This window comes from Neltuma alba, unplaced genomic scaffold, assembly GCF_004799145.2.
Source record: "Neltuma alba isolate B1F8T4 unplaced genomic scaffold, ASM479914v2 tig00001806_pilon, whole genome shotgun sequence".
Lineage (NCBI taxonomy): Eukaryota > Viridiplantae > Streptophyta > Magnoliopsida > Fabales > Fabaceae > Neltuma > Neltuma alba.
The window spans coordinates 19,773-89,096 of NW_021632625.1; the positions used below are offsets into that span (position 1 = coordinate 19,773).

At 34.1% G+C, this 69,324-nt stretch overlaps 8 protein-coding genes and 1 pseudogene across 8 annotated transcripts; 3 read left to right on the plus strand and 6 right to left on the minus strand.

Annotated features, from left to right (window-relative positions):
- Positions 1–1,197: 1,197 nt before the first annotated feature.
- LOC114712001 (mitogen-activated protein kinase kinase kinase 5-like) lies at positions 1,198–5,505 on the minus strand. The gene is made up of 6 exons (XM_028896451.1): positions 5,266–5,505; positions 3,762–3,994; positions 3,547–3,622; positions 1,813–1,875; positions 1,525–1,685; positions 1,198–1,285 (listed from the first exon to the last, which is right to left on the minus strand). The coding sequence occupies exons 1-6, from the start codon at positions 5,503–5,505 to the stop codon at positions 1,198–1,200; spliced, it is 861 nt and encodes a 286-aa protein (XP_028752284.1).
- An 18,518-nt stretch (positions 5,506–24,023) lies between these two features.
- On the minus strand, positions 24,024–25,864 carry LOC114712012 (purine permease 21-like). The gene is made up of 2 exons (XM_028896462.1): positions 25,828–25,864; positions 24,024–25,409 (listed from the first exon to the last, which is right to left on the minus strand). The coding sequence occupies exons 1-2, from the start codon at positions 25,862–25,864 to the stop codon at positions 24,226–24,228; spliced, it is 1,221 nt and encodes a 406-aa protein (XP_028752295.1). The 3' UTR covers positions 24,024–24,225.
- A 5,581-nt stretch (positions 25,865–31,445) lies between these two features.
- LOC114712020 (putative F-box/LRR-repeat/kelch-repeat protein At1g11620) lies at positions 31,446–32,696 on the minus strand. Its single transcript, XM_028896472.1, has one exon. It carries the CDS (start codon positions 32,694–32,696, stop codon positions 31,446–31,448), a length of 1,251 nt encoding a protein of 416 aa, XP_028752305.1.
- Positions 32,697–36,472: 3,776 nt separating this feature from the next.
- LOC114712029 (14-3-3 protein 10-like) lies at positions 36,473–37,919 on the plus strand. Its single transcript, XM_028896483.1, has 4 exons — positions 36,473–36,976; positions 37,365–37,484; positions 37,600–37,725; positions 37,854–37,919. The coding sequence occupies exons 1-4, from the start codon at positions 36,473–36,475 to the stop codon at positions 37,917–37,919; spliced, it is 816 nt and encodes a 271-aa protein (XP_028752316.1).
- A 5,208-nt stretch (positions 37,920–43,127) lies between these two features.
- On the plus strand, positions 43,128–44,636 carry LOC114712037 (14-3-3 protein 10-like). The gene is made up of 4 exons (XM_028896492.1): positions 43,128–43,769; positions 44,143–44,262; positions 44,378–44,503; positions 44,592–44,636. Exons 1-4 carry the CDS (start codon positions 43,128–43,130, stop codon positions 44,634–44,636), a joined length of 933 nt encoding a protein of 310 aa, XP_028752325.1.
- Positions 44,637–48,436: 3,800 nt separating this feature from the next.
- LOC114712048 (uncharacterized) lies at positions 48,437–50,471 on the minus strand. The gene is made up of 3 exons (XM_028896502.1): positions 50,401–50,471; positions 49,210–49,527; positions 48,437–49,120 (listed from the first exon to the last, which is right to left on the minus strand). Exons 2-3 carry the CDS (start codon positions 49,417–49,419, stop codon positions 48,437–48,439), a joined length of 894 nt encoding a protein of 297 aa, XP_028752335.1. The 5' UTR covers positions 49,420–49,527; positions 50,401–50,471.
- Positions 50,472–57,529: 7,058 nt separating this feature from the next.
- Positions 57,530–58,782, minus strand: LOC114712057 (F-box/LRR-repeat/kelch-repeat protein At2g27520-like). Its single transcript, XM_028896511.1, has 2 exons — positions 58,389–58,782; positions 57,530–58,302 (listed from the first exon to the last, which is right to left on the minus strand). Exons 1-2 carry the CDS (start codon positions 58,780–58,782, stop codon positions 57,530–57,532), a joined length of 1,167 nt encoding a protein of 388 aa, XP_028752344.1.
- Positions 58,783–62,358: 3,576 nt separating this feature from the next.
- LOC114712075 (uncharacterized) lies at positions 62,359–63,375 on the minus strand. The gene is made up of 2 exons (XM_028896530.1): positions 63,152–63,375; positions 62,359–62,760 (listed from the first exon to the last, which is right to left on the minus strand). The coding sequence occupies exons 1-2, from the start codon at positions 63,154–63,156 to the stop codon at positions 62,370–62,372; spliced, it is 396 nt and encodes a 131-aa protein (XP_028752363.1). The 5' UTR covers positions 63,157–63,375; the 3' UTR covers positions 62,359–62,369.
- Positions 63,376–63,420: 45 nt separating this feature from the next.
- LOC114712067 (heterodimeric geranylgeranyl pyrophosphate synthase small subunit, chloroplastic-like) lies at positions 63,421–65,992 on the plus strand (annotated as a pseudogene).
- The last annotated feature ends 3,332 nt before the right edge of the window (positions 65,993–69,324 follow it).

Sequence of the window (69,324 nt, forward strand, 5' to 3'; positions counted from 1 at the left end):
CTAAGTCTGCTTGGAAGTTTTGATTCATGAAGACCATAATTAAGGTCATTAATCCTGACAGTTGTTGATTCATGGACATCCACAGCACAATGATAATATTCATAACAGTTAAAAAGTTTTTTAAAAAAAAATCTATATCAAGATATCGGTGAGTTTTCAGCCCTAGATATACAAGAAATCTGTTGTACAAATGAAGTACTAATAATCGATCTATACCACCATAATTCTCTTCTCTTTAATGTCTTCATGTTTAGGATTTTCTTTCCATTGTTATCCGTTTTCTGCAAACCTGCACTTATCAAGACGCGAATGGATGTTGCAGTAATTCTGAAGCTGATAGCCGCCTCGCTGGATTTCTTTCGAAGCATAATTGGACAAACTCTTGACCCTCAGTCGACAAATCTTGTGGTATTTGGGGATCTTGCTTGTTCCAACACACTTCACGGTTGACCTGCCACTGCATAAAATGATTCTATTTAATGCTAAGTTTAACTATAACTGAACCATCCATTAATCAGCACCTTACCAATCACCATCACTCTAATTAGTGTGTGTGTGTGTGTGTATTTGTTTGAATGAAAAATGAAAGACAATAACTGTTAATACCCAATCAAGATCAAGCCAAGGGCGCTTCCCTGTGAACATTTCAATGATTCCACAACCCAAACTCCATATATTAGCGCTATAGGCTTCACCCGAGCTGCTGTATTCTTCATTTTGAAGAGTCTGTATGAGAAGCAGGGTTTATTAATTAATTAATGGTTTTGTGAATTATGATGATATAGAGTATATGAAAATGCATACCTCTGGAGCTGCATAATGTGAAGTTCCCCACATGGAGTGACTGCCCATAGAATCATTTACCTTTTCAACACAGAAAAGCCCGTTATTATTAGCGTTGCTGACCATATAGGAACTATCATAAGTCCCTAGGTGTTAAAAGTGAATTGAGGCGAAAACTAAAGTGATGTGAGATGCAGGCCAGGATTGAGCGCCGGGGGGGGGGGGGCAATTTTATTTTTAGTTGTGAAAGAAAGTCATTTTCTTTTCAAGAGGCTCATTCAAATTTCAACATGCATGTTGGGGAGAGGGGAAAAAACACACAATTGTTGAGTAAGTGAAGAGGAAGACAGAAGTCTTAAAGGAATAATGACATTTTAATACAATTACGTTTACTAGATGCGGTAGGAGGGATATTCAAGTACTTGCATGTTTAGCCAAACCGAAGTCAATAAGCTTTACAAAGCCATAAGAATCGACGAGTACGTTATCGGGCTTGATATCCCTATGTAAGCATAATAGTAAATAACAGCATAGATTACTACAAATTTCGCTGGACCATATTGTTGATGAGTATAACTAAGCGCAAATCACAAAGAAATATTTACATATCATTATAACCAAGCAGGGAGGAAGATTGATGAACATACCCAAAAAAAAAGATAATACTTGCAGTTACGTGGAACTGATGCAGTATTGCACATAATACCACTGGGTACAGAGACAGGATTATCGAATGTATACCTGTGGACTATCCTTTTGCTGTGTAAGTAAGCTAATGCAGAGAGAATTTGTAGAGTGATATCTCGAACAAAACGTTCTTGGAAAGAGTCTCGTTCACTTATGTACTTTGTGAGTGTCCCAGTTTCAACATATTCCGTGAATAGCCATATCTGGTTTCCAACCTATTCACCCATAAACCCATATATTGATTAGGCACACGCATGGACAAAAGGACATTGTGGCCAATTCAAAAACAAGTAATGATGCACAATTGATGCTTTTCTCACCATAAATTAGTGCACAACTTACTCTTTCACTCCCATGATACTTTATAATGTTTGGATGCTCCAGTTGGCTGAGAATTTCGATTTCCTAAATGCAAAAAGCACACGTTAGCCCCGTATGGTATAATGAAGCGTGTGATTGTTTTTTTTCCTTTTTTTTTTTTGGGAAAAATGTGTATTCAACGTCCTGATCTCATTTTCCAAGTGCACCTAACACCATGAGCTTATTTATAATGTGTTCGGCACCCAAATCTTTTTTTTTTTTGGTGTGCATTTAGCAGCCTAATATTATTTTTTAGGGCTAAGGTATAATTTTAATAATAAATTTTTACGTTAGGAGCATTTGGCACCATTTTATTTTGAAGGGTGCAAAATTATACATAACCATTAAAAATAGTGCAATTTAACGGGAGAGACAGTTTGAGGAAAAACAGAAGGGAGAAGAAGACGACTAAACAGAAGGGAGAAGAAGACGACTAAACAGAAGGGAGAAGAAATAAGTGCAGATGAGTGGGACCTACCTTATGAAAAACAAACTGACGTTTATAAGTGCAGATGAGTGGGACCTACCTTATCAAAAACAAACTGACGTTTAGGCTTCTTAACAGGAGCGATGAAATTGCTCTCTTTTTTAATGATTATGTCTGATTTTACACCATTCAAAATTAAATAGTGTTAGACTTCATCTAATATTTTAATGTTAAAATTACACATTAATCCTATTATTTATAATGCATGCATCATCGTAAATATTAAAGTATTGGATACACCAAGAAAATAAGATTAGTGTACTAGATGCACTTTAATCATTATTTGTTAATATATATTTTGTTATTTTAATTATCTTTTTAATTTACATCTTACAGCAAGTATAGAGTATTTATTTTTTCACTTCAAATTGTTTTAACTTACTCTTAAGCCTTAACTTTAAATATGGGCAAAAACACGACTTGTATGAAATAACATAAACATCACTTCTCAATTTAGAAATGGGTTAATATAATTTTTTGTCCCTTAAATTTGTCCTTATTTTGGTTTTAGTCCCTCAAATTTCAAACTATAGGTTTTGGTTTTCCTAGGAGCAAAATGGTCCAGGTTTTTATTGTATTATAGGAACTAATATTTTAAATGAAAAGAAATTTGAGAGATCAAGACTAATGATTTAAAATTTAAGGGATTAAAACCAAAATGAAGATAAGGGACTAAAAATTATATTAACCTTTTAGGAACTATGGGCTTATTTAGATTTATGATGACAGGATTTGCTTTTATTTCAATGGACTTTTGAAAACTTAAATTAAGATAAAAATAAGTTGCTGCAATATAATTTATGTTTACTGTTTAGATTTGCAAAAAAGAAAAAAAAGAGAGGTTAGTTTGACAAAATGCGTGACACAATTTGTCTTTTTTTAAGGGTTTAATATAATTTTTTATCCTTTAAATTTGGATCCAATTTGGTTTTGATTCTTCATATTTCAAACTCATAGTTTTAGTCCTAGAATTTAACTCATCTTAAAATGTTAGTCCTTGAAAGTGTGACTGTGCTAAAATTCTGCTAAAATATCATTAATAACGTTAAAAGTAGTGATTCTATTAAAATAAAAACTTATTGAAAATATATTAAAATTTTAAATTAAATGTTGGCCATTCAAAATCAATTTGGATGGTTTAAATTTATGAACACCTCATGTTCATCATTTTTGAAGAGCATGGATTTCGCTCCACCACGGATAAACATTATTGTAACAAAAAAACGTACCTGAATAAGAAATCTTCTGTTGTCAAGATTGTCAGGGTCTTTTAGTTTCTTTACAGCACAAAAGTCTCCGGTTACTCTGTAAAGAATGAAAAACACGAGACATTTTTTTATGGCTACACAATTGTCTACATAATTGGTTAATTATTTACGAAGAAACGATGAACTTAAGAAAATAAGATCAAAATATGAATTTAGTCGGAGAAGTATATGAAAACCTGTTAAAGGCAACATGAACAAATGCGAATCCACCACCTCCAATAGGGGGATCCCATATATCCCATTGGCTAAAATTTGAGGTAGAAGAGACTGAACGGGGAGCGTCATAATTCTGTTGACCAACAGGATCCATTGTTTCCCCTTGGCTAAAGTTTGTGGTAGAAGGGATAGAACTATTATTAGCAGCATCACGAATCTGTTGGATTAAGCGACTCAGTGTTCGAAGAAGAGGCTTCAATGATAAAAATATAATGTCCATTTGTTGAGTAGTATTGCTAAGGACACGGTATTGTTAAGTAATGCAAGATGATATTGGTGAGATGCTAAAACAACTTATTGCACTTTTTCTTTATAGTCTAATGTCCATTTGCCTTTAATTTTAACCCAAAAGAAAAGAATCCACCCTTTGCTCTGCTTAAATTAAATGGAGAAGGATATTTGGTGGCTCAACAAGAGAGATTCAAAGATTGCAAGATTCGATTATGCTTGATACATTGAAGCCTTAACATACTAGAACGACCCACATGAAAGAAACAAGTGGGACCTTTCTTTGTTTTCTTTTATTGCTTTTAAAAGTTATGGATTGGACTTAGTCCAAAATAACAGTATGGGATTAGATCATGGAATGACAAATTCTAACAAAGTACGGGCGTGCATTGGTTGGTTCGGTCCAGTGTTGACCAAAACTGATGAACCGAACCGAACCGAGTTAACATGGTTTGGTTCTGTTATTCAGTTTGGTTCACGGAGTCAAAGTTAGGCCTATTGGACCTGATTTTGCAAGCTCTATTTTGCCTTTTCCCCCATTGCTACATCGCACCAGATAAAAGAAGTACGAACACTGACTAGAAGAAGCGTTAAACCAAACTGAATAAATATGCAAACTGAAATAAAATAACCATGAAGCTGCTAATAGTTATGATACCTGGTTGATCATTGAAGCAACCATTGTATATATGCTATCTCCAGTCCTCAATATAAAAGCTAGTTGACTAATTTGAGTATATTAAGAAAATTTATTAAGTTAGTTATTTGTAATAACTAAGTGTTATTTTTCTTAGAATACTCTTATTAATCATGTGCATTAGCTAGAACTACTATTTAACAAAATTTTTAACATATGGAACCATTACAAGAGCTAACACAAAGTAAATATAAAAGACAAAATAGATTAAAGTCTTATATTTAAGATCAAAACAAATGTCAAACTAGCTCTTATATTAAATACCCGGGGTGGTACATATATTTAAGAACAAGTTCATAAAAGCATGTTTACTGGTAAAGTAGATTAATGACTCAACTCAAGATATTGTGGATGACGTATATATTATTATTTTGGCACAACGAAGTGAAGGTTAGCAGCAGCTAATGTATATATTTGACATGGATCTAAATACTTGTTAGGAGAAGGGTACCTGGTCTACGATTTTGCATATTAGCTCTGTGTAAGTACGCATAAGGATTAAGGAAGGAGATGAACACAGTGGATATCAGTGAGGGTACGGGAAATAGAGCGGAGAAGATGCGAAGAACCAAAAAAGTTGGAATATATCGGAGGTGATAGCCGCTGGGAAAGCCCTGGTTCATGTTCGGTTCTAAATGACCCTCCGCTGCATAGAGCAGTCTGACAAAGTTATCAGCAACACATGCCTCCGTTCCTACAGCCGTGACCTGCATGAAACCAGCCATGGCATCCTTAAAGAACAAGATGGAATCTTCAAAAAGAGAACCCATCAATCTCATCACGAGTTCAAGAAGCTAAGTCGATCCCCCAGCGGCTTATGATGAATGAGTTTGGATGATCGATGAGGGTGGGTATGTTTCAAGGGCAATTCAGTCATTATATTTCTTTTGACAAATAAAAGCACTCTCCGATGGAGAGTTAACCTCCATAAATAAAAACAGCTATTCAAAAGTATACTACTGCTCCGATTTTTAATATAGAACTTAATTGTTAAGTTAATTTTGGTCCTAAATATAAGACTATTTTTCATATTTATTAATTTTTTTAAAATTATCTTTACGGATACTCTCTCAACTATAATCAAGTAAACGAGGGAGGGAGGATATTAAGAAAGATGATTATAGTATTTTAAGAAAAACATGTTATGTTTTTTATAATCTAATCAAATAAGTTAAATATGTCTTATATTAAGAATGAGAGGAATATTAAATAATATAAAAAACAAAAAACATACAACAACTTGGTTTTAATAATATTCTTTAAATGGAGTTTTATCTCATACATATTGGACGACTCATTAAAAAATTAGCTAATTGTCAAGTGTGACCAAATTACTTGTAAAAACTGAATTAACCTGATTTTATAAGTTCAAATTAAACGCAAAAATAATAAATTTGATCAGTCAACTTGTGAATTTGACAACAAATACCTACCAGTTAATCCACAGATTAAAAGAAAGGTGGCCACATAATTTTTTTTTAATAAACAAATGTTTCCATTCCAAACAGAAATTAATCTCATTTGACTCACTTTGCTTTGAACTTGTGGGTTGAATTTTACTCTGACTCACTTTAAAATAAATTTTACTTTTTCTTCCTTTCTTTTAATCAAATTTTACTTTTTCTTCTTGGAATCCTTGAATAGCAAGGTCATTTTCCCCTACTCGAATTCCAGACATACGCAACATATACTGTTTTATTAACTTCACTTTTAGATTTATTTATTTAAAAAAAAGGCAAAATGATATATTGAAATCAACAAAGTTTACATAATACTAAATCAAGAAGGAAAAAAAGACTATCTCCTAAAAAATTAGAAAATAAATTAAAAGAAATTAATTTAAATGGAGGAGCATAAAAATCACGAAGAAAAGCAAGAATCTCCTGCTAAGTAATTGTTGAAGACTGACGATGATAAAAAAAATAAAAAAATAAAAATATACCACTGGATAAACAACGCCTGTCAGCTAAAAAATAATTCATAATTCGAGAATAATACAACCATAATCGTTGCAAGTTAGAGAGGTTCAATCAATGATGAGGGACCATTAGTTTATACTTTTGAATTGACTTATAACAATTATAGAGATACTATTTATAAAATATCCTAATAACCTTTCCATTAATTCATCTTTAGTTAATTATAGTGTTAAATTTCATATGTTAGGAGCTTTTTGGCTCAATTAATATCAAACACTTCTTTCAAGACTTTATTGAACATGAAATTGTGACTGGCGAGTTTGAACTTTCAAATAAGTATATCAGGTATAAAAAAAGGGAGCAAAAACAAAATCCAAAAGCCCCCTCCTCTTTTTGCCAGAACCATGACAAACCCATATTTACTTTATAATTTAGCTGGGATATATATATATATATATATATATATAAATATATATTAATAGATTAACCAAGCATACACGCCAACTTCAACAGCTGATTCCTATTATTTTTTTAACCTATCCTTTCTCATATGTCTCATCTTAACTAACTAATGATATTAATAATAATAACTCTGTATATATTTGCCCTCCATGCAAGATCCCGAGACTTTTTTTGTTGTTATTGTATAACTTTTTGATGCGATGTGTAATCATCTTTAATTAATTTTATCAAACATTGGGTTTGAACCAGCCCAGTCATGCTTAGCTTGTTTTGAATTCAAGCGGTATGACTTGTATAAACCAAGCTAAGTTATTAATAGATTAACCAAGCATATATGCCACAGCTGATTTTTTTTTTAAAAAAAAAAACTTTATCCCGTCGTTTATATTTTGCTCTCTATACAAGATCCTTATACTTTTTTGTGTGGTTATTGTATAACCTTTTAATGTTGTGATGTAATCATTTTTAGTTTATTTTACCAAACATTAGGTTTGAAATGGCCTGGTCATGTTTCAGTTGTTTATTTGAATGGAGCACTAATATAGTTAATTGACTTTTAAACTATATTAATAATACCCCAATATAATTGATTAAAAGGATGGGTATTTTGGGAAAAGGAGTATATACGAGCAAATATTCTTTTAAAAATTAGGAGTTGGATAGTTGGATAAATGGAATTCAAACTGATGACAGGTAACGAATTGTTTGATTAATAACCTACTCTTGAATAATTCTCGAAAGTTACTGTCAATTTGATTGAGCTCAGCATCATTAAAATAATCAGAGCTGTTGCAGCAAGCGAAGTTGGTTTGAGAGGGAAGTAGTTTCTGGTTGAGTTTATTTCTTCGGAAGTAGTCGAGAAACTCAAGAATGAATCCAATTTCTAAATGTTTTGCTTTTCAGTCGCCACTCCAGGTTTGTCTGTTAAGAGGCCTTGGAAGAAAATTAGGCGGACAATATTTTTTATGATGTACAATTTTAATCTGGCAAAAGATAAAATATAATAAGAAGAAAGAAAATAACACTAAGAAGCCAAAGATACTTGATTGCAATTGAGTAAATTATGAAAAGACATTATTGCCCCTTATTCCCATTTTCAGATTTTCTTCTAATCCTCATCCCATTTACATTGCTCTGAATTTCAGTCAAGTTTCTTCCGCCGTTGCTTCCGATTTCTGGTTTGAAACCTCTCCCTGTGTGGTGGGTGCTGATTGTTTGTCCTGCTTGTACGATTTCATCCATGTGGCTTAGTGCTTACTTATGAATGTCCATGTCTGCATGAAGACGCAACGAAACAAACTTAAAGTACTAGAGAGACATTAGTAGGCCAAGAGAGCTAGGCATACACAAATACTTGTAATTATAACTTTCTAACTACCAACACGGGTTGTGTCTAGCAGAAGAGACTAGTCTCTCACAACATGATAAACTAAGGTTCGAATCCTTGTTGGAAGAGGTGGCCGCATTTAGTATCTGATAATACCTTAAAAAAATTACTTTTAATGAGAGGATACCTATGCATAGGGGGGAAAAACTCTGATCAGTTAGTTTCATGACTTCAATTATATATCTGCAATTAATTTTTAATTAATGGTTGTTGGGATTACCTTAATTAATATCATTCTTTCCCTATTTTTACGTATGATTATGTAGGGATATAAAGCCAGACAATCTCCTTGTCGATTCGGACAACATTCTAAGGTTGGTTGACTGTGGTTTGGCTAAGCACATAAATTCTTGGATATCTCTTCTACAAGATGCATTCATGCGACAGATGAGGCCATTGATCTTCGAACTTCAGACTCTATATATCTTCAGTAATTTGAGATGATCCTACAAGATGTCCGTGTTATAATATGGCCAGAACTCATGCAGTAGTCCATGTAATATGTGCGTGTTTGTGATATATACTTATGAACTACTCTCTTGCTATGCAGGTAAACCTACCCAGACAGAATTTGCGCAGTAAAATTTCTAATCAAAGGTTCATGTTTGATATATTTCTTCAATGAACCCAGTTGGATGTATTCCATACAAAGAGAAATGTGGCTTCCAACCTAATTATACATGAACCAAGTGATTAATTAATTGTGTGTGTATAGTTTCTTCCTCAGCTTAAATCAGAACTCAGTAGAATACTTACTATTTCATGGTCATAATACTATGTATTTTCCAGCTGGCTGAGAATTTTTATTTCCTTTTAACACATGTATACTTTAGCCATCATGTTTGATGCAATGAACTTTGTCGATATAATTTCTATTTTGTTATTGCAATCATCCACCGATAATCTTCATTTTTCCATCTTTTTAAAGTAGGTGAAGGATTTATTGAATTGTAATGACATCATAGTCCTTGTTTGGTTATATCCAAGGTATAACATAAAAGATCATATTTTAAGGTGTCATGTTTCTTGAGAGAAAAAACGATGAGAATAGTAGAGTTTAATTACGATGTTTACTTTTTTAAAGAATCTATTATAATATTCTACTTACACATACTTCGAATTAAATCTTTGACCTTAAGTTTCTGATTCTTCAATGACGGAATCTTCACTTGTGGAGGATTTTATGAATGACAAAGAAATTAATTGTAATAACATTCTACCTCCACTCCTTAATATAAGAGCTGGTTGACTAATTTGAGTATATTAAGAAGTTTGTAAGTTAGTTATTGGTAATACATAAGTATTTTCCTCTCTATGATACCCTTGCTAATCATATGTATTAACTAGAACTATCATTTCATGAAACCTTTGACATGTGCAACTACTACAAGACTATTTTGAAGGGGGAAAAAAGGATAAATATGAGTAATAAAGTAAATTAGGGTCTTATATTTAAAACCAAATTAACTGTCAAACTAGTTTTATATTAAGGACCAATGTTGTATATAAGACAGACCTTTTGTATAGATTCATAAGTCTCTAATTTCCCAATCAGAAATGATGGACACAACATGATTTTAATAGCTACAAGCAAGCGTTTACTTCTTATCAGCTAGGCTTCCAACACATATTTCTTACTAAGAAATTGGATTAAGATGGTGAGATCAAACTTTCAGTTTACTCATACTTGTTGTGGGCAACATAAACAGTCCATTATCCACCATAATTTCCGCTCTTTGCCATCCGTTAAAATTTGTGGTGGGAGATACTGAATTAGCAGAAGCAGCATCTTCTTTCTTTGCCGCACATAAGTCTCTGGTTACTCCATCAAGAATGGAGAACACGTCACATGGTTGTGATGGCTACACAGTGTCTGCATAATTGATTAACTATATCTTGACAAAGAGGACAAGGCTCGATGGGCCATGATATACGCGCAGATCTCACAGGACTGGAGAGAACGAAGGGCTGAAGTTCTGGTGAATATGCCACCATGAATAGAAATTTTTTCTGTTTGTTTGGCCTTTTACTCACTAATCATCAACAGGCTTGTCCGTGAGTCAACTTGGAAGATATTAGATGCAGATATTTTCTATATATTTTTTCTATATATGTTTCTAAATTAAAAAGTTAAGAAGCTTTAAACATCAGTTTTAATTAGTAGCTATGTCATTGAAGCCAGATCACGTGTTTATATATGTGCAGCAAATTTCTGCAGGATGACAGGTGATCTATGAACAGAAGAGAGATGATAGTATGTGTGCGTGCAAAAGATGAGAAATATGACTTACCAACTATGGAAAGCTGCAGTTCTTGAGGTTCTTGCAAAGTTGCAAACAGTAATTCGTAATGTTGCGAGAAATAAATCCCTTAACTGGCTAGTTCCAATCCTATATATTGGCAAATGAGAAAAACTTATTGTTTAACCAAAAAATCTGATTTGTACTAAATTTATTACTTCATGAGCAAACAACTTTTGTTTGCAACTTTGAAATGGTCAAGAGAAAATAATCACTACAAAAATTATGTTCTGTGTTCACTCAAAAAAAAAGAAAAAAAGAAAGTTAGTTATGTTCGGTGGCAATGAAAGGGTGTGAAAAATAGAAAACGCTTATAGGCGATCTTTGGAAGTGGCAAATCTCCCCCCCCCCCCCGGTTGTAGAAGTGGCAAATCTATTTAGAGGGGAGCCCTTTTGTTATAATTCTTCGAACGTTTTGGAATGAAATTATCTTTTATGTAAAAAAAATAACGTACATAAAATTAAAATGCAATGACATTCTAATTTTCTATTATATTAATCAATTGACTGAAGGAAATTACTACTATTTTTATACCGAAAACATTTTAACAACTTTTTATACTTTATTTTTAATTGTGTATACTTTCATTCTATCATACCCTATCAGCATCTACTTTAAATAAAACTTTTAATTAAATAGGTGTAAAAAAATTTCCAGAAAAATACACATAGATCGACTTCCAATACTATATGTATTCAAATAGAGCATCATTTTCTCATTAGTATTCTGCAATAGATACTGAATCTGTATATCATAGTCTCAGACAACAGGCATAAAAGGGCATCAATATCAACAGACGTAAGACTCTCTGGGCAATTGAAAAATATAATAATAAATCACATCCATATGAGCAAGATGCAATACTTCAATTTACAATCTCATGTTACACAGCAAGCCTGTGGTGATGTGATCACCAGTTAGGTAGAACACAAAGCAACAGCTCAAATAGTTCCATAGTTAAAAGTGAATACTGAGATCCAGCAGCAGCAACACAAAGCATCAATTCAAATAGTTCACTCTCTTGTGCTGTGTATAAGAACCTATCTCTCCATTTGATTTAGATGAAAAATGACAGAGCAAGAAGCTTTATTCTGTCATCCAGCCTTTCATTCCCTTTTAACATGTTAAGCGGCCTATGCCCAAGAAATATTATAGAGGCGGCAACTGAACCATATATTTATACGAGAAAATTGATCATATGATAATACACAAAGCTAAAATGAAGTTTGGAACTACTAGTACTGAATTTCTACATTCAGATGACAAATCTAAAGCAGAATAAAGGGTTATAGGTACAACCAAAATTACTGAGACAAAAGAAATCTGGAATGCAGAAAAGATCCTACTTCAGGGCAAGGCTAATCAGTCAACCTAGGTGTTGCAAAACAGAAACAAGGCTCTTCTTATAATTGAAAATGTCACACTGGTCATAGGCAGCAGAAAAGTTGTGGAACTTCTTCCATTCCTTAGTAGAGACATTGAACAGATATGGTAAGTTCTTTGCGTCACCCTCTACCTCAGCCTCACTTTCTTCGCTTTCTTTACTTTTTTCTTTACGGCAGACTTTCATTCCTCCAAATACACAAGGTTGTAAAACATTTGAAAGTGGTCCAATCCTATGCTTCTCAATACAACTATAACTCTTCCGGATTCACTAGCACCCTCCTCAACCACCCATAGATCAATGGAATAAGTTTTAGAGTCTTCGGTCAAAATGTAGTAACCCTCACACAGAGCAAGTTTGTTCCCGTACACATCAAGCCCAGATGGACAAAGACCATACTCAGCATCAGAATAAAAAGGATCTACCGGTGTTAGTGTAAACACTTCCGTTGCTATGTCGAACGAAACTGCCATAGTTGAAAAAAGCCCCCATACATACCAAAAAATAGGTCCATTAGCACATAGAGCTCGGGGGGAAAATTTTGCATTCCATAAACGCCCCATTTCTAGTTCCTTCCATGAACCTGTGCTTAATCATGAATACACTTGCACACAATAGAGCCTATCGTGATCAGTGTGTTGAGCTTCATTCTTGTTAGGCAATGCTGGGTGATAAAATATCACTATCTTGTAATCATTAACAACGCTACTGAACCCAAATCCTACCCTAGAAACGTGATTATAATCATATATTGTTTGGAGTACAGGAGTCTCTGATGGAACAAACACGGCAAAACTGAACCGATTAAGAAATACTAAAAACACCCCTCACTAACATGATCTGCGCTTGTATTCAAACATTGGGTCTTCCCTTGTATTGAGTAAATTTAGGCGCCATGTTTCAATGGAACTGGAGAGAACTTCACGTTCTGGAAGATGGGGATGAAAATCTTCGTAAAGGCTTCAGTATAGGGCCTATGGGACATGATTGAGAGCCGTTTGAATTTGGACTTTTGTATGGTGAAGGAAGATCATAGACTTTCCATATTAGCAAATCTTCAGAACAGAAGAACAAAGGGAAACAAAAAAGTAAGCAGAGAACAATTCAACAAGGCAGTACCTCTCTTACCTCATTGATCACCGGGTTCCACACCAAAAGCGAAATAGGAAACTTTCGTTGTTCAGCATCGAGTTCCACGCAAAGCAAGCCATTGCAGGAACCAAAAAATTTCCAACCACGTCTGAAGGAATCGATCAAGGCTGTGCTTAGAACTTCAACGGTTTCCATCTTATGATTAAGCAAACGTAAGGAACGCCTGTGGTTGTAATCGTATGCATTAATGAAAAGAAAGGGTTTTTGTGACCAGAGTGGCGGGAATGTTCAGTGATGAAAGATGGGGTTTTGAAGAGATCTTTCCATTCTTTGCAGACAGATTGAAATCGAACAATGGATTTGACAGGAAGCCTTTTGAGAATGAGAATGGAGGTGATCGTCTCGAACGGCAAAAATCGGCTCTAGTCCCCAGGTGCCATCTGCCTGCTGGAGGGAATTTTCGTAATGGGGAGGGAGAGGAGTGGAGTAAAGGAGTGAAGGAAATAACCTCGTTTTGTAATCTCGGGAGTTGGAGAGGCCACAGAGCACAATTAAATTAAGGTGTGCTTAGATTAGCACCGATAACTAACTTTTCTCTCTCTCTCTCTCTCTCTCTTTTTTTTCAGTTTGACTTTTACCTTTTATTTTTTTTCAGTTTGATTTTTAAAAGTCAGATTAAATAAAAATCAGATGATGTAATATGATTTATGTTTGAATTAAATTTTGTAAAAAAAAAATTAGTTTGAGAAACTAAAATTTGTTTCGATGACTAATAAAAAAAATTAGTTTAGATATAAAATGATTAAAAAGGATATAAATTTTTTTAAGTAATACTAGCTCTAGTCTTAATATAAAAGCTAGTTTTACATTAAATTTGATTCTAAATATAAAATAACTATTTATTACAAATAACTAATTTAACCAACTTTCTTAATTTCTCTAAATTAATTAATTAGCTCTTATATTAAAAACCAAAAGTAGTACTTATTTAATATTAAAGGTGTGTAATGTGACAATTGTAAAAGAAATATTGAAAATAAAATCATTAAAAAAAAGAAATTAATTTATTATTAGAAAGAAATTGAAAAATACTACCTTTCCACCGCACCATTACTTCCCACAGTTAAAAACAAGATTGATTAGTTTATTTCATAAGTCCATTTGAGATCCAAAACCCATTTTGACAGCTCTAATTTCTCCTCTTTCACATTTAGAGGGGGCGAAACAAGTTATTATATACTCATACACAGTAAACCCAAAGTTTTCAACATCTGATACTAAAATTTGTATATTATGATTGACAGATATAGTGGGCATCCAGATTTTAGGGACAACCGAAATGTTAAAGCTTTTCTGCTAATTCACTTCGACAACAGATGTAAAGGGCACCATCGACATACACAAGGCTCTTTATGTAATTGAAAAATATAATGAGAAATATAAACAGGCAGCAATACTTCAATTCATAAGTAGTGAGATTTAAAGGCCTTCATCTTCGTCTCACGCAGCAAGCCTATGGTGATGTGATTCGCCAGTTTAAGTATAGAACACAATGCAACAACTCAAATAGTTCCATAGTTAAAGTGAATGCTGAGATACGCCAGCAGCAACGCAAAGCACCAATCATATAGTTCACTCTCTTGTGCTGTGTATCAGAACCTATCACTCCATTGGATTTAGATTAAAAAAAAAGAAAACAAAGAAAGAAAGAAAGAAGGACAAACCAAGAAGCTTTGATCTGCCATGGTATCATTCCTTTTCCTCTTAGCATATTAAGTGGTCAATAAAGCCCAAACAATAATTGTACAGCAGCGACTAAACTATATATTTATACAAGAAAATTGATCGTATATATGATAATATAGAAAGCTCAAATAAAGTTTGGAACATCTAGTACTGAATTTCAACATTCCAGATCACAAATCCAAAGGAGAATCAAGGATTGTAGGTACAACTAAAATGATAACAAGTGGAATAGCTTCCACCAGAATTACTGAGACAAAAGAAACCTGGAATACAGAAACGATCCTACTTCAGAGCAAGGCTAATCAATCAACCTAGGTGTTGCAAAACAGACGCAAGGCTCTTCTCATAATCGAAAATATCACACCGGTCATAGGCAGCAGGAAAGTTGTGGAACTTCTTCCATTCCTTAGTAGCGAGATTGAACAGATATAGATAGTTCTTTGCATAACCCTCCACCTCAGCCTCACCTTCTTCAATTTCTACATTACAGCAGACTATTTCATTCCTCCAGATACACAAGGGTTGTAAAGCATTTGAAATTGGTCCAATCCTATGTTTCTTAGTACAACTATAACTCTTCCCAGATTCACTAGCACCCTCCTCAGCCACCCACATATCAATGGAATAAGTTTTTGAGTCTTCGGTCACAGCGTAGTAACCCTCACACAAAGCAAGTTTGTTCCCGTACACACCAAGCCTATATGAACAAAGGCCACACCCGGCATCAGAATAGAAAGTATCTATTGGTGTTAGTGTCAACGCCTCCGTTGCTATGTCGAATGAAACTACCCTAGTTCTAAAAAGCTCCAGTCCATACCAAAAAATAGTGCCATTAGCACATACAGCTCCGGGGAAAAATTCTATATGCCGTGAACCCCCCATTTCTACTTCCTTCCATGAACCTGTGCTTAATGAATACACTTGCACACAATAAGGCCTATTGTGATCAGCTTGTCGAGCTTCCTTCTTGTTAAGCAACGCTGGGAGATAAAATCTCACTATCTTGTAATCATTAGCAACGCTGCTGAACCCAAATCCTACCGCGAAAACGCGATGACAATCATATATTGTTTGGGGTACCTCTCTTACCTCATTCGTCACTGGGTTCCACACCAAAAGCGAATTAGGGAACCTTCCTTGATCAGAATCGAGTTCCACGCAAAGCAAGCCATTGCAGGAACCAACGATTCTCCAACCACGTCTGAAGGAACCGATCGAGGCTGTGCTGAAGGAATCGATCGAGGCTGTGCTCAGAACTTCAACGGTTTCCATCTTATGATTAAGCAAACGTAAGGACGAACGCCTATGGTTGTAATCGTATGCATCAATGAGAAGAAAGGAGTTTTCGTGAGCAGAGTGGCGGGCATGTTCAGCGATGAAAGATGGGGTTTTGAAGAGATTTTTCCATTCTTTGCACACACATTGAAATCGAACAATCGATCTGACAGGAAGCCTTCTAAGGATGTTGGTGATAATATCGACCGGCAAAAGGGGTTTTTCGCCTCCAAGTGCCATCTGCCTGCTGGAGGGAATTAGGGATTCGGAATGGGTGGGGAGAGGAGTGAGGGAAATAGCCTCGTTTGTAATCTCGGAAGTTGGAAAGGCTGCAAAACAGAGTCAAGTTAAAACAGTCGCAGTCCCACCAGCAGGGGGACAAAAAGCCAAAATGTCAACAAAAATTAAATAAAATGATAAAAGACTTGAATAAAAAAAAAAGAAAAAAAACTAATTTTTTTGAATCTTCAACCGTTAAGGCATTTTTTAATATTCAAATTAAGATATGCACTATTTTGTTGGTAGAGTTACCATGAGGCTTCAGCGAAAAAATTACTTGCTAAAGAATTCCAATAACAAATAACTAGCATAAATATATTACTCCTCCGGTCCTTATTATAAGACCCAATTTGACTTTTTATTTGGTCCTAATTATAAGACCCAATCCATTTTGTCTCTTATATTTATGCATTTTTTTCCAAGATAATCCTTCTAATAATGATAGTTTTAGCCAATATACTTAATTAGCAAGGATATTTCAGGAATGACAACACTTATTTATTATAAATAACCAACTTAACTTACTTCCTTAATCTCCTCAAATAAGTCAATTGGGTCTTATAATTAGGACCGGAGGAGTATTTTTTATACTATACTCCTCTGTTTCTTATTATAAGATTATTTTAATTAAATTGTGTTATTTAAAAAAACAGTTAAAATTAGTTAAAAGCAATTAATATATAGCAATTGTAATTTTTTTTCAAATATGCCATTATATATAAATGGATAAATGTGAAAAACTAATAGTGCGATAAATGAAAAAAAATATATTAACACATTAAATTAGTGGTAAAATAGATAATAATATATTAAACACTAAAATACATATTTGGTCCTTTAACTTTGTACAAGATTTCAATTTGGTCTCTTAACTTTAAAAAGTATACATTTAGTCCTTTAGCCCTAAACTCGAAGAGAATCTTATAAAAAGAGATAAATTCATTAAAAAAATTAGATCTTATAATAAAGCATGGAGGGAGTAACTTATTATTACATGCTCATAAATTGCTGTCAAGATTTTAAGGTGATTAAATCACATCTTTAAGACCTTATAGTGATTTCTCCTCTTTTTTTTTTTTTCCCTTCTTGTTTCTTTTCACCATCATTATTTTTAATTTTTTATAAATTAACATATCATCCCATCAAATTTTAACTGTTAGGCTTTAAAAAATATTAAAAGAAATACATTAACTACTCTTTAAAATGGTAAAAGGCCTCGTATATTAAGATATAAGACTTTTCTAAACATGTCTTATATTTACAATGAAAAAAGCATAAGTTATTTTATTATATTTTTTAAAGCTCCTCTCATAAGTGACCATGCTCACTTAAAAATTCTTATATATCTCTATGTCGGCATCACATTGACACTTCGTAACTTCCTGTTTATATAGCTTTTAGATGACTTGATATACTCACAATAATCCAACGGGGTAGCAATTCAATCATTAGGTCCAGCTTGACCTGTCTATGCACCTTACAGCCACTTCTTACAACTACTTTCTTCGTCAAAGTGCCTCAGTGAGCTACTCCTACTTGCCCAGTTCATCCCTTCTGATACCAAGTCGCTGCGAAATTCATCGCTGTTTTTGTGCTTATTAGTATAAGAATTGGCCTCATCTAAGTATTGCTGGTAGGTGTATGATAAAAAGCCCCAAAGAGCAAGCAGCAAAGATATCGCCTTCAACGCATTCATCTTGTCATGGAAGAACACTAACGCAACATATAGGCACGATTGGCAAAACCAAAACATTCGAGAACACTGACGACATCTCCAGAATCAAACCCATACTTCCCACATTAAAAACTTGCCATGATATAGCAGTGAAGCTCAGATTCAACACATAACTTGCCTTCCCCATTCCATACTCCATTTCTGCCCTCAACCCTCTAAATTCCCCACTTGCAAACAGCCCCACTAGTATTGCCAAAGGTGCCACTAGTGATTGGTATATTGTCAAGTCCAAAATCACCTTGACACTTTGCTTTTTCAAAACTTTCTTGAAAGCAAATTGTGTCAGAGAAAGCACTAGTCCATATCCAACTGAAGCTGCAACTGTGCATATGAACCCGATCAGCGTTCCTCCTTTTTGAGACTTGGGTGGATGCTGAAGGAGAATCATTATGAAGGACAAGGAGGATGGAGGAGATTAAGGAGTTTATGATTTAAGGTGTGAATTTGAGTGAATTAAGGAAGAAGGAGAACAAAGCATTGAAGGTTAACTGTGAGAAGGAAATAAGAGAATGTGTAGAAACAGGAAGGTAAGAGAGACCAACAGAGAACAAGTAGCTGTCTAATGCAACAAGAAGGCCAAGAGAGACATACACAAATGCAAGCTTTGAACAAGTAGCTGTCTAATGCAACAAGAAGGCCAAGGGAGACATACACAAGTGCAAGCTTTGAACCAGAGGGTTCTTCATGATTTTGAGTGGTATTTGCTGCAGAGGGGCATTTGGAGGCAGGAATACAATGAAAAGGGAGGAGAATAAGGAAAGCCACGAGAGTGACAAGTGTTCCCCACCATTTGTTTTGGCCACGTTCTTGGTAGTTGTCATGGTCACGGAAGAATTGGGCCAGGATAGGGAGCCCAATGAGGAGCCCAGGAAGGAAGAACCAATGCTAAGAGGAAGAGGCAGCAAAAAAGGTGTTGAGATGCCATATAAGAAGATAAGATGTCATCAGGGGAGGGGTGAAATGAATCATGTGTAGTCTTCCCGCCTCCTTGAGTCTCTCTTCTCCCTGGCCAGCTGCACTATCTCAGTGACTAGATCTTCTATTCTCTCCTGCTACTCTCATTCTATATTTCTTAATCTCCATTGAATCAGAGTTATGTTATTTTCCTTTTATATTGTTAACTCTGTCAAATGTATTGAGCTTAGAATTTCTATTATAAATGGTCCATTATTATTGATTTGAGTTATATTATCTGGGGATCATTTGTGTAATTGTTACAGTAGTACAATCTTCCCAAGAGTGTTGCAGCTGATTGGCCCAACAAAACAGAGACAGCATACATTGGGATTCGTTTTCTTGTCTGAATTAGATTCTACATCACCATTTAGATTCTTTTTTTTGGCTTCATCAGATTCTGAGAAAACAATTGAAATGATCAATCTACTAGCTACATAGAGATGCCGTGTGATAATAGAAAGGAACTGGTTATATACTAAATACATCCTAAAATTTTGAGGATTTCGTATTGTTTGTTGCTAATCCGTAGGAAGAAAATGAACAGGTAACTGAAATACCTGTAGAATTTCCGAACTGATGAGATGCAATAAAACATAATTTGCACTGCATAGAGTTGTCTGGTGGTTGGTTCTATCAAAGTATGCATTTATTTCAAAGTTCTTGTTGTCTTAGAAGTCATGCAAGTTTACTGGAACGTTATGCAACTTTACTGGAACCACACTGTTCCTCTGGTGCATCCTTCTAATGCATACTTAGACAGTTTAATTTCATGAACGTTCTTATTTTTCATGAATAAATGTTAAAAAAATTTGAACATATGGACACAAAGCACGATGAAACTTTTCATTAACTTGTGTGATTGAAGCATCTATGAGCCAATATATATGTGCAGCAAATTTCTGCAGAGTGATATGTGATCTAAGAACAGAAGAGAGATGATAATATCTTTAAGTGAAAAATGAGAATGTTGACACACCCATTATGGAAAGCTGCAATTCTTAAGGTTCTCCCATGACAATTGTGAACTTTTTTTTTTTTTTTGGGTGAGAGAGAGTAATGAGTTCGAGTGCAAAATGAAATGGATGATGATATATTGAGATAATTTATACTACCTCCGGTCCTTAATATAAGACCCTGTTTGACTTTTATTTTGGTCCTAAATATAAGACCCCAATCCGCTTTGTCTTCATATTTATCTATTTTTTTTCCAAGATAGTCCTTTAATAATGATAGTTCTAGATAACAAACTTGATTAGTAAGAATATTTTAGGAAAAACAACACTATTCATTACAAATAACTAACTTAACTAAATTCCTTAATCTCTCCAAATTAGTCAATTGGGTCTTATAATTAGGACCGGAGGTAGTACTATCTCAAGTCCTTAATATAAAAGCTAGTTGATTAATTTGATAAGATTAAGAAAGTTAGTTAAGTTAGTTATTTATAATAAATAGATATTTTTTCCTAAAATATCCTTGTTAATCAAGTGTATTAACTAGAACTACCATTATTAGAAAAATTATTTTTAAAAAATGAATAAATATGAAAACAAAATGGATTGGGTATTATATTTTGAACTAAAATAAAAGTTAAATAAATTCTTATGTTAAAGATTGGAGGTAGTGTTTAATAATTTTTTTTTTACCTGAACTAACATTTGATTCTTAAAAGTAGCCTATTTGTGATTTTCCAAATACAACTTTCATACATATTTTATTGTAGGGAGAATTACAATGAGGTCCTATGCAAGAAAAAAAAATTACAAAACAAGTCACAGAGATTGTTATTCTCTACTCTATAACTTGTTATTACAGGCTACTCAAATTGTTATTGGATTTTTTAGTAGTTATTTCTCTTATACGAGACTTAATTGTAATTCTCTTTTTATTGTATGCTCACTTTTTCTATCGGCATTCACTGGTGTATAGTTTTTCAGTAAAGCAAATTATTGCCAAGTTGAGTAGGGCCTAGCTGCATTCCCTATCATTGTGAAGATTTAATTTGGGTCTTTCAAATCTAGTTTTGGACAATCTAGATTTAAAGCTATTAAATTTTAATTTTTAAATGATAGTTTTTTTTTAAAGGTATAAAAATTATCTCTATTTTAGATTACACATCTATTAAAAAGTGTAAACATAATGTTAAATATAGATAACCTAATGTTAAGATCAAATTGTGGTATTAGTTAATGTACGAATGATGAGGATGGAAACTATGAAGTTTGTTTGGTTTCTTGTTTTGAAAATAATTTTTTATTTTTAAACAAAGAAAAATAAAAAAAATTGTTTGATAATTTTTTTATTTGATTATTTAAAAAAAACGGTAATACATTTTTAAAAATTAAAAAATCAAAACAACTTTAACTTGTTTTCTTGTTTTTGTTTTTGTGTTTTTTATTTTTTGTTTTGAAAAATCTTGAGAAATCTTTTTTTTCTTCTTATCTACTATCTACCACTTATTATTATCAGCGACAACTATCACCTACCAAGTGTAATTTTTTATGATTTTTTTTTCAAACATGATTTTTTTAAATTATTATCCAAACAAATTCTTTTGTTTTTTGTTTTCAAAACTTATTCTAAGAAATAATTTTAGAAAATTGTTTTGGGAACAAGAAAATAAAGAACAAAAACAAACAGGCCCATAATTTTCAACTTTGTTGGTCAAAAAACTAATTGCCAACTTAATTCTTGTTTATACCTCTTTAATCGGCCAATTCGATCCAAAATTAATAAGTACAGTCAATTTTTAAAATTAATAATTAGGATCATCTTCAACCATTCCCCCTGCTAGATAATTAGAAAGTTAAGTCTGTTGATTAAAAACTAAGAAAAAGGAATGGTAAGTCATGTCAAATACTCTCTCTTATTGCTCGATTATACAGATTAAATAAGATCTGAATTATAAAGTCGGATGTTTATGTTAAAAACTATGAAAATGCCATTGTATACGAATAAATAACAAAGGATATCCATGTGAACTTTTAAAGTGTATTCATGATAGTCATATAATCACATTCTTTAATTTAAACATAATAAATATAATTGTTTACGATAATTAAACAAACTACAGAACACACACATATGCTTATCATATCCCCGCTCCGATTCAAAATATAAGTATCAAACGAGAAATTTCTCACCCAATACGATGCACATATTAAAATATTTGATTAGATTTTAAATTTAAATAAATTGCATTATTTAGGATAGCTCAAGATTCACTTCTTATAAGAGTAATTTTTTTTCATCCATTCAAGTTGGATTTGAATTAGAGATGTGGAATTTGGGGAGAACATATGAAAATTTAAAATTATTTATTTATTTCTCTATTTGAGCCCCCAATTTATATATTATTTAATTATGATGCTTCCCATTTAATTCAATATATTCAAATCTCAATTAAAATATTATCTAAATTCAAAATTAATTATTAATTTTTACTTGAACCTCCAATTGAAATCTTATTTAATAATGATGCTGCTCATTTAATTCAATATACCCAAATCTCAATCAAAATATTATTCAAATCTTATTATTCATTAAATATATTCGGATATATATCATAATATGATACCCAAACCGTTTTAAAATGAATAGGGTATTACAAGTTTTAAAGAATATAGTTGATGATGATTGATAGCTGATTGATAGCTAAGTTATATAAATCAAAATTTTGGTTAAAGGTGGTGAAAAACAATTAATATACAAACAATGTATTTTATTTTCCTAAAACACCCTTATTTATGAAGAATGTGCGTAGGAGTGAGAATGAGTGAAAAAAAAATGAAAGAGGATAAATGAGAAAAGATATCAAAGAGACATATAATTAATGAGAAGTAAAAATGAAAAAAAATTGCATTAAATGATCTAACAAATCTCAAATGAAGCTTATAAAAAAAAAACAGACTATTCAAACATTTCACGCTTATATTTTTGAGCCAGAGGAAGAAAATATTAATCAGATAATTAATCGTGGTTCACAAAAAAAATTGGATAATTATTCGTCATATATTTTGACTATGAGACCTCAATAATTAAGGAGATCAATCGTGGTAGATTGTGACTTTACAACAATTATTGCTGCTGAACTGTTCTGGGGTTGACTAAGTCTCCAAGATATGTTGCATGGTTCAGAAAGGTAAGATTAATTAAAAGCTGGTAACACTAATTCTCACAGAAAAATTTCCAGTGGGGCTTTCCCCCCAGTTTTCCCATTTTTTACTGGACAAATATTTATGTGCTTTTTTTATTGATGGCTTTTCCGGGCTCAGTCACAATTGCCCTATATTTTTTCTGGAATTTACTCAAAATTAATATACCGTATTTGATAGTAACTAAGAGAATGTCACAGGCATTGTATCGCATTGTACGGGTAGTTCATTATACTCCTCTGGTCTTTAATATTGGATCTAATTGTTAAATTAATTTTGGTTTTAAATATAAGATCTATTTCTTATATTTATCAATTTTTCTTAAATTACCTCTATGGATACTCCCTCAACTATAATCAAGTAGAAGAGGGGAGGATGATATTAAGAAAGATGGTTATGATATTTTAGAAAAAAAACATGTCGTATTTCTTATAATTAACTAACTTATCTGACTTTCTTGATCTAATCAAATTAGTTAAATAGGTTTTATATTAAGAACCAGAGGATTAAAACATCAGGGTGGGCATAAATTGGCGGTCCTTCTATTAACAGAGCCTTCCAAAAATTTGCATAGAATGTATCATATGCACGATAGACCCATGAAAATGACCTCTTCTGTGAGACTTAATAATTTCTATATCTGTAAGTTAGCATCATAACATTGAGAATTTGTAGATATTTTTAGATAAACTTGATTTACAGACATCAAACCAATGAGAACAGAATTCAACTACATGCAGCTTCTATATAGCTGTGTCTATTGAGAGAATTTCTTGGACTCCCAGCGTCATAGTGACCTGTCTTCTACTTACTCAGATACTCCATTAAGTGAGTCTCTGGATAAAGCATCATTGTTTCTGTGCTGTGTCTTGGAATTGGTCTCATCCAAGTACTGCGGGTAGGTGTATGACAAAAAGCCCCAAAGAGCAAGTAACAGAGATATTACCTTCAACCCATTCATCTTGTCATGGAAGAATGCTATGGCTAGAATTGGCACAATTGGTAAACCCAAAACACTTATCACATTTGAGAACAAAGAAGACACCTCCAGGATCAAACCCACACATCCCACACTAAAAACTTGCCATGTTATAGCGGTAAAGCTCAAATTCAGCACATAACTTGCCTTGCCCATTCTATACTCCTTCATTTCTGCCTTCAAACCTCTAAATTCCCCACTAGCAAACAGCCCCACTATTGTTGCCAATGTCGCCACTATTGATTGGTATATTATCAAGTCCAGAATCACCTTGAAACTTACCTTTTTGAACACTTTCTTGAATGCAAGCTGTGTCAGAGAGAGCGTTAGTCCATACCCAGCTGAAGCAGCAACTGTGCATATGAACCCGATCATATACTTCTGTTTTGAAACTTGGGTAGATCCTGAAGAAGAATCAGCTTGGAACACGAGGAGGATGGAGGAGATTGTTAAAATGACTAAAGAGTTTATGATGTAAGGCGTGAATTTGAGTGAATTAAGAAAGAAGGAGAAGAAGGCATTGAAGGCTAACTGTGAAGAGCAAATAAGAGAAAACGTAGAAACAGAAAGGTAAGAGAGACCAACAGAGTATAAGTAACAGTCTAAGGCAACAAGAAGGCCAAGGGAGACATAAACAAGAGCCAGCTTTGAAACAGAGGGCTGTTCATGATTGTGAATAACGGTATTTGTTGCAGAGGTTTGTTTGGATGCAGGGATAGAGTACAATGGGAGGAGAATAGGGAAACCCACAAGCTGCACAAGAGTTGCCAACCATTTGCTGTTTCCACCTTCTTGGTAATACAGTCTTCCCAAGAGCGTTGCAGCTGATTGGCCCAGCAAGACAGACACAACATACAAGGCTATTCTTAACCAACGTTGATGTCTCCTTCTGTTCTTGATTTCAGGGCTTTCTTCATTCGGGATATCACCGGTATTTCCATTGGGATCTGTTTTCTTGGCTGCATCAGACTCTGTATCACCATTTGGATTCTTGTCTTTGGCTCCATCAGACTCTGAGAAAACAATTCAATGATCGATCCATTAGCTTCACATAGGTTGTCATATTCTATATTTGTCTTTCGTTAATCTGTAGGAAGAAAATGGGCAGGTGACTGAAATACCTGTAGACACAATGATCATGAGACGCAATAAAACATTTATATACCACATAGGTTGTCCGGTAGTTGCGTTTATCAAAGTTTGCCCTATGTTTCAGGTTCATGCACTCTTAGAAATCATCAAACTTTATATTTGAACCATGTGATTCCACTGTTATTGCATCCTTCTCATGAATAAAATTAAAAAGCTTTGAACATCAATTTTAAGTTGCTATGTCATTTGATCATGTATATTTGTGCAGCAAATTTCTGCAGGATGACATGTGATCTATGAACAAAAGAGAGATGATAAAAGGTGAGAAATATGACGTACCAATTATGGAAAGCGGCAAATCCTGAGGTTCTTCCATGGCAATTGTGAAGAAATTATAGAAAATGAGTGGAAGAGCAAAATGAGATGGATTGATATATGATACAAAGAGATAAATATGAGCCATATGGGATAAAATAGCAGGCAGACGATAGGGGCCAAATACAACTCAAAATTCTCAACTACCGCTGACATATCATTTATTATATGGGGACCGGGGGTCATTTTCGCAGTTGAATACTCACTCGGTTGTTTTAACTTTCAAGTGGACAATATTTTATTTTATTTTGCCTAATATTTGAAACCATATGTTTTGCATGATTGATGATAATAAAAGACAAATACTTCCCTTGTTACTAACTCCAACTTGAGTTGATACATGGATAATAGATACTCCTTTTGTTCTTATATATAACATCTCCTTAATTAATTTGGGTAAGTTAATAGGATTAAATTGATGAATCAATTAATTATAATAATTTTCCCAAAATATCTAGTATAACATTAGTTATACTACCTCCGGTCCTAAATATAAAAGCTAATTGACTAATTTGAATAGATTAAAAAATAAGCTAAATTAGCTATTTGTAATAAATAGGTGTTGTCTTTCTTAAAATATCATTGCTAATCAAGTTTATTGGCTAGAACTACCATTATTAGAAGGACTGTCTTAAAAAAAAATGAATAAATATGAGAGACAAAGTGGATTTGAGTCTTATATTTAGGATCAAAATAAAAGTCAAATAAAATTTTATAATTAGGACCAGAGGTAGTATATCAGTTTATAAATTAAGTAAATTGGTTTGAAAAAAACGATCAATATAAGAAATAAATGAATTGAGATTTTATACTTATAATCAAATAATAGAGATTGGAGGGACCAATAGGTGTTAATCCTGATAGAAAGGGATTCAAAATGCCAAAAAAAGAAAAAATCTTTGGGAGGAGCATCTTTAATTAAGCACATAACATTTTAATGTTAGCCACATTAAAAAGAGAGAGACACGAAGAAGCATTTAATTTCCGGAAGTTCTTCCACCTATGATTTTCCAATCGAAAACATACTTTGACGTTTTTTTTTTTTTGGGTCAAAATACTTTGACGTATATTGTTGTGCTCATTTTTATCGTCTTTTATTGAAATATAGTTCTTCTTCCAACTTAATTGAGAAAAACCATCATTTTGGTGGACGGTAGTTGCACGTGGTCCGCACGTGATCTAATACAATGAGATGGGCGTGATGCCCCAATTTTTACCCCAAAAAAATGTAGGGATCACCTCAAATTCTTTTTTTTTTTTTTTAAGTATAAGGAGTGATTTTTTGTTAGAACAAAAAATTAACGCATAAGGGTCAATTTAAAAATTCAAGTGAATTGTAAGAATTACAATATTAATATTTAATACTACCTCCGGTCCTTAATATAAGACCCCGTTTGACTTTTAGTTTGGTCCTAATTATAAGACCCCAATCCATTTTGTCTCTCATATTTATGCATTTTTTTCTAAAATAGTCCTTCTAATAATGATACTCCTCCAGTCCTTATTATAAAACCCAATTTGACTTTTATTTGGTCCTAATTATAAGACCCAATCCATTTTGTCTCTTATATTTATGCATTTTTTTCCAAGATAATCCTTCTAATAATGATAGTTTTAGCCAATATACTTAATTAGCAAGGATATTTTAGGAATGACAACACTTATTTATTATAAATAACCAACTTAACTTACTTCCTTAATCTCCTCAAATAAGTCAATTGGGTCTTATAATTAGGACCGGAGGAGTAGTTCTAACCAACACACTTAATTAGCAAGGATATTTTAGGAATGACAATACTTATTTGTTACAAATAACTAACTTAACTTACTTCCTTAATCTCCTCAAATTAGTTAACTGGGTCTTATAATTAGGACCGGAGGTAGTATTACATAAAAGGATTAATTTTGCCAAAATTTAAGTGGAAATATCAGAATTTTGGGGTACGTAGTTAATTTGTTTACTGAAAAAATGTTTGATTTTTAGTTGACAATCTGACGGGTGACGTTAAGCTCTCAAATAATATTAAAAATTGAAATATAAGTACTTTTCAACATTTTTTAACTATTTCATAAAATTAAAAAAAAAATAGTTATGATAAGTATTCATGAAAACAAAACTTAGCTATATAATTTTTCCACGTCATCATTTAATCCCAAAAATATGATTTTCTGGAAAGAACAAAAAGAAATGTCCGCTCTCTGTAGGCTTTGAATCTGAGCGCAATGGAAAACCACGTCCCACAAATCATTTAATATGTAGAATATAATGGTGGTTCACTCGAATCGTATATTACCAAGAAGACAAAAAAAAAAGGAGATGATAGAGATAAAAATACTCTAATACTCCTCCAGTCCTAAATGTAAGACCCTTATACACACTAGTATAAGGATCTTACATTTAGGACCGGAGGAGTAATAAATAGGGGTATTACGAGGAAAAATAATTAACATAGGAGGCATGAGAAAATTTGAACCTAAGAACGAATAAATTTTTTATAAATAAAACCTTATATGGAGAATCAGATGTAGGAGATAGTAAAAGAGAGCACAAGACACCAACAAGCTATTAGTTGAAGTGGTAGCGGTTTTATCCCCGTGAGGAGGAGAACACAAGTTCAAATCTCCGGAAGCGCACTTGTTGGAGAGTATAACACATATCTCAAGTGTTGTATTAGATTCCTTTCATTGTCAAAATGGTGAAGACGTAAGGTTTGGCGTAATTTGTTCCACAAACGCAAGTTTGATTCATAATTTTTAGAGTCCAAGTAACAATTTGAGTGTCACGCTAATTATATGGCCACTTCTCAAAAACCAATGTAGTATTTTTGGCCATTATACAGGTCCTATTTAAGATAGTTTATAAGTAACTTTTTAATTGTAATTTACGGAATATGAGGTAGGTATATAAGAAGAGTTTTGCTATGACTTATGTAAAACATGCTTATATATACGTATCTGGTTTCACAATTTCTTTTCTCGTTCTTCTCTTCTACTCAAAAAGACACTGAAAAGCTTTGGTTTTGGAGGACACAAATCTAAGTGCGACAACCAAGGTTCTCATTCAAACTATAAGCACCAGGTACTCATGCTATAATGCAATTTAAACTATCCAAGACCAAATATAAATAGTTTAAATTTAAAATTTTTAGTTTAAAATATTTTTTCAATGATAATTTTAAAAAAAAATATTAGTTATAAGATTATACTATCTTTATTTTAAAGTCTTAGTCTATTAAAATAAAAATTTATTTAAAATACTTTACAATTTTAAATTGAATCTAGACATCAATTTGGATCGTTTAGATTAAGATGAACACCACATGCTCATCCTTTTTTTTTTTTTTAATCAGTGTTGAATGTGCTTTAGACAAACAAAAAGATTGGAATGAAAAAACCTACCTTAATAAGAAATCCTGTGTAACCAAGATTGTCATGTTGTTCTTCCACAAGTCTCCAGAATGAAAAATACAAGACATGTTTTGGATGGCTACACAAGTGTCTACATGTTAATTATTTACGAAGAAACGATGAAAGTAAGAAAATAAGATCAAAATATGAATTTAGTCCGAGAAGCATATAAAAAACCTGTTAGAGGCAACATGAATAGCTGCGAATCCACCGCCCCGAGTAGGGGGAATCCCACATATCCCATTGGCTAGATTCAATTATACTTGATATATTGAAGCCTTAAGATGCTATAACTCACATGAAAGAATCAAATGGGATCTTTCTTTGTTTGGTTTTTTTTTATTGCTTAAAGTTATAGAGTGGACTTAGCACAAAACAAATGGGATCTAAATAATTGTTAGGAGGAGGGAAGAATTGGCACACCTGGGCCAGGATTTTGCTGATTAGCAAGCCCTGTGTAAGTACGTATAAGGAAGGAGACGAACACAGTGGATATTGGTGAGGCTAGGGGAAACAGACCAGAGAAGATGCGAAATATCCATGAAGCTGCTAATAGTTGTGCATATATACTACTTTCAATCCCTAATATAAAAGTTAGTTAATTAATTTGGATGGATTAAAAAAATTAGTTAATTAGTTATTTGTAATAAATAAGTATTGTCTTTCCTAAAACATATTTACTAATCAAGTGTATTGGGATCCTATATTCAGAACCAAATTAAAAGTTAAACTAGTTTTTATATTAAGGATCCGGATAGTATGTTTCAGGAGTAGTTCAGTCGCTATATTTCTTTTTAAAAATAAAAAAAATTCCCTTGACAACAAATACCTAGCAGCTGATGCACAAAAGAAAAGGTGGCCACAGGAAAAAAAAGATCACTGTGGCATCATTTCACACTTACCGTCCTATATAAATTAATTATATGAATACTAATTCATTAGTTAAAAAAAAACAGATTGTTTTTGAACCGGATACAATGAGTCTTTTAGACCAAAGTCACCAAAAGTATAGTAAAGACTGGTCTTCAAAAAGTTCCCATTTTCCTCCCAACTTTCATTTCCATCTAGAGATCGGCTAATTCCTCATATATATATAGGAGCACCTGAACCATATATTCATCCTTGATGAAATAGAAAGCAAAGATAATAAAGTTTGCAAAAACTGGTACTGGTCTAAATTTCTCCATTCCAGATTATAGATGCAACCAAATCAAAAATGTTAAAAGGTTTTATAGTTCAAAATTGTTGGTTTTCCAAAGCAAGATTAATCTTAACCATTAAAATTTGAACGGATGAACAATTCAAGACTATAATGCAACGACAATGAAGAGCAATTGAAATATGCACAAGGGCCAATATGCTTCCTCATTCGGTTTTAAAGGAGAAGCGATGTGATGGCTCACCATAATCTCACAAGAAATCTTCAAAATTGGTAAATACAGGCTTACAATTTCAGTAAAATAGAGGAACCAAAAAAAATCACGAGCTCAGATCAGTTTCTGGTTTCAAGATCAAGTATTTTGACTCATGACATATATGCGTGTACACACACAAACACATAGTTACTTAGATGTAACCAGAGGGATAAATCCTGTTCATATAGCTCATCAGAACATTTTTCCCAAGGTTAGGAAGCTTCGTACCAGGTTTAATGTTGCAAGTCTGAACAAATGTTATAATATATTGCCCCATCTTCATCAAAGTCTAGCATTTTGCCATTGCAATATGCTCTCGTAAGTGTGCAATGATAAAATAATAAAACGAAAAACTTAGTAAGTAAAACTCAAATGTTCAAAGGTTTTGTGGCAGCATTTTCACCAAAATTGCTCAAGACAAAGTAAATCCAGAATGTGAAAACAAGAACTTCATATCTAGCAAGGCTATCCAACATAAGTATCGCACATAGACAAGATTAAAAGAAATTATAACTGTACATAATGGAAGACAAAATGAGAACTTAAAATACTGAGAAAAGAACAAAGAGAAGGGCGAGTAAGAAAAACCTAAAAGATCTACTCTAGAATGCCCCTTGAGCAATGAAGCAATATAACATGTATCCTCCAGAAACTTTAGCCTTTGTGCTCTAACACATAGTGGAAAAAAACAAAGATGGATCAGACTTGTTTAATTTCTTATCCAACAGAACTTCTGAATAGGCTTTCCATGAAGGCGGACTACTCCCTGGCAGATAGTTCTTCTATTCTTGCGAGAGTTGGGCAGAAAGAATCCCCATCCATGGACATGAGGCTTTCCACATAATCGAGTTTTTGACGCACATTATTGATAGAGGGATAGATGTTGAAGCGCTTCAATTCACGATTAGCAGTGAGAATGAGCAAATGAACCTCATGTATGTATCGAAAGACTATTTCATTCCTCCAAAAATATAATGGACTTAAGCCCCATGAAGTTGGTCCAATGCTATATTTCTTGGTCCAACCCCAACTCTTTCCACATGCACCACTTCCCCCTTCCAACACCCATAAATCCATAAAACTAGGTTCAAGCATATCTCCGTATTGAAAAAGCACAGCAACTTTGTTCTCATACACATCTAACACAATTTGAGAGGAAGGATTAGTACGAAGAGGGATCAAAAAAGGTGTTGGTATCAATGTAAAAACTTCCATTGTTAGATCAAATGAAACTATCTTGACGGAAGCTTCACCCCATCCCAACCAAAATATAGCCCCATTAAAAGTGAGAGGGTGACAAGGAAATGCTCGAAGCCGCCGTAGAGCCCCAGATTCCACTTCTTTCCAGGACCCCGTTCTTAGTGAAAACACTTCCCCGTGAATACCGCCGTCCTCGTCAAATTTGATTGAAGGACGGTTAGTCGCATAAATTCTCACTATCTTATAATCCCTAACCACAGGACAAAGCCCAAATCCCCATCCCAGAGCCTTATCTTTCGCTGACCTGGGTACTTGCCTTACCTCTCTAGTCGCTGGGTTCAACAGCAAAAGCCAAGGAGGAGGAGAATCATTATAAATACCATCCCGTATTACACAAAGCAAGCCGTTGCTGGAACCAATGATGCTGTAAAGATTCCTTAAGGAATCCATGGCGGGTATTCTCTCAACTTCCACAGGTTCCGTCTTATAAGGAACCAAACACAAGGGCGAATATATAGGTTTGCGACTGAAATCAGTGCAGATAACAAGAGGGTTGTTGTGAGCAGAGTGGTGGTAGTGCTCTGCGATGAAATATGGGGATTCCAAGAGGTTTTTCCAATCTTTACACGCAGCACGAAATCGAACGAGGGATTTAACAGGAAGCCTTCTGAGAATGTTTCGGATGATGTCCAGGGGCAGGTAAGGATTGTCGCCTCCAATCCTTTCCACGGATTTAACTGGAAGAAGCCTTTTGAGAATGTTGTGGATGATCTCCAGAGGCAGACAAAGATTGTCGCCTGCAATCGCCATATCGGAGTGAAGGAGACGATCACTGGCTTAAGAGCTAAGGAAAGGGATTCAGAGGTGCGTATATTATCTATTCATGTGTTACTTCGTTGAATCTTCGATTTAACTTTATTTTATATTATGTATTTATTAAAATAAAAATTTCTTTAAAATGTTAAAAATATAAATTGCATGTGATTTGCCTAAAATCAATTTCAATAATCATATTAAGAATTTAAGATATGGAGCGATCATCAAGAAAGTTGGAAGCAGATCCTCTCTTCCTTTTGTTTTATTTTGTTCTTCCTAAATTTCATTTCTATCTTTAAATTAAATGGAGCATTCGGATTTTATAGTTTGTAAAATTATTATTATAATATTTTATAAATTAAAAATTTTCTATTTCTTCTATATTGCAATTATGAACTATGCATGTTATGTTTTAACGGTTTAAATTTATTTGTTTATTTTTATATTTTATAAGTGAATAATACAATTTCAAGTTAATTTGAATAAATTTTAATAGCAAAACATCTAATCCTTCCCGTATGAAACCTTAAGCAATAAGGAATTTTGTTATTTACGTCTTGACAATATCAAATATACGAATACTTGAAATTTTTTGGCAGTGGACAACTAAAGTAATGATAAAAAAAAAAAAGTTATATACTATATAGTAAAACATGCTCGTTTTGAATCATAGATTTTTGCAGAAAAAAGTTTTAAATTATAGATCAAATGTCACTTAAATCCGAAACATGATAATGTTATCTTATCTTAAAATTATATTTTATAAGATAACGATATAATTTTAAGAAAAGTTAATTTAAATAGATTTTAATAGCAAATCATCTAATCCTAATATCCTCATATTTCTCTTAAAATATAAGGCCAGGGCCTCCGATTATTGCCCTGCGTAGGCTGTTACCATTTCATGCTTTCACATTTAGAGACAGTAAAGACAAGAAAACCAAAGTTTGGAACATCTGATGCTGAATTTCTACATATCTTAGAGACAATAGACATAAAGGGCACCAACATTATAGGGGCAGCCAGGATGTGAGAGCTTTTTTACAAATTCATTTCCACGACAAATATAGAGGGCATCAATATCAACAGACCTAAAGACTCTCTGTGTACTTGAAAATAAAATGAGAAATCACACCCATATAAACAGGTTGCAATACCAAGACTTGATAAATATAGGAAGACCTTCATGTTACATACCAAGCCTGTGGTGATGTGATTCACCAGTTTAAGCACAGAACACAAAGCAACAACTTAAACGGTTGGTTCCACAGTTAGAGTGTAATGCTGAGATCCAGCAGCAGCAACACAAAGCAACCATTCAAATAGTTCACTCCCTTGTGCTGTGTATTAGAACCTATCACTCCATTTGATTTAGATAAAAAATGACAGAGCAAGAAGCTTTAACCTGTCATGCAAGCCTTTCATTCCTCTAGACATGTTAAGCAGCCAATAAAGCCCAAAAATTATTATAGAGCAGCAACTGAACTATATATTTATACGAGAAAATTGATCACATAATAATATAGCAAGCTAAAATGAAGTTTGGAACTACTAGTACTGAATTTCTACATTCCAGATCACAAATGTAACGCAGAATAAAGTATTATAGGTACAGCCAAAATGATAAGAGGTTATGTGGATTGGTTTCCACTAAAATTACTGAGACAAAAGAAATCTGGAATACAGAAATGATCCTACTTCAGAGCAAGGCTTATCAGTCAACCCAGATGTTGCAAAACAGACAGAAGGCTTTTCTCATAATTAAAAATATCACACTGGTCATAGGCAGCAGAAAAGTTGTGCAACTTCTTCCATTCCTTTGTAGTGACATTGAACAGATATAGTAAGTTCTCTGAGTCACCCCCCACCTCAGCCTCACTTTCTACACTTTTTTCTTTACGGCAGACTATTCCATTCCTCCAAATACACAAGGGCTGTAAAACATTTGAAAGTGGTCCAATCCTACATTTCTCAGTACAACCCACATATCAATGGAATAAGTTTTAGAGTCTTCGGTCTCAATGCGGTATCCATCACACATAGCAGGTTTGTTCCCCTACACATCAAGCCTAGATGGACAAAGACCATACTGATCAGCTTCAGAATAAAAAGCATCTATTGGTGTTAGTGTAAATACTTCCGTTGCTACGTCGAACGAAACTAACATATTTTTAAAAAGCCCCAGTCCATACCAAAAAATAGTTCCATTAGCACATACAGCTCCGGGGAGAAATTCTGTATGCCGTAAATCACCCATTTCTAGTTCCTTCCATGTACCTGTGCTTAATGAATACACGTGCACACAGTAAAGCCTGCTGCTATATAAGTGTTGAGCTTCCTTCTTGTTAAGCAAGATGGGTGATAAAATCTCACTATCCTGTAGTCATTTAAAACGCTACTGAACCCAAATCCTACGGCAGAAACGTGATGATAATCATATATTGTTTGGGGCACCTACCTTACCTCATTGGTCAATGGGTTCCACACCAGAAGCGAAATAGGAAACCTTCCTTGATCAGCATCGAGTTCCACGCAAAGGAAGCCATCGCAAGAGCCAATGATTCTCCAACCACGTCCGAAGGAATCGATCAAGCGTGTGCTCAGAACTTCAGCAGTTTCCATCTCATGATTAAGCAACCGTAAGGACAGACGCCTGTAGTTGTAATCGTATGCATGGATGAGAAGAAAAGGGTTTTACTGAGCAGAGTGGCGGGCATGCTTAGCAATGAAAGATGGGGTTTTGAAGAGACTTTTCCATTCTTTGTACACAGACTGAAATGGAACAATGGATTTGACAGGAAGCCTTTTGAGAATGTTGGTGATAATATCGAACCGCAAAAAGGGTTTTTCGCCACCAAGTGCCATCTGCTCGTCGGAGGGAATTAGGGATTCGAAATTCGCATTCATGGGCAGGGACTAGGGAGAAGCAGGGTGAAGTAGTCAGTAGTGAAGGAGAGAACGGCGTTTCGAGCAGGCAGACAAAAAGAAAAGGATAAAGGCGTTTTGTAATCTCAGGCCACAGAGAACAACTTATTTCGGGCTGATTTCTCGGTGACGTTTCATGCTTCTCCCTTCAGTATTCCATGCTTAGAAAAGTATTAAAAAAATAACAGATTGATAATTATTTTTTAAAAATATTCAATATCAATATTAATGATGAACAATCTTTTACGAAAATTTTAAATTAATGAAATTATTCGTCATTAATATTTATAATAAAAATAATTTTTCAAATAATTATTAATCCCTTATTTTTCAAAACAGAACTAATGTGGTAGAAAAAGACAACTTTAATCACTATATAACTAATTGGCAAATAACACGTGGAGAATAAAAGAAAAAGAAAAAGAAAAAGAAAGAGAGGAAGCTTAATTTTCATATGAGGAAAAAGGTCAAGGATGATGCGTAAGTGGGAGAGAGGATCAAAGGAGCACGAGAAAATGAAAAGGAGAGCAAGAGAGAGAATGAGACGGTGAGGTGGTGGGTAGTCAAGAGAGAGAATGCAGAAGTTAATTACTTTTTTTTTTTTTAAATACAACCCTCTTCGTCGCCCACTCCACTCTCCTTGAAACCGTACAAACGCATCCGGATCCCTCACTCGCGCACTTTCCCCCCGTACAGCACCGTACTCATCGTCCGGCCGATATGTTTCGTCCCCGCCCTCACCCAATTGCGCCCCCACTCGCTCCTTTATTCTTGCCTTTTGCGATTCTCTCACCCTCCCAACTAACTCCCTTCTCCTTCCCCTCGAGTTTCCCTGTTGAAGCAGAATGGCCACTCTTTTTACGAAAAATTTGGACGACAGTGAATGCATTTATCTTGCTCGGTTAGCCATGGAGGCAGGCAAATTTGATCCAACGGCTTATTTTATGCAGAAACTAGTGCTTTCTTCAAGTCGTAGTCCGATGGAGCTCAACATTGAGGAGAGGAATCTCCTTTTTGTGGGACAAAAGAGCGTGATTGACTCCCTCCGAGGAAGCCGGCAGTCCTTCTTGGAGGCCCAACAGAAGGAGAGGGAGAAGAATTCCGCTTCTAGATATCTTGTCCTTATTGAAAAATATATATCCGATGCTGAATACCAGTTATCTAAAGAATGTAATAACATGCTGGAACTGTTGGACTTCCGCCTGCTTCCTGGAGCTCAGACTACAGAGGACAGGGTCTACTATAATATGATGATAGGGGATTATCATGGATATCTAGCTGATTTCAAGGCTGGAATGAAAAGTTATATTGCTGCTGAAGCTGCCTGGACAGCTTACCAGAATGCTCAGGTAATGACTGTGTATTTTCCTGATTCATTAGATAAATCGTAGACAATCTTTTTCTTTTCTTTTCTTCGGTACTGTTTGTTTCTCCTCGTATGGGATAATGTCTTGTCCCACTATCTCGCAGGTCTTACGTGCATTACTTCCCCTCAATTTACGGCGCCCTTGATTTCCCTTTTTCATTATAGCAAGATGAATTCTTCGTTTTTCTCCTGATGGTTTGTGTTGATCATGCTTGATTTGGTCAATCAGCGCCTCTGTTCTTTTGTTTTTTTTCCTTCTTTTTTTGCTGTTAGATTGGTATGAAAAATGTATGATTTGAAATCTTATAATTCCAAAAATATCATGTGTTCTTACTTTGACTCTGGGCTTCTTGTCTAATTGGACTTCCAAGGTAGCGGCTATTGACCTTGCTGCCACTAATCAAACAAACTTGAGTCTGGCACTCAACCAATCTGCTTTCCTTTATGATTTTTGCGACAAACCTTATGAAGCATCTGAGATAGCGAAGAAGGTATGCTTCGTTCCATCCTTATCTCTACCTTTTCCTTATTTCCTGTTTATGCTATCCTTGCTGAGGACATAAACAGGAAATCTACTAAAATCTTGCTGATTTTCATTTCTGAAAGGCTTATGAAGAGGCAGCTGATGAGCTGGTGAAGACTCTGGGAAAAGGACCCTACGGAAACAGCGGCACAACAGTTGTCATGAAACTTATAAGAGACAACCTCATGGCTTGGGAGTCGGAGTACCCGGTCATTTACTACAGAACTCACCAGTAACTTATATTGTCAATCATATATATATATATATATATATATATATATATATACACACACACGAAACAATTTTGATTGACTTGATTTTATTGGGCATTATGCAGGGCCAGTTGCACCGGAGGCCATGGCGTCCCCTATTCTTCACTGAACCGCCTACGCCGAACTTTTGATTGTTGTGTGTTTGATGCTGAACTTTGTGACTTCTCTTTTATTTTAGTTTTGCATGTTTCATGCCTTAGCTTTGCATTACTGGAAAATGCTTGAACGCTCATCAGTTTTAGAAACTCTAATGGTAGGTAGCTACAAGCCAGTTCTGGAACTCGATATATTTTTCGGCTTTTAAATATATTATCCCTATATAACTCGACTTAAATTTCTCGATATTATAAGTAGTGGGTTTGATTTTTTCCTTGATGCTGTCATGAAAATATTTAGCAATCACGACGACCAATCTCACCTTCTCGCCCCAAATCACCTTTCAATGAGCTAATGCGTGTTTGCTTCAAGTGTCTGGTGGTAGTCACAACTGAACATTCTATATTGGTACCTAAAAGAAAATATGATTATAAAGTAAAATTAATACTGGTATATTTTTGTTTATTAATGATAGATAGATGAAAAAGTTAATTTGTATGTCATATTTTCATAAACTTAGTTCACATGAAAGACTCTGATCATTAAGCTTGTTGTTTAATATTTTTTATTTAATTATTTTAATTTAATTCAAAATATTGGATGTACTATAATTTGGAATTTGAATTTGATTTCAGACCAATCCGCCCATAAAGGAGTTGAAAGTTAGGATACAGGATCGGCATAAATACACAGTTATGTTCAGAGTTTTAGTATTTGCAATAACAGAAAAAATATGTTCATTCATATTATTCAAATTAAGTAACTGCGTTGGTATTCATATATGACAATGATTATATTTTAAATTAGGATTATGTCAAAATGTATTAAATGGGGAGTGATTTTAAATGGAGAAAATGGGAAGTTGCTCTAAGGTAACCGCCACAAAAATTCATATGGTGTTGGTCGAAATTGTAAAGTTGTGAATTCATATGGCAGTTTTTTCAATGGCACTGGCATTTATGCATGTCATGTATTGAGACATCCTTGGAAGCACTTATTCTTTTTTCTTTTCTTTTTTTTTCCTTTGGCCTGAGCGAGCACTTACATGTTCTAGATGTTATGGTTTCAGTTACATTTGATCAAGGTTCCTATAATTTACTACTCTGGTCCTATTTATAAAGCATTTCCAGCATATTTTACATAGACAAAAAAAAAACCTGAAATTTCATTAATTTTTATTTAAAATTTAATAACTTTTTAAATTTATCCCTATTTAATATACATTATACTTCGTCTAAATAAAGTCAGCACAATAATAAATTATAGGTAAAATTATACATGTACACAAAAATTTTCTTTCAGTATCCTATAAATAGGATAAAAAATTGTCTTCTCTCTCTACCCTATAAATAAGAATAAGAGGAGTATTTTGTAGGATTTAGTCAAAGTCGTTCTGTTAACTTGCACTGTTAAAAATAATTATGCGGCAAATGATTTAATGACCTGGCAAGCTTTTCAGGATGACTTGTGCTTTTTCTTGTTAACTGGTGCCAAATCACCACCCACCTCATCCCCATCCCCGTCTTGACCCTGCCCGACCTCCATCATCTCCGTTTTCCATCGTGCGGCGGATCGTCTTCTCCTTGTATTCCCTCGAGATCTGAGTTTTAGATCTGTCATCGCAATAGGACGCAATGCCCAAAGGGAACTATAAACATTGCCCTGGTGGTGAGGGTGAAGCGGGACCCTTCCATGACGAGGATCTCTTTGGAGCAGGGTGATGAAGCCGACGCAGCCATGGACTGCGTGGAAGGCCGCCGAAGAGACAAGCCTCAGCTCAGTAAGCCAAAGACCTGACGCGGAAGGGCGCCGACGAGATGATTGGGTGTCGATGCTGCGGAAGGCACAGTCAGGTGGGGTGCTTCAGATTTAAACTAATCAACTTGTCTGATTTGAAATTGGATGATTAAAATTTGGGATTTCAATATGTTCGTTCCCTACTTGTTGCTCCTATCAACTTCCACGAAGGGATTGCATGAGTAGGGTCCCGAAGTGGTGAGCCGGTTTGGGCGCAGTTATCATAAAAAACATTGCCTTAACTCTGTTACTCCCTCCGTTCCTTATTATAAGAGACGAATAACCGAATCACGTTGATAAAAAAACAGTTAAAATTAGTTAAGAACAATCAATGTATAAAAAGTATATTTTTTTTCCAAAAATGCCCTCATTAATAAGGAGAAAGAGCATGAGAGAGAACAATTAAATTATTAAAAGAAAGAGAAGTGTGAGGGAGAGAGAGTGTGAGTTGGAGACAATAAATATGGGTAAAATAGGAAATCAACACAAAAAAGTAGAAATAACTTTTAAATATCTTTTATATATAGGAACATATCATAAGCATCAAATGTCTCTTATAATAAGAAACGAAGGTAGTAATTAACTGAAGGACTTTAACTAAATTTGACTAAAATTACAGGACCCATATCCTGAAAAATAAATTACAGGCACCTTGATCACATATTTCTGAAACTCGAAGAACCTATGCCATAGTTTTCCCTTACAAGAATACAAATACTCCTTCTGTCCCTTATTATGAGTCTAATTTTTTAAATAAGTTTGTCTCTTTTTATAAAATCTCTTGGGTTTGTCTAAATTTTTAATGCATTATTACCTGTTTTACTCCGAATTTAATGTATTTAATATCTTCTCCTTCTTCCTTTACCTCACTATTATTCTCTCACATCTACCCAATTATATATAGGGGTATATTTGGAAAAAATTAATTTTGCTACATATTAATTACTTTTAACTAATTTTAACTGTCTTCTTAAACTACACAATTTAATTAAAAAGATCTTATAATAAGAGACGGATTAGTAGCATGCAACACAAATATCTATAAACTTACCAACTCAGTTAATTAATCATCCATGTAGATGTTCCACGTAACATGTCTTTCCTTCTTTTTCTTTTTCTTTTTTTTTGACCTCAGTAATTAATCAGGCTTTCAGTAATTGTTCACGTTTGAATTGTTTCACGCGTAACATTTATTAATCAAGTCCCTTTCCACTGTAGTACTCCCTCCGTTCCTTATTATAAGAGACATTTGATACTTATGATATGTTCCTAAATATAAGAGACACTTAAAAGTTGTCTTTACTTTTTTGTATTGATTTCCTATTTTACCCATATTTATTGTCTCCAACTCACACTTTCTCTCCTCCCACTTCTCTTTCTTTCAATAATTTAATTGTTCTCTCTCATGCTCTCTTTCCTTATTAATGAGGGTATTTTTAGAAAAAAGATTATATTTTTTACACATTGATTGTTCTTAACTAATTTTAACTGCTTTTTTTATCAATGTAATTCGGTTATTCGTCTCTTATAATAAGGAACGGAGGGAGTATTTCCGAATTCCGTCGTTTTCCTTTCCGAGGTATGGATTAATGAACCATCTCTTCGTCTATATACTTCTTTAAGAGCCCTAATCTCTTCGTTTTGACCATACAATGAAATAGTAGAGTGAAATTAAAAAAAAAGAAGGCAAAAACATATTAAGCTCTTGTAAACTTTAAGTTTTTTTTTTTTGGCCAAAGTAAACTTTGAGTAAGTTAGAAATAACTTTCCTGACCTTTAACAGTTTTGATTAAGAATCTTAATGGTTCACATCAATTTTCTTGCCGTTAAAACTACTATTAAAATTACTATTAAAGTTACCGGTTGTTGTCATGTCAAGATTTTTATATTTTTCATTATATATTAAATAATTTATAATTTTTCTATTTAAAATGGACTCGATCAAATAAACATTTTAAGTAATTTAAAAATACTTAACAAATTACATGTCAAATTGCAAGTTTTGGGTCTAAAATAACTTGCCTTATAATAAAAAATTTAAATATTTTGACATAACAAAAATTCTTTAACTTCAACGGTAATTTTAATAGCGGGGGTTAATAATCAACATATGAAATATTAGGATTTTTAAACAAAATTAATTATTTGAAATTTATAATAGAAAGGAGTATTTCCCAATCTTTTGATACCCCTTCGGTTCAAAATATAAGTATCAAATTTTTGAATGTGCTTTATTTTTTTTGTAAACATTAATTTGAATTTGTCTAATTGTTTAATGTATTTTTTTCTTTTTTTTCCTTCCTTTTTATGCAAAAAAGGTCTCTCATTTTTCCCACTCATTCTTCCTCATTTCTATTTCCACACGTTCTCTTCCCCACTCGCTCTCTCATAAACAAGATTGTTTTAGAAAAATAAATTGTATTATATATATTTATTATCTTTAACTAATTTTCATGACATGTTGGTAATTTAAATGTAGAAGAAAAAAGATATATGGATAGTGTTAAAATCATGGTTTTAGCACTTAGAATTTAACTCATATTAAACTGTTAGTTCCCAAAGGTGCAATAGTGTTAAAATATGCTAATGTGTTATTAATTTTAATCGTAAGAGAACTAATCAAATAAATAAATAAAAAAATAATTTTTTTTGTTAATATAATTTTTATTCCTTAAATTTGGGTCCTTTTTTGTTCCTCAAATTTCAAACTCGTGGTCTTAGTATTTAGAATTTAGCTCATCTTAAAATGTTAGTTCCTGAAAATGTAATAGTGTTAAAATATGCTAATGTGTCCTTAATGACATTAAAAGTGCTGATGTAAACTCATTAAATAGCATCTAATTGGATCTTGTGTAAATAACAAAATGCCCCTTTGACCAGCCTCCTGGAACCAGCAATAACAAAGAAAAAAATGGAAGGTTTCACAAAATTCAGACACATTATTTGGTGAGTCCACATCACCACTTTAGTGTATTTATGACACTTTAGTAAATTTAACACAGTTACACATTTCTGGACTAACATTTTAAGATAGACTAAATTCTGAAAATTAAAACCATGTGATTGAAACTTGAGAGACTAAAACTAAAATTGATCCAAATTTTAGGGACTAAAATCATATTAGGGGTGAAACAATAGCATATAATTTACTAAAACCAAAATCCTCCATCTCCTCTGTCTTTTTTTTTTAACTTTTACCCCTTAGATTCATACCCACATCATCAATTTATTATTTAATTATTAATATTGATGTTTATTAATTTATCTGATTTATATACTATATATGTCAATTAAGTTAGCAACACCGTTAGTTACAAACTTTCTTCATCGCCCGCTCCACTCTCCCTCACCCGCGCACTCTGCCCCTGTACGAATGTATCCAGATCCCTCACTCGCGCACTCTGCCCCCGTACAAATGTATCCGGATCCCTCACAGCACCGTACTCATGGTTTCGCGATATGCCTGGTCCCTGCACTTGCTCACCGCCGCCCTCACTCCCTCCTTTCTTATTTGCCTTTGTGAGTCTCTCACTCTTGCCCTCACTCACTCTCTTCTCCTTCCCCTCGAGTCTCGCTGCCGAAGCAGAATGGCCACCCTTTTTACGAAAAATTTAGACAAGAGTGAGTGCATCTATCTTGCTCAGTTAGCTCAGAAGTTAGGCAAATTTGATCAGATGGCTTATTTTATGCATAAATGGGTGCTTTCTTCAGTCTTACCGGTGGAGCTCGACCTAGAGGAGAGGAATCTTCTCTTTGTCGCACAAAACAACGTGATTGAATCTCTCCGGACAGCCCGTCAGACCTTCTTGGCAGCCCAGCAAGAAGAGAGGGAGAAGGATTGCGTTTCTAGCTATCTTTATCTTATTGGAAAATATATATCGGATGCTGAGTACCGCTTATCCAAAGAATGTTATAACATGCTGGAGCTCTTGAAATCTCATCTGATTCCCCCTGCTCGTGCGACTGACGATAAGGTCTACTATTATACGATGGAAGGGGATTATTACGGATACCTGGCTCAGGTCAAGGATGAGGAGGAGCGTAATTGGCATGCTGCAAAGGCCGAGACAGCTTACGTGAATGCTCAGGTTCTTTTTTCTTTTTGGGTACTGTTTGGTTCTTTCTGCATGGAATAATGTCTTGTCCCACTATCTCACAGGTTTTACTCAACATTACCTCACCTCAATTTACGGCGCCCTTGATTTCCCTTTTTCATTATAGCAGGATGAATTCTTCGTTTTTTTTCGCAATGGTTTGTGTTTAAGTTTGATTTGGTCAATCAGCGCCTCTGTTCTCGGTCTGTTTTGCTGTTAAATTTGTGTCATTTGCCCAAGCATTAAAAATGTAGTTCTTCCATGTATGACCTAACATTATAACTGTTGAAAAATGGATGATTTGAAATCTTATAATTCTAAAAATATTGTTCTGACTTTGGGCTTGTTGTCTAATTGGAGTTCATAGGAACTGGCTACTGACCTTATTGCCACCCATGAAACAAAGTTGAATCTGGCACTCAACCATTCTACTTTCCTTTATGATTTTCTCAAGAAACCTTGTGAAGCATCTGAGATAGCTAAGAAGGTATGCTTCGTTCCATCCTTGTCTCTACCTTTTCCTTTTTTCCTGTTTATGCTATCCTTGCTGAGGACATAAACAGAAAATCTACTAAACTCTTGCTGATTTTCATTCTTGAAAGGCTTTTGAAGAGGCAGCTGATGAGCTGGTGAAGACTCTGGGAAAAGGACCCTACGATGACAGCGGCACAACAGTTGTCATGAAACTTATAAGAGACAAGCTTAAGGTTTGGGAGTCTGAGGCACCGGTAACTTACTACATAACTAACGTCTTGGATATTTTTGAAGCACATAAAAACAATTTTGATTGACTTGACTACACTGGGCATTATGCAGGGCCGGCTGCACAAGAGGCCATGGCGTTCCGAGTTCTTCCCTTAACCGCGGAGGCTGACCATTTGATTTTTGTGCGTTTCGATGCTGAACTTTGTCATCACTAGCGTTTCTGTTTTAGTTTCGCATGTTTCATGCCTTAGCTTTGCATTACTGGAAAAAGCCCGAACTCTCCTCAGTTTTAGAAACTCCAATGGTAGGTAGCCAGTTCTGGAGCTTGATATATTTTTGGGCTTTTAGATATATCATCGCGATATAACTCGGCTTAAATTTTCTGATATTATAATAGTGAGGTTGAGTTTTACCTTAACTAGCATATGCGCCGGAGGATATGACTACCGGCGAAGATCTAAGAGCAACCATAAAGATAGGTGCAAATAACATATGCCATCACTAAAAGTCCGACAATCTGCCTGTACACAGGAGACGCTTCCACAAAGAAGGTACCAACTAATTGGAAAAACATAACAAAGCATTACAACAATGAAGAGCAAACAGCCTAAACAGATGCATCCGACCAACAGATATGTTTATATCTCATGACAGCTTATCCTAAAGTCCATGTCTCTGAGAGAGCAATGAAAACAAATTCAGTTCAACGTGTTCATCAATATCATTTGTGATTGGAATAAGTGTTCATGGCACTAATCACTGAATGGAACATAGGTAATGGAATGTGCTTGGCTCATAATTATTTAATAATAAGGTTTAATTTAAATAATGAGATGTGGTATCCTATGCTAACGAACCACATGTACCAAACTGCAATGTCATTATACAAATCTTGATCAAAGATATAATGTCATAGTAGACTTATATAGAGATGGAGGTGTGCTAATGAGAAGTTGCAGCATTTTCCCAATGAACGACTATTCTCCTGCATCTTCCAGCCTACATGAAAAAATTGAAAACAGTACGCCACAGATGACTCATCTATCAGGAATGAACAGTTAATAATCGGACAATGTTGACAGTCCCAAGGCAATGAACAGTTTTTGGAAATCTCAGTCATGTAATAGGCGAACGGGAGCAAAATGATGCAAAATAAAAAGAAAATGCATGCTGTGCGTAACCTGTACACTCTGCTTTTGATTAGGTAGTTGCAAAGCTTACAGTAACAGTCGATACTAGTTCCCCGTCTATCAACTTAGGTCCTGTTTGATAGGAAGCATTAAAAGTTAGAGATACGGATTGTGATTGAAATTAAAAAAAATTATTAAAAAAATGTTTAACATAAGAGATTGCTTGTTACATAAGATTAGTCAAATGTGGGGTTGGGAATACCATTGGGGGAAGCAATAAATAGTATTCCCCAATCCACATCTATATATGGGTTTGTCTAATCGCATATCACAAGCAATTACTCATACTAAATATTATTATAATAATTTTTCTCAATCTCAATCTCAATCTCAATCTCTCATTTCTAATGCTTCGCACCAACTAGGGTTTTAGATCTCATATGCATTGGAATGAGGAAACAAATGAGCTGATTATATATAATGCACAAGCACGAAACCCAAAACGCGGTGTCCATTTTTTTGTGGAAGCCGCTACTGTTCATATGAGCCGTAGCTGGTGAGGGGAGCCGATGAGCAAGCAGCATCAGCTCAGTTCCTTTTATAGCAAAGGTGTTCAGGTTATGTCGATTCTGTCATGAAAATATTTAGCAATCGCGACGGCCAACCTCACCTTCTCGCCCCAAATCACCTGTCAATAAGTTAATGGCTCCGTTGGGATTAGATATTGAAAAAATAGTTTATTATCAATTTAACTTTTAGAAAAGTTAGATCAAGTAAAAACTAAGGGGTGTTTGGATGAGGCAAAACCATGGTTTGCAGAATAGCTTTTAGAGAATAGATTTTGGAGAAAATAGATTTTGAAAGAATAGATTTTTTGAAAAAGTGATTCTGAGAAAGTGAGAGTGTTTGATAATTAATGTCAGAAGTGCTTTTTGATATGTGAAAATTACTAAAAAGGACATAAGTTTAAATGATAATTACATATAAGATATATTTCATAATATATGTTTATTTTAAGTAATAAATTTATTAATAATATATATTTTGGCAACATAATAAATAAGGTATAAATAAAATAAATAATAAAAAATTTCCGTGTATATATAGTAATAAAATAAATAAATATGTTTTTAGCAAAATGATGTATTTTGCCAAAGAAAATATTATTATTTCTTAAAGATTTGAAAGATGAAATCTGATAATTTTGTTTCACAAAATTAAATAACCACACAAAAAAATTTCATATTAATTGTGTTAATAATAGAGGTTGCAACGAAATATATTTGTTCAAGTAGGTTTTTTTAACAACACATTACATTATGTGAAAAGAAAAAAGAAAATAAAAAGGACATAACTATTCTTGTATGTAGTGAACAATTTGATCTCTTATGGAGTCACAAAGCCGAGCCATGTGAAATGAAGAATCTACTGATGAAGGTATATGTGAAGATCCAACTCCATCATCATCATTTTCTTCTGCATAAGAACCTTCTTGTTCAAACTGAATGAAACCAGGATCAGAAATGGATGTTGATCTAATGAAGTTATGTATGGCCATCGTTGCACAAACAATTTGAACCTGTGTTGCAAAGTCATAGCTCGGCATGTTTCCTAAAATTGCAAACTTACTCTTCCAAACTCCAAAAGTTCTTTCGATAGTGCTCCGTAGACTTGAGTGCAAATAATTGAACGCCTCATTGTCATTTTCAAGTGCAGATGACCTTCGAAAATCAGGGAGATGGTAGCATTCACGTCTGTAGGGACCAAGGTATCCCATGGGCGTCGGATAGCCAGCATCCACCAAATAATATTTGCCTACATGAAATATATGACTGGTGTCAATAAAAATTTTTTCGTAACAGTTAAGCATAAATAAATTGTGGGAATTTAAAATATACCTTGAGGCGGATGGGGAAAGTTCATGGAAGGAGTTGTAAGGGCGTGGTCAAATATACGAGCATCATGCGCACTACCTTTCCATCCGGCCAATACAAAAGTGAAGCACATGTCCCAATCGCAAATAGCCATTACATTTTGCGTCACTCTTCCTTTTCGGTTAATAAATTTTGTTTGCTCAGTTGCATCAACAATGCACAAAATATGTGTTCCATCAATTGCTCCAATAGCATGTTTGAAAAAGGGCCAGTATCGACCACCAGGCCATATTTTGGTATGCAAATGCTGAAACGTTGGATCTTTTGGTTTGATGTTGGTCATAGCAAGTCTATAGCATGCCAGTAAGACATTATGAAAATGTCTACTAATTGTCTCCCCTGAATGCTGAAATCTTTCTTGCTGCATCCTACTACTAAGCGCATGGCCAACAGTATTTAAAAACATTGCAACCATTTCATGTATCCTAACATTTCTAGTTTCCCTTAGACCGTGTTGTTGCAATTCTGTGCAAAGACTAAAGAACACTTCTCTTTCCATCCTAAACATGTTATAACAACGAGTGGAATGGCCTTGTAAAACATCCCTTACCCATGTCTTGCCTGTATAAATACTTGTATGCTGGGGCTCTTTACACAAATGAAGAGAAGCGTATCCACCAACCGCTACTGCAACTTGATTAACCCGTTTGTTCTGTCGTTTACGATACTTTTCTGCAATTTTAATTTCATCAGCCATTTTTTGTCTTGTCCTGTGCACATAGATATAAAATTCAGAAACCCTGATATGAAATTACTTAACATTTAACAAGAAAATAAGTTGTTTAATTCCTACAGAAATTCAGTAGTCACATAATACAATAGTCTGGTTACATCATTCCTAAAAATAGATACAAATTATCATAGTCATCTTGTAAGCAACACAAATGAAGTCTCAATCCTTAGTTGCATGCTTCAAGAAGATCAGTAGTTTTTCCCTCTTGTTCTTCAGAGCCACATACATCTCCCTTGCAGCTGGCTTGTCCATAAGGAGTGTTGTGCACCGGCCAAATAGATCAAGATCATCAACAATTTCATCAACTTCATTAAGGTGCTCCATGACTCCCGCAATTGACGTCTCATAAGCACGTGCTTCTTCTTCTAACTTCCTAGCACGTGCTTCTGAAATCTCTTCATGTTCACGCTGAGAATCATTTTCATTTGCCTGAGCTATCCTGCTTAGTGCATCTGCTATTTTCATAGTGGTAGTAGGTTTCTTCTTCATGGATTCACCCTTTTTTCTAACCCCTAATGAGCTACTAGGTCGACTGCCACCTGTGCTTCTACCCCCACGAATAGTTTCCTGTCTCATTCCAGTGTTGCCTCCACTTCCTCCACTATTGTCATTGAATGTGACTGAATTAAACTCCCCGCTTATGCCAGTTGGTGCCCCCAAAATTTCATCACTATCTCCAGATCCTTCTTCCATATCATCTTCAGGAACTCCTTCGCTTGGAAGTGTCATGGAAGAAGGTGCCCATGACTGTGGTCCAGTCGCAACTACAGACCCAAAGAGTTGAGTCAATTCAGCCCGAAATTGAAGCCCTCTTTCTCTAAATTTCTCATAGCCTGGAACTTCCTGCGCATTCAACACCAAAAATATTATACATTATACAAAAAACGTTAACATAGGAGAAAATACAAGTTCAAATAAAGTTAAATGATTACCACTATTTTCTTCTCCCACCAATCATCAGGGGCACTAACAGTATTCCTTTCAGCATCCCACCCTAAACTTGTCTCACGGAGCAGCCTATCCCATAACTGCCACTCCTTTCGCAAGGTATCAAATTTGTTCTTTAATTGGATTTTCGTATAAACCCTCCCAATCTTTGCAGTAAAGTTCTCCTCAATACTTGTCCAAGCAGGCTTTGTCATGCTAGTTCCTCTTCTTCCTCCTCTTTCAACTTCTTCAATACACAGGTCAATAAAGATCTTTGTGGCTCTTATATCCCACGAAGCCTTGCTATTTTTTTATTCATTATGCTATAAACCAATTACAACAGTTCAGTCATGACAAGTTCAACCCAAAAAACATACCATTCAGTCCAGGAGATATGATATAACAGGTATAGTATTTAACAAGTATAGCCACATGTTCTTTTTTCTAGCAAAATGAGGCCTCATTAATAATTGATATTGCAAAATTAATGATGACTTTTTTTCCCATCATTTCAGGGAGTTCTTTTCGGTTAACTAACCAAAATTGAAGTTCAACCACTAATTATACTGTTGGTTAACTGATCAAAATTTGAAACATAGAAATTGGTTAACTCATTCGTACGATTTTGATTAGAGAAATAAAAATAATTTCATCAGCACAAACACCCATAATCCAATCGTATACACACAGCATGATCGACTGGTCTGTCTCCAAAACACAACATACGAATATGGGAAAAAAGACACACACACGAAAAAAATTTCCAGCTACCAAAATTGCAGAACAAACAGCCACACACAACAGAATGAAACCAGCATCCAAACCAAACGGTCAGCCCGAAATTAACGAAATTAACAGCTGTGTGGGGGGAAACAAAATGAAGCCACCAATGATCCAAAGTTATCGGTGAAACCACCGCTGTGTGGGGGGAAAAAATCAACCGGAGGTAATATTACAGACCGAAATGATTCAAAGCATAATAATTACAGTGAGCACATATATATTACAGACCGAAATGGGGGGGAATATCGACCGGGGGGAAAATCGACCGGACGTAATTTCAAAGCACCACAGATGTGTGCACATATATATTACAGACTGAAACCAGAGGCGAAAATCGACCGGGGGGGAAAAATCGACCGACATTTGGAAAATCGACCAGAGAATGCTAACCGGAGTTTGCAGAGGCAGCTTACCGGAGTTCTGGATATGAGAGGTGGAACCGAGCAAGGCGACCTGAGACGGACTGAAAGCGAAGAGATCAGAACCGGATAGCTCCGATCGACCGAACCCAATGCGCGGTGATGTCTTGGCAAGCCCAGAAACACGTCGCCGGCTCTGATATTCCTGAGGGATGGGAAGATCTCACCGACGACACAGGACCGGATGGCTGGCTTTTTTCCTTCGATTCTTCTCTAGTGAGAAACAGAGCAACTCGAGATCTTCAGGTGAGCTGAATGGAGAGGCCGACGACGATGAATGGGAGAGAAGAGGCGGAAGAGATCTTGACCGTGAGCTGAATGACCGTGAGCTGAAGAGTATACCCCGCGTGCTTGTTCCCACCGTGAGCTGACCGTTGAAGCCAAGTCCTTCACAAGCAAGGTTTTGTTGGGGAGAGCCAATAATTGAAGCAATAATCGATCCCCCGCCTGCTTATCTGGAACCGAGGTTTTGTTGGGCAAAACCAAGGTTTTGCCCAAAACCTTGGTTTTAAAAAAATTGGGGGTGTTTGGCAAAAAAGCCAAACACCCCCTAAATTGGGTAACATAAATTATATTTAGATTAGATTTTATAGAAGTTAGTTTGTAAAAGTTAAAGTGGATAAAAAAATTACTTAGATTATGATTGAATAAAAGTAAGTTTGGTTTGTCTAATTACCAAAATGGGTTTGAGTTTATTAGACAATAAAAATAATAAAGGAATGAATTTATATAGGACAATAAATTTAAATTAGTAAGTTTAGTTTGTAAAATTACTCAAATAAGTTTGAGTTTTACTAAATAATGATAAATGATTAAAAAAAATAAATTTACATAATACAATAAATTTAAATTATTTTAGTATGAAGAAACGAAATTTCATGACTGAAATATATTTTAAGACATTAGAGATATCATGACAAATTATTACAAATATAAAGTGAAACATAATTTTAATGATAAAATAATTTTAAATTAAAATTTATAGTATTGTGACAAAGTTAAATGAAATAATATTATATAATTAATTAACTGATAAGCTATGAATAATTTGATCCTTAATTATGCTATGAACATGATTCATATATGATGAGAATTGTAATGTTACATTTGAATATGATGCTTGACCAGTTTCAAACGCCAAATGTTTTTTCTACTATGCACCTTAAATTGAAATGATAATAATTAAAAGTTTCATTACTATTTTAAAACCCTTCTTATTGACGAAAGTCTTGAAGGTGGTAACACTCAGATTTATATGGATCAAGATATCCATTTGGTGTTGGGTATCCGACATCGACCAAGTAATATTTTCCTAATGATAAATGAAAACTATTGTGACCTCATGAAATTAAAACTAATATAAAATAATTAAAAATTAGCTTAATTGAAGGTTATAAATATATACCTGGAAGTGGATGAGGGAAATCTAGAGATGGAGTTCCAATAGCAGTGTCAAACACGCAAACATCATATGCAGATCCCTTCTATCCTGCCAACACAAAAGTGAAACATACATCCTAGTCACGTACAGGCATAACATTTTGTGTCGGAATTCCCTTTCTACCAATATATTGTATATGAGTGCCATTAATTGTTTCTATTACGTCTTTAAAAAATGGATAATAACGTGAATCTTGCAGAATGTTTCTATATTGTTCATGAAATGTAGGATCTAGGGGTTGAATAATTTTTCTTGATAGATTTAAGCAAGCTTATAGTACATTGTGAAACTGTCTACTTACAATTTCTCTGAACATTGAAATCTTTCCTGGATGATCTATTGCATTGTCCATGTGTAACCATATTTAAAAAGACAGTGACCATTTCTTCAATACCTACGTATTTAGACTTGCGTATGCCATGTTCCACTAATTTAGCACATAAGAGGTTGAAAACATGTTTATTTACTTTGAACATTTCATGACATCGCCGATCATCGTGAGTTGTCAAAATGCCTTGCACCCATTAAAAAAAAAAGGAGTTATCATGAGATTGATTTAAAGGAAAGAACAGAGATAGACAAATAAGAACTTGAAAGATCAAATAGGAATATCAAGATTTAAGTTTTTAGATTTGATATTAAGGGTTACTATGCTTAATTGGAAGTTAAAGTGGCTTAATTGGAAGTTATATCAACATATCTTGAGTTACCCTTTATCAAAATTCAAATATAAGCTTCAGAGATGATTCTCACATGTGTTTCTTGAGTTTATTTTTGAGTTTCATGCTTCTCCAACACTTTATCAAGAAATAACATGCTGTATTATGCTTTGTTTCATTGAGTTCTAACACATGTTTGATATTTCTCAATTATTTTCTAAACTACAAATCTGTTTAAGGTAAAAATTGATGTATATGAAACTAGACTTAGAGCACAGCTCATGGACACCAAGATCAACTCCAATGAGTTTCGTATGAAGGAGATATGCTGCTAGAAATATGACACTAGGGTTTCACACGTTGTCCCTAACCTTCAGCCACTATAGTGAAGATAACTTCGAAATTACAAGGAATTTTGGAGTGAAATTTATTGCATTAGAAAACAGACATAAAGAGCTTTCTGGTGATACGTCATTTGTAGCATTTGGAGTTGAATTGAAAGATTTCTGATCATTCAAAATTGATCTTTATTTTGTTTGCATCAGGAGTTCTATTACAAGATTCCTTACTAAAAAATGTTATCAAGAATTTGTCCACCCGAGCAACAACTTGAGTTAAGGCCTTTAATTGAACGATCTAATTCAAGAGACCGATAAGCTTCTTGAGCACTTTACTCTAAAGTCATTAAGAGAACTCAATAAAATTATCGTGTAAATTCCTTTTTGATAAGGAGCTCAAGTAATGTCCTGCTTGCGAACTTATTTTCAAAACTAAAAGTTTTCGAAAGAGCTTTTCTTGATAACATTATCAAGAAATCTATTTTTTAATCAAGTTATTAAGAAATCCATTTCCCGATAAGCTACTCGAGTTCTTGACTTTAATATATCTAAGTTTTCCTTTTTATTAACGATAGACTTCTTGAGAATCATGTTTTGAAATCCTTTTACTCTATATAAGCTTTTCTCAATAAACTTCTCTAGAAAACATCTTCTCAATCATGACTTTGAGTTTTGAGTTCTCCTGATTTTAGCGTAGCAAGTGTTTTATGTTTTAAGCTTCTCAAATGCCTTATCGATAAGCTTGCTTCTCAAAAACTTTGCCGAGTAAGGTTATTCGGTCTCACCAATTTAATCTTTTTGATAACTTGAAGATTTTGTGTTTTAATTTAAGGCCACGACCATCCTTCAATGTTAATGAATTAATAATGAGACAATGAGCGTGAGGGGCTTTTGAGTAATGAGAGAACAAGAGAGAATAAAATGAGAGAAATTGCTTTAACGGTATACTCCTACCAGCCACAAGCACAATAAAACTCAAAATAAGCTCCTATGAGGAGCTTATTAAGTCGTGCGATTCAATCATACTCTTTTGGGCTATAAGTGGAATGGTCCAAAAGCCCCATCAAACATCATAAATTTTACAATCGTGCTCATGACACCAATAAGCCACTTTTGGGTTCCACAACGCCTAGCCCAACGCACCCCATGTGTGTTTGCTTAAAGTGTCTAGTATTGGTACCATAAGAGAAAATATGATTATAAAGTAAAATGGCGTAAGCTCTCTTGCATACGTCTTTTCTATTTTAATACATATAAAGTTAGGAGTATTTTAAAAAGAATTAATCAAAATTTATAAATTTTATTTATCAATTTATCCTTTATCATACTAAATTCCTAATTTTGACTGAAATTATTTTGAATAATTTAAACGTTTTCCTCCTTTTTATTTATTTTTTTTGGCAAAATAGTCATTTGTTTAATTTTTTTATATTGGTACAGAAGCTGAAATAATTTAATTAATGTAGACATAAAAATTTTGAAAATTATATTAATTCCTTTAATAAATATGCTTGATTAAATGTGTTTCCTTTTTTTTTTTTAATAAAAAAATGTTTTTCCTTTGCTTCGGCCAAGGAAAGAAGCGTTTTACCATAGAACACACATTTTCAAGGAATGACAACTTCAATATGCTTCTCCGTGCTTTTGTTATTTCTCCAACAAAATCACGCATACAAAATCTTTTTTCTTCTGGCCAATAAAAAAAAAATCTAATTGTTGTGTAGCATGAAGTGTAAAAATCGTATGCTCTCATCATGTTTTTATTTTCTAGACAAACTGCTAAATTACACAGGCCAAAAGGAAAAAATAATGACAGAAATATGGTTTCTTGTGCTTCATTCACCTTTAACATATATGCCTTATCTCAATGATCATGATGAAGGGTCAAGAAATGAGCAAATACTATCTCAGATTCTAAATATAAGACTTCATTTGTAGATTACAAATGAGATTTTATATTTAGAACCGGAGGTAGTAGTATGAAACTAGACTACATGATATTCCTCTTCAATTGATCATGTTGGCATAGACACAGAAATTTCTGGCACTTAAGATAACCATACTGAGGTTCTTATGTTATCAAAGATTAGCCTACATGAGATCAGCAGGTTTTATATAGCCACGTTTACCGGTATCTAGCCGGTCAAAATTCTCACCGACCAGCATGATGTCTTTATCTGCTGGTTTTCCCATCTCCTTGAGCTTGTATATAACAAATTCTGATTTACTGCAGGTCCAAATCAAAATAATGAGACAGATCACAGGATGAGTCATCACATTGAATCAAAACAAACAAGCATTGTTCAAGGTATGAACCACTGAAGATGTCCAATGGTGATATTACAGATATGGGATTTAAGGAAAGATTCAAAATACCGAATATGTGATTCCGAACAAATGAGACCTTCATCAGAAACAGATAGAACATATGATCGGAATAAAGGTAACCACGGAGATAGCTTGTCTTTATCGGAATGAGCTACCTATTATACCATTGGGTGGTAGCAAGTTTCATAAGAAATAACAGAAAATGGATCAAGAAGGAGATCGTTGATCTTTTAGATTAAACCAAGGCTGATTACATGTTTGCAGAAACATGCATTACAATGATTGTTATAAAGTAATCAAATGTTTTAAGGTTTTATATTTAGGACCAAATTAAAAGTCAAACTAACTCTGATATTAAGAATCAAGATAGTATGTTTTAAGAGCAGTTCAGTCATTGTATTTCTTTTTAAAAATAAAAACATTCTCTTGACAACAAAAACTAGGGGTGAGCATTCGGTTTTTCGGTTCGGTTATCGGTGATAACCGAATTAACCGAATAACCGAATAGAGTAAATTTTAAACACCGAACCGAAACCGAATAACCAAACTAACCGAAACCGAATTAACCGAAAATTTCGGTTCGGTTAACCGAATAACCGAAATATATAAATATGAAAAATAATTTTAAATTAAAAATAATAAAAAACACAATTATAACCATTAATTAATAAATATTTCATCATTCAATGTGATTTATTATAATAATATTTATTATAATCATATTTATTGAATATAAATATATTTAAAAAGTTCACATATACCCACATATATATTTATTATAATAATATTTATTAAATATAAATATATAATATATTTATTTCGGTTATTCGGTTATAACCGAATTTTTTTTCTACTAACCGAACCGAACACTGAAACCGAATTGTTTAAAAAATAAAAACCGAATATATAACCGAAAACCGAAATAACCGAACCGAAAAACCGAAATTAAATTCGGTTCGGTTCGGTTTTCGGTTACGGTTCGGTTTTGCTCACCCCTAACAAAAACCTAGCAGCTGATGCACAAAAGAAAAGGTGGCCACAGTTAACAAAAAAAAAAAAGGATTATTGTGGCATCATTTCACACGCACACTCAGCTCCTATATAAATTAATTTATATGAATACTAATTCATTAGTAAAAAAAAGATTTTTTAAACCGGATAAAATGAGTCTTTTAGACCAAAGTCACCAAAAGTATAGTGCAGACTAGTCTTCTAAAAGTCCCCATTTTCCTCCCATCTTTCATTTCCATCTAGAGATCAGTTAATTCCTCATATATATAGGAGCACCTAAACCCATATATTCATTCTTGATGAAATAGAAAGGCGCAAAGATAAAGTTTGCAACAACTAGTGCTGATCTAAATTTCTCCATTCCAGATTATAGATACAACCAAACCAAACATGTTAAAAGGTTTTATAGTTCAAAATTGATGATTTTCCAAAGCAAGATTAATCTTTAGCATTAAAATTTGAACGGATGAACAATGCAAGACTATAGTGGGAGCACAATGAAGAGCAATTGAACCATGCACAAGGGCCAATATCCTTCGTCATTCGGTTTTAAAGGAGAAGCGATGTCATGATTCGCCGTAATCTCACAAGAAATCTTCAAAATTGGTAAATACAGGCTTACAATTTCAGTAAAATAGAGGAACCAGAAAAAATCACGAGCTCAGATCAGTTTCTGGTTTTAAGATCAAGTATTTTGACTCGTGACATATATGCGCGCGCGCACACATATAGTTATTTAGATGTAACCAGAGGGATAAATCCTGCTCATATAGCTTCCCAAGGTTAGGAACCTTCGTACAAGGTTTAATGTTGCAAGTGTGAACAAATGTTATAACATATTGTCCCATCTTCATCAAAGTATAGCATTTTGCCATTGCAATATGCTCTCGTAATTTTTTTCTAAGAAAAGTGTGCAATGATAAAATAATAAAACAAAAATTTTAGTAAGTAAAACTCAAATGTTCAAAGGTTTTGTGGCCGCATTTTCACCAAAATTGCTAAGACAAAGTAAATCCAGAATGTGAAAACAAGAATTTCATATATAGCAAGGCTATTCAACATAATGAGGCTCTCTAAATATTATAATTAAAAGGAATAAGTTTACATAATGGCAGACAAAATATGAACTTAAGATACTGAGAAAAGAACAAAGAGAAGAGCGAGTAAGAAAAACCTAAAAGATCTACTCTCGAATGCCCCTTGAGCAATGAAGCAATATAATATATATCCTCCAGAAACTTTAGCCTTTGTGCTCTAACATATTATGGAAAAAAAACAAAGATGTATCAGAATTGTTTAATTTCTTATCCAACAGAACTTCAGAATAGGCTTTCCATGAAGGCAGACTACTCCCTGGCAGATAGTTCTTCTATTCTTGCGAGAGTTGAGCAGAAATAATCCCCATCCATAGACATGAGGCTCTCCACATATTCGAGTTTTTGACGCACATTATTGATAGAGGGATAGATGTTGAAGCGCTTCAATTCATGATTAGCAGTGAGAATGAGCAAATGAACCTCATGTATGTATCGAAAGACTATTTCATTCCTCCAAAAGTATAACGGACTTAAGCCCCATGAAGTTGGTCCAATACTATATTTCTTAGTCCACCCCCAACTCTTTCCACATGCACCACTTCCCTCTTCCAACACCCATAAATCCATAAAACTAGGTTTAAGCCTATCTCCGTATTGAAAAAGCACAGCAACTTTGTTCTCATACACATCCAACACAATTTGAGAGGAAGGATTAGTACGAAGAGGGATTAAAAAAGGTGTTGGTATCAATGTAAAAACGTCCATTGTTAGATCAAATGAAACTATCTTGACGGAAGCTTCACCCCATCCCAACCAAAATATAGCCCCATTAAAAGTGAGAGGGTGACAAGGAAATGCTCGAAGCCGCCGTAGAGCCCCAGATTCCACTTCTTTCCAGGACCCCGTTCTTAGCGAAAACACTTCCCCGTGAGTACGGCTGTCCTCGTCAAATTTGATTGAAGGACGGTTAGTCGCATAAATTCTCACTATCTTATAATCCCTAACCACAGGACAAAGCCCAAATCCCCATCCCAGAGCCTTATCTTTCGCTGACCTGGGTACTTGCCTTACCTCTCTAGTCGCTGGGTTCAACACAAAAGCGAAGGAGGAGGGGAATGATTATAAACACCATTCAGTAGTACCACACAAAGCAAGCCGTTGCTGGAACCAATGATGCGGTCAAGATTCCTTAAGGAATCCATGGCGGGTATTCTCTCAACTTCCACAGTTTCCGTCTTATAAGGAACCAAACACAAGCGCGAATATCTAGGGTTGGGACTGAAATCAGTGCAGATAACAAGAGGGTTGCTGTGAGCAGAGTGGTGGTAGTGCACTGCGATGAAATATGGGGATTCCAAGAGATTTTTCCAATCTTTACACACAGCACGAAATCGAACGAGGGATTTAACAGGAAGTCTTTTGAGAATGTTTCGGATGATGTCCAGCGGCAGAAAAGGATTGTCGCCTGCAATCCTTTCCACGGATTTAACTGGAAGAAGCCTTTTGAGAATGTTTTGGATGATCTCCAGAGGCAGACAAAGATTGTCGCCTGCAATCGCCATATCGGAGTGAAGGAGACGATCACTGGCTTAAGAGCTAAGGAAAGGGATTCAGAGGTGCGCATATTATCTATTCATACGTTACTTCGGTGAATCTCGGATTTAACTTTATTTTATATTATGTATTTATTAAAATAAAAATGTATCTAAAATGTTAAAAATATAAATTGCATGTGATTTGCCTAAAATCAATTTGAATAATCACATTAAGATATGGAGCGATCATCAAGAAAGTTGGAAGCAGATCCTCTCCTCCTTTTGTTTTATTTTGGTCTTCCTAAATTTCATTTCTATCTTTAAATTAAATGGAGAATTCAGATTTTATATTTTGTAAAATTATTACTATAATATTTTATAAATAAAAAAATTTCCCTTTCTTCTATATTGCAATTATGAACTATGCATGTTATGTTTTAACGGTTTAAATTTATTTGTTTATTTTTATAACAACAGTTTTATGTTACAATTTATATTTATAAGTGAAAATACAATTTCAAGTTAATTTGAATAAATTTTAATAGCAGATCATCTAATCCTACCCGTATGTAACCTTAAGCAATAAGGAATTGTGTTATTTACGTCTTTGCAATATCAAATGTACGAATATTTGAAATTTTTTGGCAGTGGACAATCAAAGTAATGATAAAAAAAGTTATATACTATATATTAAAACATGTTTTACTATAATTTTTCCTCATATTTTACTATAATAGCACTACAAAATATTGCTTGCTCGTTTTGAATTAATAGATTTTTGCAGAAAAAAGTTTTAATTATAGATCGAATGTCACTTAAATCCGAAACATGAAAATGTTATCTTATCTTAAAATTATATTTTATAAGATAATGATATAATTTTAAGAAAAGTTAATTTAAATAGATTTTAATAGCAATCATCTAATCCTAGTATCTTACCCCTGAAAAACTGTACCCCTCCCAATATTTTAAGAAATGATGTTATTTATATTTCTAAAATGGATTAAAGTATAATTTGTCCCAAAGTTTTTACTCATGAGCGTTAGGTATCTAAAAATTTTTTTGAGAGTATATTTACTTTGAAAGTTTAAAATAGTAATAGTATTATCCTATATCATTAAAAATGTTAATAGTTAATGTTACTATTTTATAATAGAAGTGGAAATCAGGACTGGCCCGGCCCTCAAAGGCTGGCCTTTCAGGGCTGGTCGACTTAAAAGGATTGGCCTTCTAAGACCAAAATTTTAAAAATACCCTAATTTGCTAACCCTGATCCTTAAGCTAACGGGTTCAGGGCCAGCCCACGGGGCTTTTGGCCTGTTTAAGGAAAAAAAAAATACTATTTTTTATATTTCTCATATTTTTTTATAAAAAATGAAAACAAACCAATAAAATTGTTAATAAAAGACATAAATATGAATAAAATTAAATCACAAATACAAAATATCATTATGTATAAACATCCATCAACATCCAAGAACATCTAAATATTCATTACGAGATAACAACATCCAAAAGTTTTATTTATAGTGCAATTATGTGATAAATAAATACTATCATTAATTTTTTGAAACTTCATCATCACTATAATCAATTACTCTTTTTCATAAATATGCTTTTCTTTCGTAACAAAAATATCAAGTTTTTCTTCTTTGTAGGAATTTTACTTTTAAATTTTGCAATCTAACTATTATTTTACTTTAATGTGAGAAACATTGTTATTGAAACTCAGGAATTTCTAATTCAAATTATAGAATCACAAGTTATGTAAGTATAAAAATATTCTATTATCAAATATATATATATATATAGTTTAAAAATATCAACATATATAATATAAATCAAATCATTATTAAAGTCCAAGTTAATCTATTTTTTAAAAATTTAATTGGATAAATTATTATTTAAAACTAATAAATCAAATCATTCTGTAAAATTTAATTTTAAATTATAATTACTAAATATTTGAAATATTATTAATAATGTAAAAAATTAATAATATTAAAATTACATAAAAATTTAAAAGAGGAAAAAAATTATAAACGGACCGGCTCTTTTAAGCCTTCAGCCCTCCAGGGCCTATTTTCCATTTGAGGGGAAAAATTTTAAACCTGACTCTTATAATTTTAGGATCTAAACGGGCTCGGCCCAATAGGCTAGACCTATTTTTCCGGCTCTATGTTTTAATAGATAATATTAATTTTGTGATGATACGGGACAATATTACTTTGATTTTAAATTTTCAGAACAAATTTCCTCTAAAAAAAATTAATGAATACCCAGAGTTTCTAAGTGAAATTTTTTAGAACAAATTTATACCTTGACACTTTTAAAAATATCAAATAGATGTATATTTGAAATTTTAATAGTTGAAAAATCAAAATAATCATAAAAAACTTGAGTAATATATTAAAATATGTTCTACTATAATTATTTTTGGCATCACATTTTACTATATACAACACCATGAAGCTGGCAAAAATAATAATAATAACACCATGAAACATTAGTAGCCAGTTTTTCTGAGTTAAGGCACAACCAATATCTTAAAGTATTTTTTCATTGCAATTAATATCTTAAAATGTTTATGATATATTTTGTATGTTGAAATATTTTTTTCCAAATGCATCTAATATCCTAAATTATACTTTGGCGAGAATGAATGAATAAAAGTAAATTAATTATGATGGAATCAGAACTTACATTATTCACAATAACAATTTCAATCAAGCTGTTAATATTTCTCTTAAAATATAAGGCCATGGCCTCCGAATATTGCCCTGCGTAGGCGATTACCATTCCATCTTTTCACATTTAGAGACAGTAAAGACAATAAAACCAAAGTTTGAAACGTCTGATGCTGAATTTCTACATATATTATAGACAACTGATATAAAGGGCATTAAGATTATAGGGGCAACTAAAATGTGAGAGCTTTTTTACAAATTCATTTCCACGACAAATATAAAGAGCATCAATATCAACAGACCTAAAGACTCTCTGTGTACTTGAAAATACAATGAGAAATCACATCCATATACACAAGTTGCAATAGTAAGATTTAATAAATATAGGAAGACCTTCATGTTACATGCCAGGCCTATGGTGATGTGATTCACCAGTTTAAGCATAGAACACAAAGCAACAACTTAAACAGTTAGTTGCACAGTTAAAGTGTAATGCTGAGATCCAGCAGCAGCAACACAAAGCAACAATTCAAACAGTTCACTCTCTTGTGCTGTGTATTAGAACCTATCACTCCATTTGATTTAGATAAAAAATAACAGAGCAAGAAGCTTTAGCCTGTCATGCAAGCCTTTCATTCCTCTAGACATGTTAAGCAGCCAATATAGCCCAAAAATTACTATAAAGCAGCAACTGAACTATATATTTATACGAGAAAATTGATCATATGATAATATAGCAAGCTAAAATGAAGTTTGGAACTATTAGTACTGAATTTCTACATTCCAGATCACAAATCTAACGCAGAATAAAGTATTATAGGTACAACCAAAATGATAAGAGGTTATGTGGATTGGTTTCCACTAAAATTACTGAGACAAAAGAAATGTGGAATACAGAAATGATCCTACTTGAGAAAGGCCTATCAGTCAACCTAGATGTTGCAAAACAGACAGAAGGCTTTTCTCATAATTAAAAATATCACACTGGTCATAGGCAGCAGAACAGTTGTGGAACTTCTTCCATTCCTTAGTAGTGACATTGAACAGATATAGTAAGTTTCCTGAGTCAGCCCCCACCTCAGCCTCACTTTCTTCACTTTTTTCTTTACAGCAGACTATTCCATTCCTCCAAATACACAAGGGCCGTAAAACATTTGAAAGTGGTCCAATCCTACATTTCTCAGTACAACTATAACTCTTCCCAGATTTACTAGCACCCTCCTCGACCACCCACATATCAATGGAATAAGTTTTAGAGTCTTCGGCCTCAACGTAGTAACCATCACACATAGCAAGTTTGTTTCCGTACACATCAAGCCTAAATGGACAAAGACCATACTCAGCTTCAGAATAAAAGTATCTATTGGTGTTAGTGTAAACACTTCCGTTGCTATGTCGAACGAAACTAACATATTTTTAAAAAGCCCCAGTCCATACCAAAAAATAGTTCCATTAGCACATACAGCTCCGGGGAGAAATTGTGTATGCCGTAAATCCCCCATTTCTAGTTCCTTCCATGAACCTGTGCTTAATGAATATACTTGCACACAGTAAAGCCTGCTGCGATACAAGTGTTGAGCTTCCTTCTTGTTAAGCAACGATGGGTGATAAAATCTCACTATCTTGTAATCATTAACAACGCTACTGAACCCAAATCCTACGGCGGAAACGTGATGATAATCATATATTGTTTGGGGTACCTTTCTTACCTCATTGGTCACTGGGTTCCACAGCAAAAGTGAAATAGGAAACCTTCCTTGATCAGTATCGAGTTCCACGCAAAGCAAGCCATTGCAAGAACCAATGATTCTCCAACCACGTCCGAAGGAATCGATAAAGAGTGTGCTCAGAACTTCAACAGTTTCCATCTGATGATTAAGCAACCGTAAGGACAGACGCCTGTAGTTGTAATCGTATGCATGGATGAGAAGAAAAGGGTTTTCCTGAGCAGAGTGGCGGGCATGCTCAGCAATGAAAGATGGGGTTTGAAGAGACTTTTCCATGCTTTGCACACAGACTGAAATCGAACAATGGATTTGACAGGAAGCCTTTTGAGAATGTTGGTGATAATATCGAACGGCAAAAAGGATTTTTCGCCGCCAAGTGCCATCTGCTCGTCGGAGGGAATTAGGGATTCGAAATTCGCATTCATGGGCAGGGAGAGAAGTAGAGCGAAGGAGTGAAGGAGATAACGGCGTTTTGCAATCTCAGAAGTTGGAACGGCCAGAAAGAACAATTAAATTAAATTAAATTGAGTGATTTATTTTTTTAGTGTTTTTCTCCACTAATTGAATGTGAGTGGTTTTTGACGGCTGCTTATTGGAGAATTAAATGCCTGGCGTGGGGGTAATAATGGCCCTAAAGAAAATGAGAATTCAAAGGCAATGGACACGTGTCGAAGTTTATCTGATCCTGGGGCTCTAGCCTCTAGGCTCGAGCTAGTCCCTTCACAAAAACGGGGAGCCGCTGCTTATGAAAAATGGACGGTTGTGATGGAAATTGATTGGACACGTGTAAGAACCGCAGAGCACAAGTCATCATCGTCATCCTCAAATGGAAATGCTCTCGCCGTTTCGTGCCTTTCTTCTTACGGAAATCCCATTGCCAATTTTTCCATTTCCCTCTTCTTCTTCTTCGTTGTTTTCTTCTATCCAAATTCCTATCTGCAATTTCCAAGACGATATGCCTTCCTTTGCAATGGTTCCTTCTTCTTCCCACCTATGGCTCCCCCGAAAGCCCCCCAAGCTTATTCACCGTCCAGTTCGCGCTTTTTTCTTCCCCCTCCTCCTCAGTTTCTTCCGTTTCGTTCGATTTGAAGTCCTACTGGACTTCTCTCATGTCTCAGATCAATCTCAAGCTTGACGAAGCTATTCCGTCAACTTCCCTCCTCAGATCTATGAAGCTATGAGGTACTCTGTCCTTGCTAAAGGTGCTAAGCGCTCCGCTCCTGTCATGTGCATCGCCACCTGCGAACTCTTCGGCGCCCACCGCCGTGCCGCCTTTCCCACCGCCTGCGCCCTCGAAATGGTCCTCTTCTTTACCTTTTCTATTTGCATATAATTTTACGAATCAGACCTATATATCCTTCGTTCGTTTACGCTTCTTATCTAACAGTTACTGCAATTGCTTGTTCTGGGCGCAAAAGAAATAACATTCGTGTGGTTTGATTATTCCTTTGATTGTTGCTCCAATACCTGCTGTTTCTTACTCCTTCTTTTCTAGTTGCATCTGCTTATAAAAGAAAGGAATTTTCACCTAAAATGACACTGGTAAAAGACCTCGAACAAAAGAATCTTTGATTATTACGATATATTATCATTTCATTGTTATGAAAAGTAAGTTTGACTTAATTTTTATAGCGAAAGTCGGTTCTGTAAACTTAATTTTTGTAACTGCAGTTTGGCGTAATTCTTACGCATGAAAGTCTGAGTTAGAATGGATGGTTTATTTCTGACAGGTTCATGCAGCTTCATTGATCCATGATGACTTACCCTGCATGGATGACTCGGCCTTTCGTCGAGGCCAGCCCTCAACCACACCGTCCATGGTTGTTGACATGGCCATTCTCGCGGGTGATGCTCTGTTTCCGCTGGGATTTCGTCACATTGTTTCCCACACTCCCTCTGACCTTGTGCCTGAGCCCCAGCTCCTCCGCGTGATTGCCGAGATCGCCCGTTCTGTAGGCTCCACCGCATGGCTGCTGGGCAGTCCTCGACCTTGAAGGTGGGCCTAGTGAAGTTGGATTCATCCAAGAGAAGAAGTATGGTGAAATGGGGGAGTGTTCTGCAGTATGTGGAGGACTTATTGCTGGTGTGCTGAAGACGATGACATTGAGAGATTGAGGAGCTATGGGAGAGCTGTGGGAGTATTGTACGCAATTGTAAATGATATTTTGAGAACAAAAACAAAATCGAAAAGGAAAGTGAGACAAAAAACAGAGGGAAGAGTTATATGTGGAGATTTATGGAATAGACAAAGCAGTTGAGTTAGCTGAGGAGCTTAAAGCAAAAGCCAAGGCAGAATTAGATGGGTTTCATCAGAAGTACCAGGAACGAGTGTTTTCCTCTGTATGGTTTTCTGGATTATGCTATGAATAGAAATTTCAGTGTTGTGGATGCCAGTGCATAATAGATTGGTTCTTGGAATTTGATTTTGTATTCATATGATGGATCTGCATGAACGAGGATCTTCTATTTTTCTTTTGTGCCGTATGGAGAGAACCTCATGATTACAAAAGCAACTACATTGTTTGCTGACGAAAATCACCTGTGCAGAAGCAGCTTCCGAGTCAAAGCAGTGCGGATACACTTAGTTTTCTGCTTGAAACCTTAATCAGGTTGACGAATTCTGATTTTATGTATCGATTATTTATTCTCATAATATTCTCATCAAGAGTGTTCGGATTCATGGTATTGAAGTACGGTCTTAATCTTTACTGATTATTTTTATGTTAAGGTAAAACAGGTTAGTCTATACAGAGATCTCAAGTTGTGACATTGTCCTGAGATTTTAAGTAATACTATATCAATCTTTATAGTTGGCACTAAAAACTCGTTGTTAAGTGCCGTCTAAAGATACATAGTCTTCTGATGCCAATAGTTCAGGTTACTCTATACTCATGTTGCTGGAAATTTTGTCGAAGGCTATACTTTCGTTTTCTGCACTCGTTGCGGTCGACGAGAGGAAAAGTGTTGGGGTTTCTCATACTCCATTTGTGACTTTTGTGGAGTTAAAGTTGTTGGGAAGACCTTATACTTGTGATACTTTTGGATCTTGACGTAATTATGCTACGGGTTTTTCTTTTTTTAGCTAAAGCATAAAACATAGATCCTCCCTCATAGAGACAATCTTATTAAAAATACTGTCAGGTACTAAATGTGAATACTTCTATCAGCGGAGATTCAAATCTTTATTTGTTACGCTGTGAGGGATTAATTTTTTGTGCTAGACTCAGTCCTGTTACTAATTATGCTATGAGTTGCAATGGAAGTTCATGGAAAATGAGCTGACTCTGGGCTAGGAAGACGGCCCAGTTGGCCAGTTCGGTCCAAACGAGATGGCCCATCATGAGTCACCATTACTGAATTCACTCAACTTTTCTGCAGAAAAAATTTAAGGGTTAGCATTAACAACCTGATGTGCTACAAGTAGGAGCTGCAAACTCCTAGGTCCTAATTATACAATCTTATGTCATTAAGCTGATAACAATATGTCAATATCCATGAATAAGAAGGATGGGAGGGAACAAAATTAAAATTAACTTAGAAAAGACACAATGGACAAGTGAGAAAAATATCATTTTCTCTTGTTTTATTTTGTGTCCTTCAATTAAATACTTTACATAACTTAAGAAAGTTAAAATTAGTTTTTTTTAAAAAAATCTTAAAATCTCAAAATTGTTCTTGATAAAAATCACTAATTAAAAAGAAACTTGATTAATAGTTAGAAAATTTTGCGGTTGGATAGAAATACTAAGCAAAAAGGGTAATGTTTCAAACAAGATATGTCATATTATCAAATATATTGGAGGCTGTTATAATGAAAACTTGATGGATGAAAGAAGTTAGAGCTTTGTATAAGGCTAGGGAACATGAAAAAAAAAAAGGAAAAAAAATATGCTTATACTCCTCCGGTTAATAATAGGACCCAATTGTTGAGTTAGTTTTGATCCTAAATATAAGACACATTTCTCATATTTATCAATTTTCTCTAAATTACCCATATGGATATTCTCTCAACCATAATCAAGTAGAAATGGAAGAAGGGTATTAAGAAAATGATTATGGTATTTTAAAAAAGATATATCGCATTTCTTATAAGTAACTAACTTACCTGACTTCCTTAATCTAATCAAATTAGTTAAACGGGTCTTATATTAAGAACTGGAAGAGTATATATTATTTATATAGGTAACCCATGAGATACTTTCTACCAGGGAAAATGTTTCTTTCCTCCATCATTTCTTTCCCTCCAAACAAAGAGGTCAAAATTATGAGATTTTCAATTTTTTTAAGGATTAAATTCTATTTCAAGAATGGGATAGTTAGAAAATTATGTTTATTTAACATTGTAATCCTAATAAACTAAAAACTTCTAAAATTTTAAAATAAAAAATTGAAATCTTCAAAATAGATTGAGGACAATTGACATTGGATGTGAATTTGCTCATGGTCTTGGAATCCAATCTCTATTCACACAAATCTATGCGCAACTTGTTAAGAGAACAAATTGCAAATCACAAGCATCTGATATTACTAAACTTGTTAAAAGAACGAGGCGTCCAACTTAGTAATCACTTTTAATTATTGGAAGGAATCAAATCATACTAATAAGAGTTAGTCCCGTAATATAGGAGTCAGTTTATAACTTATAAAATTAGGAATTTGAATCCCACTACCGATGTAAGGATTTTGTTGGTGAGTGATCTGTAAATACTTTTATAAGTACTTTCTCAGCCCGAAGGCATGTCCTGAGGAGCTCTTAAGACCCAACTCATTTAAAAAAATTTTCAACAAAAAAAGGATCAGGTGAGATCATGCCAAAAAATTCCTGAAGAATGTCGTGAGAAACAAGTTGTGAAGAAATTATATCGAATTACCTACGTCCGAGAAATAAACAGCCTGTTTTGTTTACCAAATCAGGAAGAATGCAATGGAATTTAATGCAATATGATGTAATAACGATGACATGGGTGGTTTGGTATGTAATTAGAGAACTACGATGTGTAGACATACGAACATTGGTTTCTATTAACAGCCTCCTTACATAAATTGTTTGAACAATTCGATTGCGAGAAAGATACTCCTTAGGTTGAAAATTGAAAACTTGCAGTGTAAATAATATCTTCGATTACTACTGATTTTTTTTTCCTCAAAAAAATTGTATTCTTAAATTTTAACAACTCACACGTTACGGTTTATATGAAGTCACTGAATTGGATTGAAATTGTGATTGTGATAGTTTGTATGAAGCATTGTTGGATGGTTTTGCGATGAGTTTGGTAATTTGTTCCATACACAAAATTTAAGAACGTACTCTTTAATATAATAATTAAATAACTAATTTATGAATATTAAGAAATTAATTAACTTACTTATTTATAATAAGTAAATGTTGTATTTCCTAAAATAACTATATTAATCATGTCTATTAAACTATTCTTTTATATGAATTTCTTAACATGAACATTAATATAAGAATTACTAGAGGGTAAAGTAGATAAATATAAAAAAAACAGATTGATCTCTTATATTTATAATTAAATTAAATTTTTAATTAACTGTTATTAAGGGCTAGCAACAGTATATGATAATTTCTACCATCCATCTTATTCCGAGTTGTTAGTACACTAATTGATTGTTACAATTGTTATTATTATCCTCGTTGTAGGCGTTAATGCGTTAAAAAAAAAAAAAAGGAGTTATCACTGCTGGCTCTTCTTTCTGAGTCACTGACAATAAATTCGGGTTAAAGATTGAGGTAATGAATGGAAAGATCCTGGCTTGACCAGTAATATTTCATATTGTAAAAGAATTTGAGAAGCCAATAAACTCCTCTATATATCAAAAGCATTTTTTCATAAATCGAGATAAACTTTTCTATATATTTACTTCGTATGCCGTAAAAATACTTCTGAAACTGTAGTTTTGATCTTACCCAAGCACTCCCTAAATTTTACTATCAATAATTTGTGGATATTGGGATTTGAAATAAATTTAATTTTAGAATTGCAATAAGTCTAAAGAAAGAAATATAATTGTTATAAAATATTAAAATTTCAATAACAACTAAACAACTGGTAACTTACGAGTTTCAGAATAGGAAATAAAAACTCTTCACTTGTTATTAGAACTTTTGAATAGTTATTTCCTTTTCGTCGATT

Bases quoted from the DNA above. Each gene is read 5' to 3' on its own strand.
- LOC114712029 (XM_028896483.1), top strand. From the start codon at position 36,473: ATGGCCACTCTTTTTACGAAAAATTTGGACGACAGTGAATGCATTTAT. The intron at 36,977-37,364 runs GTAATGACTGTG...TGGACTTCCAAG, and splicing joins CAGCTTACCAGAATGCTCAG to GTAGCGGCTATTGACCTTGC. The intron at 37,726-37,853 runs GTCATTTACTAC...GGCATTATGCAG, and splicing joins CTTGGGAGTCGGAGTACCCG to GGCCAGTTGCACCGGAGGCC.
- LOC114712001 (XM_028896451.1), bottom strand. From the start codon at position 5,505: ATGAGATTGATGGGTTCTCTTTTTGAAGATTCCATCTTGTTCTTTAAG. The intron at 1,876-3,546 runs GTACGTTTTTTT...TTTTGCATTTAG, and splicing joins ACAGAAGATTTCTTATTCAG to GAAATCGAAATTCTCAGCCA. The intron at 1,686-1,812 runs GTAAGTTGTGCA...ATGGGTGAATAG, and splicing joins AGTATCATGGGAGTGAAAGA to GTTGGAAACCAGATATGGCT.
- LOC114712048 (XM_028896502.1), bottom strand. From the start codon at position 49,419: ATGACAAAGCCTGCTTGGACAAGTATTGAGGAGAACTTTACTGCAAAG. The intron at 49,121-49,209 runs GTAATCATTTAA...TTGAATGCGCAG, and splicing joins GGTGGGAGAAGAAAATAGTG to GAAGTTCCAGGCTATGAGAA.
- LOC114712037 (XM_028896492.1), top strand. From the start codon at position 43,128: ATGGTTTCGCGATATGCCTGGTCCCTGCACTTGCTCACCGCCGCCCTC. The intron at 43,770-44,142 runs GTTCTTTTTTCT...TGGAGTTCATAG, and splicing joins CAGCTTACGTGAATGCTCAG to GAACTGGCTACTGACCTTAT. The intron at 44,504-44,591 runs GTAACTTACTAC...GGCATTATGCAG, and splicing joins TTTGGGAGTCTGAGGCACCG to GGCCGGCTGCACAAGAGGCC.
- LOC114712057 (XM_028896511.1), bottom strand. From the start codon at position 58,782: ATGGCGATTGCAGGCGACAATCTTTGTCTGCCTCTGGAGATCATCCAA. The intron at 58,303-58,388 runs GTTCCAGCAACG...TGTTGAACCCAG, and splicing joins GAATCTTGACCGCATCATTG to CGACTAGAGAGGTAAGGCAA.
- LOC114712012 (XM_028896462.1), bottom strand. From the start codon at position 25,864: ATGGAAGAACCTCAGGATTTGCCGCTTTCCATAATTG. The intron at 25,410-25,827 runs GTACGTCATATT...TTGTTTTCTCAG, and splicing joins TTTGCCGCTTTCCATAATTG to AGTCTGATGGAGCCAAAGAC.
- LOC114712020 (XM_028896472.1), bottom strand. From the start codon at position 32,696: ATGGCGATTGCAGGCGACAATCTTTGTCTGCCTCTGGAGATCATCCAC.